The following is a 72,089-nucleotide window of genomic DNA, read 5'->3' as shown; positions in this document are numbered from 1 at the left end:
AGCCCACCTAAGATATAAAAAGGCCCAGCCTGCTGGAGTCTGGGCTCTCTGCCACATGTTTGTTCTGTGTGTACTCTGGGTCTTCAGATGGCACCCCAGATAAGAAGGCACCATTTTACTAACATTCCCCTCTTTTGCTTTTTATAAAGCAAATGTTGTATGGGTTTACATCAGCCCCAAAAGCCCAGCAGGGGTGGAGGGATGATCTGTTTTCTAGAGCTGCTTCCTGCTGACACAGGGTGATGAGTTACTCTCATCTCAGTCATGATCTCCTGGATGGGGAGCTGACTATATCCCTGCAGCAGCATTTAGTTGACTACCTGGTTGGTGAAGGTTTTGGTTCATTCAATTATTACCTCCTGTAAACACTTAAACAGGCAAGGTAGTATGAAAGCCAGGGTGAGAATAGTAGCCAATGGTCTTAGGAGTGGCATCAACCAAGTGATAAGAGGGCTTCATAGGGAGGGAGAAAGGAGGGGTTTGTCTGCAGAAAAAAATTCTGAATAACCACACAACGCTAAGTGGGGGGAAAGGAGCACCTATACACACAGGCCGGGAATACAGCCATTGATATAAGAGTAAGAGGATATGATTACAAAGGAATGAGGCCTGAAGTGGGCTAGACAGGGTCCAAAACAAAGGACAGAGTCATCACTAGAGGACCTAAGAAAGGTGCTGTCCAAACCACGGGCAAGTCTTCCCACTGAAGGGCAAATAGAAACTGACAGAAGGGGCTTGACAATAATCAAGTGGACTCCAAGGCCTTGCCAGTTATGAGGCCCAAAACCATCCGTCTCTTCAAATATGATACATCCTAAGGGAGTTGTGAACCTCCCTAGGGAAAGCACCCTGTTGATTTCCATTACCTAGCTGGCCTGGGAGGAGAGCTGGCCAGGTGGCATCTCCAACAGGAAATTTACGGTTCTGCCTGCAATGTTGCTGGCCCTACTTGGCCATCCCCTTAGCAGTGGTGGTCACCTTGGAAGCTGGGCAGAGTGAAGGGCTTTTTCAGCTTAAAGCCAACAAGGTCTGGGGCTCTGACCTGGGAGTCCTTCGACTCCAGGGCAGTTCCGTTTCCAGTGACCCAACTCTTGGCTGGCAGAGCTGCCAGGACTCTCCATAAGCTGACTTCTGCTGAAGCCCTGACTTTCCACCTCTAAAACCAATGCAGTGGACTGGCCTGTTGGGTCTCCTTGATGGCAGATCACTGTGAAGAGCAGCCATTAATAGGCCTGCCACCTATATTTACATTGCTTCTGCTGCCTAGCTTTCTTTCCCTCATGTTTTTTGTTGAAGCAGACCAGAGGATGCAAGTCAAGGGGCTGCTCTATCCCTAATCTTTGGTGGCCTAAACTAGAAATCCATAGTCACAGGCATGTTCTGATAGTGGTTCTTCTGTGATGTAGACAATGCCCATGAGGAAAGCTATGTCTTCACTTTAAAACTTTCTCCCTTTATTTGATCTGAAAGAGAGGTTTTACCTGTTTAATATGCCCATGACAAAGTAAATCCAGCCATGAAATCATAATTTAAGCTCTCGTATTGGCTATGCTATCATTGTAGAAAAATGCTAACTATCCCTTTTATAAGGTCTAAAGATCAAACTGTACATCCCAGAGAGTCCTTTAGTATAGAGTCAGTTTCCCACCTTGAAGAGAATAGCGAAATGAGGGAACAAGTCAGGCTTCCCAGATGTGACAAGCTATACTAACACAGAACCCAATTCCCCAGAAAGATGGCTCTTTTTAAATACCCACTTCATATTCCAATCAGCTCCAGACATTTGGTACAAACTCCAGAAATTAGATAATGGTCCACAAACACCACCACCCCCCAACAGAGAGATCTTATAGATGCAGCCTGTTATCAGTGTTTCAGTAATGGGCTCTGGGTCAAGAACAGCCCTAACCCGAGGCTTCCTACCAAGCCATGTCCTAAGTGTGGATAATGGGGACACCGGAAGCTAGACTGCCCCAGGGAGGGCAATGCCCCTTGTCTGGGACAGCCCTATTCTCAAACTTTTCCAGCACATCTCTGTTAACCTTAACAGAATGTGTTCTACAGCCCCCATTGCTAATGAGTCCATGGACCCAAGGGTAATAGGGATGGTGTCTGGCAAGCAAGTTTCCTTCTTGGTGGGCACTGGGGCTAGTTTATCTGTTTTAAATGAATATTGCGGCCCACTCCTTCCTTCCTCAGTCTCTGTTGTTGACATGAAAAGTTTCATTGAAATGCCTAATAAGACGCCTCCCCTATATTGTTCCTTTGGAGACATCACTCTCTTGCACTCCTTCCTAACTGCCCCACCCCCTTTTGAGGCAGAGACCTTCTCTACTGCTTGAGGGCGCCTGTCTCCATTCCCACCAGGGATAAAACACAAACCTTTATACTTCACATTATGGACTTTCCTCTTCCCACCTCTCCACCCCAGACTCCTCCCTTCCCTTGGTTAATCCTATAATGTGGGATATATCCCACCCAGTAATTTGATACCCATCCTACCCCTGTTTGCATCTCCCTAAAAGACCCCACAAAACTATTGCTGTTCCCCAATATCTTTTAAGTGTAGAAGGCCACAGAGACCTAAAGCCCATTATAGACCACCTCCTCTGGGCTAACACACTCATTCCCATCCACTCTCCCCATAACACACTTATACTTCCTGTCAAAAAGCCAGATGGCTTATTGTTTCGTAAAAGACCTCTGACATATTAATGCCTGTGTCCATCCCACATACCCAGTTGTGCCTAACCCCTACACTATCCTCTTCCAAATACCTCATACAACTTCTTTCTTTTCCATCCTGTACCTAAAGAATGCCTTCTTCACAATTCCTCTTGACATGTCTTCCCAAACACTCTGCCTTTACCTGGTCTGACCCTGATACTCTTCTTACTCAACAGCTCAACTGGACAGTGTTACCTCAAGGTTTCTGGAACAGCATGCACTTCTTTGGACGGGCCTTCCAAGGAAGATCTGGCCTCTATTAACCTTTCACCTAGCACCATTCTTCAGTATGTTGGTGATCTTCTACTTTGTAGCCCCTCCTGAGAGACCTGTCTCCAACATACCACTAATCTTTTCAATTTTCTAGCTGAGAAAGATTATAGCGTATCTCAGGAAAAGACCCAGCTACTTTCCACTTCTGTCACCTTCCTGGGACTTCTCATGATGCTAGTCACTTGTGCAATTCCCTTAGCCTGAAAACAGGCAATACACTCTCTCTCCTTCCCACGTACTAAGCATGACCTTCTCTCTTTCTTGGGACTTGTGGGATTTTTTCGCATCTGGATTCCAAACTTCTCTCTTATCACTAAACCTCTCTATGAAGCTACAAAAGATAGTCTAGACAAGCCCCTACAAGAGACCTCTTCCCTAGAGACCCAATCTCAATCTCTAAAGAAGGCTCTTTAACAAGCACCTGTCCTGAGCCTTCCTAACCCACACAAACTGGCTCTAAGGGACTGGCACTTGGCCTCCTTTCCCAAAAGTCAGGGGACTCTGTCTGCCCCCTGTGGCCTATTTTTCCAAACAATTAGATGGGGTTTACCAGAGCTGGCCCCACTGCCTGAGTATCTTGGCCACAGCAGCTCTCCTCATACCTGAGGCCCCCAAACTCACTTTTTATCAACTCCTACAAATTTGGTTCTCCCACAGATTGCAAGACCTCCTTAGCCACCAGGCTTTTCAGTTCATATCACCATCTCACACCCAAGTTCTATCATTCTACTCTTCTCTAGCCCACCATTACTTTTTATCGCTTCTCCTCTCTCAACCCAGCTGTTCTCCTCCCCAGCACCCTCTCTGATCCCCTCAAACTCTATTCCTGTCCTGACTGCCTTGACTTTTCCCTGACTACATGTCACTACCTCAAAGATACTCATATTCCCAAAGTCCCTGATTGGTTCATTGATGGCAGTTCCTCTAAACCCCCACTTTTCCTGTTGGATATGCAATAATTGAGGAGCACCATGATGAAACCTGATTTTCTCCCGCCCTGTAGGATCATAGAGACCAGGCCCCCTACCTGCCAACAGGCTGAATTGTTAGCCTTGATTTGAGCCTTTACCTTAGCCAAAGGACAGATAGTTAACATATACATGGATTCCCGATATGCCTATAATATCATCCAATCCAATGCCCAGATGTAGCACAAAAGGGGCTTTCTGACAGCCTGAGGGACCCCTATAATAACGAGCAAGCTGATTAAAGCTCTTCTTGTTGCTACCCAACTGCCAACAAATGTTGCTATTATTCACTGCAAAGGCCACCAGAAAGATAAACAGTACCCATATGAAGCTAACAACCAGGCTGATCTGACAGCTAAAGCAGTGGTTCCCAGGGAAATGGTCCCATCTTTTCTCTGTAACTTAGCTCCTGTATATTCAGACTTAGAAATCTCTCAGTTCCAACAACAAAGGGCGGCTAAGAAGAACTCATGGTGGTTTCTAGACGAAAAATGAACACTTTCTTCTCTCCAAGCAACCTTTCTAAGAAACCTCCACTTTCTCTGTCACTCAAACCCAAACTCTCTTCTTCACTTCCTGAGATCACACATACACTTAACTCCCACCATACAAGAAACTCTGCACAACTTATCTCAGACATGTAGCATCTGTCAAACTGTTAACCCCAATTCTAATATTAAACCACCCCCATTCCCTACTCACCAGGCCCACAGATTGTTCCCAAGTTAGGACTGACAGATTGACTTCACCCATATGCCACCAGTTAGGTGAACACATTACCTTCTGGTTATGGTAGAGTCCTTCTCAGTGTGGCTGGAAGCTTTCCCTACTACTAATAAGAGAGCTTCCATCATTTCCACTATACTATTAAACAATATTATCCAAAGATTTGGATTACTGGTTTCCATTCAATCACGTAATGGACCAGAATTTACCTCTCAAATTATTCACATATAAAATTATTGATCTATAAATAAAATTACATAAATATAAATTTATAAAATTTAAATTAAAATATAAATAAATTTTATAGATATAAACAAATTTTATGAAAATTTTATAAAAATAAAGTAATTAAAAAGAATCAGAAAATGAAGTTTATGCTTGGTATATGATAGAGAAATGAGATTTAATATTATTTTAAATAATATATTTTATTATAAGGTAAATTGAAATATACTTTTTTTTTTTTGACAGGAAGAGTGGACAGTGAGAGAGAGACACAGAGAGAAAGGTCTTCCTTTGCCATTGGTTCACCCTCCAATGGCCGCCACGGCTGGCCCGCTGCAGCCAGCGCACTGCGCTGATCCGATGGCAGGAGCCAGGTACTTCTCCTGGTCTCCCATGGGGTGCAGGGCCCAAGCACTTGGGCCATCCTCCACTGCACTCCTGGGCCACAGCAGAGAGCTGGACTGGAAGAGGAGCAACCGGGACTAGAACCCAGTGCCCAAGTGGGAAGCCGGCACTGCAGGCGGAGGATTAGCCAAGTGAGCCACTGCACCAGCCCTCCTTTGTACTAGGAGATTTTCTGCCTTCACCTTCTTTCATAGTGCTGACCATGTTTCTGTGTTTAGCACATCCTTAAGCATCTTTTGTAAGGCTGGATGAGTGGTGACAAATTCTTTCAATTTCTGTTTGCTATGGACGATCTGTATTCAACCTTCATTCATAAATGAAAGCTTTGCAGGGTATGATATTCTGGGTTGACAGCTTTTTTTTTCTTAAGATTTGGACTATGTCTCACCATTCTCTCCTGTAGGGTTTCTGATTTTTTTATATTTATAAAAATTTGTTAATATTTATTTAGTCATATTTATTTAGTGTATATTTATTTAGCTATTAGTCTAATTGGAGATCCTCTGAAAATAATCTGGCATTTTTCTCATGTACAACACCAGTCCTGAGAAATATGATTACTTTAAAAATAAACACACTTGGTTTTGAGACTAAAGCTACATTAAAAAGGAAACAGAAAATTAACTCTGCTTTGTGTACCAAAAATACAAAAAATTGTTTTATACTTTATGTTTGATATTCATATATTTGGCCTTTTAAGGGTTCAATTAATTTATTGTTTATAACCATGTTTTACTTCCAAATTATAAAATACAAGAATAGGCATTAAGCTTCACAATTAACAGGTTATTGGTATGAGTCATCTTTATTTTAATTTAATAAAAAAGATGGGATATAATTTTCTTTTTAAATGCATTTTTTATGCTTTGTATTTTATAAAATTATTAGAAAGATACTTTTAGACTTTGTATGTGATGTTAATAAAGTAAATAATCTTTGGAGCAGATAAAGATCAACTTCAATTACATGATTATCACCTTTGTTTCTGAAGTATTCTTGTATTTCAATATCAAAAATATTATGTATGCAAATTAAAAGTATAATAACAATAAGCAAAGTAATTTAGAATTATGCAATGGTCAAAATCACCATGAAAGCTAACAGAGTATAGCTGAATGATTTTTAAAAAGTGAATCAGTGATGGGAATGGTTATTGGTCTTCAATATGCATGTACATGTTTACTCAATAATGAACTCACAGGCTCTCAACAACTTAAAGAAGATATAAGTTCAAATAATACATTTAGGTACTTGTTCCTTAAAATAGATAATTTTATCTTCTTTAGAAATCATAATAAATATATATGTACATAAATTATATAAATCAATTGGATATAGACTAGAAATGTGGCATAAATGGGCATGTGTTTGGTGGAGCAGTGAAGTCATGGCAATTGGGATCTCCACATCCCATATCAGAGTTCCTGGGTTTGAGTCCTTGCACCAGTTCCAATTCCAGTTTTCTGCTGATGTACACCCTGAGAAGCAGCAGGTGATGGTTGAAGTAGTTGAATCTCTTGTAACCCATCATTCTGAGTGGCTGGATATTAAAACAAATAATCACTAAAAGATGAACAGGGTTTGGTTCACCCTCCAATGGCCGCCGCGGCCGGCGCGCTGCGGCCGGCGCACCGCGCTGATCCGATGGCAGGAGCCAGGAGCCAGGTGCTTTTCCTGGTCTCCCATGGGGTGCAGGGCCCAAGCACCTGGGCCATCCTCCACTGCACTCCCTGGCCACAGCAGAGGGCTGGCCTGGAAGAGGGGCAACCGGGACAGAATCCGGCGCCCCAACCGGGACTAGAACCCGGTGTGCCGGCGCCGCTAGGCGGAGGATTAGCCTAGTGAGCCGCGGCGCCGGCCTCAAACTGTTCTTAAGCACCACTTGGGACATCTGCATTCCATACTGGAGTGCCTGAGTTTAAACTGCAGCTCTGCTTCTAATCCAGCTTTCTGCTAGTGTGCACGCTGGGAAACAACAGATGATGGCCATCTATACTATTTGGTTCCCTATCACTCACATGGGGGACCTAGATTGTGTTGCAGGCTCCTGGCTTAGGCCTGTCCCAACCTTTGCTATTAAGGGCATTTGGGGAGTGAACCAGTGAATGGAATAATCTCTGTGCCTTTCAAAGAAAATGAACATCAGTAAATCAGCCAATAAATGAAATGGACAGGAAAACGAATGAAATTATAGTGAAAACAGTTGATGGATTCTGAAAAGCAAGGTAAAAATCATATTCACCTCTATTTACAAACCATTGATATAATAGATATTGGGTTCAGTGTTTCCAAATTAAAAATTTTCACTTTTAGCTAATATTATATTAGACTGAGTAGAGAAAATATTTAAATAGCATTTGTAGCAATTTATATAAGAAGTTATTTAAATCACACTGACATCAAGAAAATGAAGCTAATAAAAGAATGAGACCACTATTAATATGTTGCTTTTTCACTCAAGTGAAGAGATCTAAGAAGGCATGTTTGTTAAAATCTCCATTTATAAAGTTTCCCTGCCAGCTGCTTCTGAGAGTTTATACCTTTCTTGAGTTACAATTTCAATTTTTGCAGCTTTTAATTTAAAATTTTTTGTTAAATACTTTTAAACTTCCTTAACTATCTGATAATGAAAGTTCTGGATTTTTAAAACTCAAATCAGAACTGCTATAACATTTATTAAGTAGGTTAAAAATAGCCTCCTCTATACCCTAAAATTCACTTATGGCTTAGTCTGAAACACTCCTTTGACTTATAAAATAACTTTGATTCCCAAATACTATCTGGCAGCATTGGAAAGTGTCCCTTTAATGGAGGACTCCATGTAAGTACAGCAAATGGTGTGCAAAATTGAGGAGAAAGGCCATTACTTTTTTCTCTGTACTCATTGTCACCCCTTTTGTGGAATGGTATGAGAGTGATGAAGCATTCTACAGAGACTTCCATACATCTTTAGCTTGTTTTCATTAAACAATGTAATTTTAGGGTATTTTCTTTTCTTTCTTTCTTTTTTTTTTTTTTTGACAGGCAGAGTGGACATTGAAAGAAAGAGACACAGAGAAAGGTCTTCCTTTACCGTTGGTTCACCCTCCAATGGCCGCTGCGGCTGGCACACTGTGGCCGGCGCACCGTGTTGATCTGAAGCCAGGAGCCAGGTACTTATCCTGGTCTCCCATGGGGTGCAGGGCCCAAGCACTTGGGCCATCCTCCACTGAACTCCCGGGCCATAGCAGAGAGCTGGCCTGGAAGAGGAGCAACTGGGACAGAATCTGGTGCCCCAACCAGGACTAGAACCTGGTGTGCCAGCGCTGCAGGCGGAGGATTAGCCTATTGAGCCGCAGCACCAGCCAAACAATGTAATTTTATGTCAAAGCAATTTAGGCCTAAGTCTGATCTGAATTATGTTCTATGTCTTAGATTTAATACAATTGCGTTTTTAACCACTCAAATTTGAAAGTTGTTCATTCACACTTCCTATTTAACCTGTGTCTGCCATTCCACTTTTTCATGTCAGGACTATTCTTCCATCAAGTTATACACACAGGAGTAAAATTCCTGTTATCAAGATCGTATACAATTTTTTCCATAAAGAAATTTCAATCTTGTTAGTAGACAAATGTTAACGTTTTAACTGGAGAAGTATTCGTTTTGTTTTAAGATTTATTTGTGCACTTGAAAGTCAGAGTTACAGAGATAAGGAGAAAGAGAGAGAGAGAGAGAAAACTTCCATTCACTGGTTCATTCCCCAAGTGACCTCAATGGCCGGGGCTGGGCTAGGCTGAAACCAGGAGCCTGGAACTCCATCTAGGTCTCCCACATGAGTACCAGGGGCTATCTTCTGCTGATTTCCTAGGCACATTAACAGGGAGCTGGATTGGAAGTGGAACAGCCAGGACTCTAACCGGTGCTCATATGGGATGCTAGCAGTGCAGGTGGCAGCTTAACCTACTGTGCCACAATGCTGGCCCCTGGATAAATCTTAATTTGTTAATATAAAGCTACTTCTAATAATCACCCTATTAAATAATGTGTTTATATAGTCGTTTCAAAGGAAATTGGAATGGTAAAAGGAACTGCCTTCTCTAGGATAGGAACATAGGCAAATATATGCATTTTAACATCAGAGTGTTAAAATGTTGCATTACTAATAATACTTAGAATTTAGAAAGCAACTTAATAATTTTTAGTAAGCATTACATTTTTCAATTTTCATGTACAATATATAATGCTGTAACTACTACCTGAATTATTTTCTGTATTGTTACTCCTTTCTACAAGCACTTACAAGATAGTTTTGTTCATATATTATTTATAGGAAATTCAACTAAAGTATTATAAGTGATTTTCCTAGTATTCTATAGTTTGATATGGGCACAGTGAATATCAAGTTTCATAATGGATTGAGTACTTCATTCTGCTTAGAAAATATCATAGTTATTTAGTTTCAGTAGTATTTTGTAATGCTCATTATTAAATCATACACTTTTAAAAAAATTTTTTTAAATGCAGTCTTACCTTTTTAATTCATTTATTTGCAAGGAAGAGTTACAGAGAAGTAGAGGCAGAGAGAGGATGTCTTCCAACCACTGGTTCACTCCCCAAATGGCTGCAACAGCCAGAGCTGAGCCTATCAGAAGCCAGGAGTCTGGAGATTCTTCCAGGTCCTCGATGAAGGTGCAGGGGCCCAAGCACTTGGGCCATCGTCTGCTGCTTTCCCAGGCCATAGCAGAGAGCTGGATGGGAAGTGGAGCAGCCAGGACTCGAACTGGCACCTATATGGGATGCCGGCACTGCAGGTGGTAGCTTTATGCCACAACAGCAGCCCCATAAACCACAATCATTATTAAGATATAGCTATATTTCATTTCACATTTCTAATTACTCTAGCCTCTACCAATCTGTAGAATGACATTCTCCATTTATTGCAAAGTCAGCCATCCCACTAACTCATTCTTCAGCAAATATCAAACTATTTTTAACTTCCCATAATATCATAGCTACTTTTAATATTTGAGTTGCTTTTATAAACCATATACACTTTTGTGATCTTGCTAGAGTGACTGGCTGTAAATACAAGTATTAATAATGAGAGTGGAAATGACAAAATTTCACTAAAATATTTGCCATTCACCTGTAGCCTCAACTTCACCAGACACATTTCCTTTTTAAAAACAACATTTTTGAGGATAATTAACAAATCAAAAGTTGTATATATTTGAATGTGCAACATGGTGTTCTGATGTAAGTATATCTTATGTAATGATTCCAACAACCAAGATCATTAATATCCATCACCTCACGTTGTGTTATTAGTTAGCCTTCTTTGCCTATAACAAATACTTAAGATGAGCTACTTTAAAAAAATGGATTTATTTTACCTCACAGTTGTGAAGGTTCACAGTCCAATATTAAGTGACCCCATTGTCCTGGCATCTAATGAACATGGAAGCTGGCAATGTAGAGTGTGTGCGAAGGCACAATCACATAGTGAATCAGGAAGCAGAGAGAGGTGGGAGACCAACTCTGCCTTTATAACCAAACTTCACCAGAACTACCTCCTGAAGGGCATGCCCCGAATTATCTAGAGACTTTCCAACCTCCCATTGGACCCATCTCCTTGACACCAGATTTAGATCAAGTCTCCACCCTTACTCCATTAACCATTAATATTAATCCATTAATCATTAACATAAATCAGTCTTTGGGGTTTATATGTTTGCAGTGGTTGGGGAGCTAAATTTTATTCAAACATAACACATTGTTACTATTTTTTGTAGTTGGAACACTTAAAATCTACTCAGCAATATAGTATACATTATATATACTATATAATACATCTATCTATATATATATTATGTAATGCATCCATATATATTTTGTAATACATCTTCCATTCACTGTTTCTTTTTTTCTTTTCTTAATTTAAGGTAAACAAATTCCATGTGTTTCATATACATGGATTTAGGAACATAGTGATACTTCCCACCTTACCTTCCCTCCAACCCTTCCTTCTCCTTCCTTTCTAATTCCCTCTTTTAATTTTTACAATGATCTACTTTCAGTTTACTTTATACTCATAAGATTAACCCTACACTAAGTAAAGAGTTCAACATATAGTAAGAAGGGGAAAAAAAAAAAAAAAACAACACTGTTCACTGTTTCACTCCCACAATGGCAGCAAATCCAGGGCTGGACCAGACTGAGGTCAGGATCCAGGAGCTCCATCCTGGTCTACCATTTGAGTGACAGGCTCCCAAGAACTTAGGCCGTCTGCTGCTGCTTCCCATGTGCATTAGCAGGAAGTTGGATCAGAAGTGGAGTAGCCAGAATTCAAACTCTACCTGGGATGCTGTAAGCAGTGGTTTCACATGCTGTGCCACAATGTTGGCCCCAGTCTGACTATTTTAGATCCACATATAAGTGATAACATATAATACTAATCTTTCTGTGTCTGATTATTTCATTTAGCATGAAGTCCTACAGATTTATTCATGTTGTCAGAAAAGATGAGATTTTCTTCATTTCTAAGACAGTATTTATCTATATAATATCTATAATCAATGAATTGTATATAAATATATAAGAATTTTATATATATATATAATTTCCTTATCCATTACTCTATCAATGGACATTTAGATTGTTTACATATCTTGGCTATCGTGAATAAAGCTGAAATGAAAATAAGAATGTAGACACATCTTAGACTGCTGATTTCATTTCCTTCAGCTATAGACTCTTGAGTGACATTGCTAAACATATTTTCTTAAAGAGGTTAGCTCATCATTAAAACTCTCAATTATACCTCTCTTCTCAAAACCAAAGTAGTTGCCAGAAATTTCCCATTTTTTGATGTATGAAACACCTAAGACTACAGTTTCCTTTGGGCAGAAAATAGTCATATAGACATTGTCTATGCTGTATGCATAAAAGTGGCTTTATTAAAGATTTAAATAGTATATTTTTTTTCTTTTTAAGTTTATTCATTTGAGAGAGAGAGAAAGAGAGAGAGAGAGAAAAGGAAGAATCTCCCTACCTGATGGTTCACTCTCCAAATACCCAGAGTAGCCATGTCTGGGCCAGGCCAAATCCAGGAGTCAGGAACTCTCTCTGAGTCTCCCACTGGGGTGGCAGGAAATCAAGTACATGGACCATCTTTTACTGCTTCCCAAGTGCATTGGCAGGAAGCTAAATCAGAAGTGGAGCAGGACTTGATCCCAGGCTCTCCAATATGAGATGCAGGTGTCTCCAGCAGCAATTTCACCTGCTGCAGCACAACACCACTCCTCAGTATTACTTGTTTCTTTTTATAGCAAAAATTCTTTCTCTGTGTGTGTGTGAATTCATCTTTCAGTCTTTAGTTCTTTCTTATTTAAGGTGCACTTTAACTTTCATCATTAGTCAAATGTCCTAACAAAGCCATATGTATGTATGTTCATGATCTTCATATTCTATGACATAAATGTGTTTTGATATTTAAATAGATGTAGTGGTTGAGAACAAAGCTAGTTATTTTTAAGTAGTTTTCAAAAGTTGAGATTATGAAGTTTTACAGGGTTACAATGATATTGACCCATGTATTATTGTTCCAGTTTGGTTAATTTCAATTTTAATTATTTCCTTCTATTCTTATTTTTACTGTCTCAAAGAGCTAAGAGATTGTGATTGAAAACTAAAATATCGGGGCCAGTGCTGTGGCACAATAGGTTAATCCTCTGCCCGTGGCGCTGGCATCCTATATGGGCGCCAGTTCTAGTCCCTGCTGCTCCTCTTCCAATCCAGCTCTCTGCTATGGCCTGGGAAAACAGTAGAAGATGGCCCAAGTCCTTGGGCCCCTGCAGCCATGTGGGAGACCCAGAGGAGGATCTTGGCTCCTGGCTTTGGATCGGCTCAGCTCTGGCCATTGCAGCTATTTGGGGAGTGAACCAGCAGATGGAAGAACTTTCTATCCCTCTCACTGTCTGTAACTCTGCCTCTCAAATAAGTAAATAAAATATTTTAAAAATAACTGAAATATCAACACCTATGAGCATGTTCTAACATTAATTCCAAATAGCCAGAATCCTTATAGATTGAAGCCTGCTGAGAGACAAATAAAAGCAAAAATAAAATTGGAGTATCTCATTATGCTACTGCTCATATCAATTTATAACATTTGAATAATCTGAAGTCTACTTTGCTCTTGATTTGCCAATGCATATCTAATGTTCTAAGCAATTTCTTCATGACACAGGCCATTATGGGCAAAAAAATGTCCCAGACTACAATTTCACACCATGGTTACATTTTTATCTGCAGATTGGTAATGCAATTTTTTGGGATTTATATCAATAATAATCACAAACTGCAATGCTACAGGAAACTTGAAGCTTTAATATTCTTTTAATGGCTGTTTCAAATTTAGACTGATCATCAGCACCACCAGTGTATAGACTGTTACCAAAACTTGTAAGATAGGGTTAATTTTGATTTCAGTTAATATTAGCTGTTAGTTTTGAGTCCTAAATGTCAGTGGAAGAATTTATTAGTAAACCAAGATCATATCAAAAGCTTCATGAGATATTTACAAGCAAAGTACATGCAGGGTGCCTGTGAACCTAGAGATGAGATTTGCTCTTTCTAATGAGCATTATGGTTTATGGACAGTTTACTGAGGCATATGCTTTAACCTAATCAACATGGATTTTGCACACTGTTATATGACCTAAAAATTGGAGGAAAAGGTAAGACTCTACACTGCTTGTATTAGCTTTATACTTCAAAACTTCAATTTAATAGGCTTTAAATTGCCTGGATTTCTGTCCAGGCAAGTAAGAACTTCAGAAGTTCCTACTGTAGCCTAAGAGCAAGTGAAAAGCTGGATAAACTGAAAAATCAACAATGCTTCTTAGAGAGAACTGTGGGTACAGAAAAAAACCACTGCACCAAAAACTGGAAAGACAGGCAGGCAAATAAAAAGCATCCCAATTTGCTAGAGCAGAAACCCACCAGTGGAAACATCCTGGGTAATTAGTGCCCAGATATAAAATCTGAACTGTAATTGATGAATTTCCAGGGACTCAATCTGGATAAGTCTGAGAGTTGAAAATTCCAAGAGGACCCGTTATTGGGAGATTCCCATGATTTTGCTGTTGTTGCTTTTAAAGACTAATATATAATGTTATAAATATAGAGGGAGAGACACAGAGAGATCTTCTGTCTGCTGCTTCACTCCCTAAATGGCCTTAATGGCCTGGGCTGAGCCAGGCCAAAGCCAGGAGCCTGGAATTCTGTCTGGTCTCCCACATGAGTGGCAGGCACTTGAGACAACTGCTGCTACTTCTCCAGGTGTATTTTCAGGAAGCAGGATTGGAAGTGGAGCAGCCAGGACTTAAAACAGTATTTATAAGGGATGCTGGCATCGTAAGTGGCAGCTTAACCCATTGCACCACAGTGCTAGCCCCCATTTTGTTGGTTTTACCTCCAAGAGCTCTACCACATCCTCATGGTGAATATCAAGAAAAAAAATCCTTCATGCTTCCAACAGGGAGAAGGGAAAAGGAATCATTAAAAAAAAAAAAAAAAACCAGAAAATTAGGCCAGCGCTGCAGCTCAATAGGCTAATCCTCCTCCTGCAGCGCCAGCACCCTGGGTTCTAGTCCCATTTGGGGTGCCAAATTCTGTCCCTGTTGCCCCTCTTCCAATCCAGCTCTCTGCTGTGGCCCAGGAGTGCAGTGGAGGATGGCCCAAGTCCTTGGGCCCTGCACCCACATGGGAGACTGGGGGAAGAACCTGGCTCTTGGCTTCGGATCAGCGCGGTGCACTGGCCTCAGCGCGCTGGCCGCAGTGGCCACTGGAGGGTGAACCACCAGAAAAGGAAGACCTTTCTCTCTGTCTCTCTGTCTCTTTCTCTCACTGTCCACTCTGCCTGTCAAAAAAAAAAAAAAAAGAAAAAAAGAAAATTATATCTTTCTTAATAAAACCTTCCATCCAGAGAACTTTTTTTCCAATCTATTTTGGTGGGATAATCAAGGCCTAATCTATTTAGAGGAAGGGAAATATCCAACCACAGCCCACTCTATTCTTCCGCAGGGAGAGGGGTAACCTAACTCCAGCCTCCTTTAGCTGCCCTGAAGGATTGAGAAGCACTGGCAAACTTTGTTGCCCAAGAACAGAGGCTTACCAAAAGGCTGAGACCTAATCACAGCACTCAAGGGATGCTTATCCTTCCCTGCACATCTTGCCGCTGGGTCATCAAAGTCCTTTCTACTGCAGTTCCTCTTACTCAGTACCTCATTTCTAGCGTTCAACAGAAAGTTACACTCATCCCAACAGACAAACAACACTTTGAAGTGTCTTACCAAACATCAGAATGAATCAGATATGGCAAAAACATCAGGATTTTTTAAAACTATGATTAATATGCTAAGTGTTATAATGGAAAAGATGAAGAAAATGCAAGACTAGGTGAATAGTAGAAGCAAAGAATTTCCAATTCTAAGAAAGAAATCAAGAAGTGACAGAGATTTAAAAAAATAACAAAAATAGGTAACACTTTTGAGAGTTTCATTAGACATGGCTGAAGAAAGGATCTCTGAGATGAGGATATGACAATAGAAATTTCCAAAACTGAAAAGCAAGACTACAAATATTGAAAAAAAGAAAATAGAATATCTAATAACTGTAGGCAACCACAAATGTTGTAAGCATATGTGTAAAGAGAATGTAAGAGGGAGAAAAAGAGACAGAAAGGAATAGAAGCACTATTTGAAGAAATAATTATGAATAATTTCTCATGAATTAATTTTAGAAGCCAATTCACTTATTCAAGAAGTTCAAGGGATACCAAGTAGGATAAATTTCAAAAAACTACGCTTAGGCATATACTCAAACTGCACAAGTCAAAAATAAAGAAAAAACATCCTGAAAAAAGCCAGAAGATAAAAATATTTTATCCACAGGGAAAAAAAGATAAGAATGATATCTAAGAGGGTTTGTTCTACTTAATACTTTTGGTTGAATACTGTAATCAATACACAATTCTTCTTAAGTGCTGAAATTTAACTGAAAAGTGATTGCTGTTAAATATAAGAGTGGGAACAAGAGAGGGAAGAGATGTGCAATTCGGGACATGCTCAAGCTGACTTACCTCAAACAGTAGTTAGAAACATACCAGGGGATTCGAATTCAATCCCATCGAGGTGGCATGCACCAATCCCATCTCACTAGTCCCAGTGATCAATTTCTGTTCACAATTGATTGTAATGATAGGACTAAGAACCAAAGGGATCACATAAACAAGAATAGTGTCTGCAAATATTAGCTGATAGAATCAAAAAGGGAGAGAACAATCCAACATGGGAAGTGAGATACACAGCAGACCCATAGAATGGCAGATGTCCTAAACAGCACTCTGGCCTCATAATCAGCCCTTAAGGCATGCGGATCCGGCTGAAATGCCCATGAGAGTATTTCAGGCATGGAAAGCAAAGACACTCTGGGGAAGAAAAAAAAAAAACCTAAATGAAAGATCTCTGTGAGTGAGATCCCACTGGAAAGAATGGGTCATCAAAGAAGGAGGTACCTTTCTCTGAAGGGAGGAGAGAACTTCCACTTTGACTATGGCCTTGTCTAAATATGATCAGAGTCAGTGAACTCAGGGGGCTTCCATAGCCTTGGCAGCACAGGACAAGAGCCTAGGGTGATTACTGATGCCATAAACAAGAGTGTCAATTTGTTAAGTCAACAACAGAAGTCACTGTGCACTTACTCCTCATGTAGGATCTCTTTCCTTAGTGTGCTGTACATTGAGATTTAATGCTATAACTAGTACTCAAACAGTATTTTTCACTTTCTGTTTCTGTGTGGGAGCAAACTGTTGAAATCTTTACTTAATGTATGCTAAACTGATCTTCTGTATATAAAGAGAACCGAAAATGAATCTTGATGTGAATGGAAGGGGAGAGGGAGCGGATAAGGGGAGGGTTGCGGGTTGGAGGGACGTTATTGGGGGGAAGTCATTGTAATAAATATTCTGTACTTTGGAAATTTATATTCATTAAATAAAAGTTAAAAAAGAAGAATCTGAAAAAAAAAAGGAATGATATCTAAATAATCTTTTTTTTTTTTTTTTGACAGGCAGAGTGGACAGTGAGAGAGAGAGAGAGACAGAGTGAAAGGTCTTCCTTTTTCCGTTGGTTCACCCTCCAATGGCCGCTGTGGCTGGTGCGCTGCGGCCAGCGCACCGCGCTGATCCGAAGCCAGGAGCCAGGTGCTTCCTCCTGGTCTCTCATGCAGGTGCAGGGACCAAGGACCTGGGCCATCCTCCACTGCACTCCTGGGCCACAGCAGAGAGCTGGAATGGAAGAGGGGCAACCGGGACAGAATCCAGTGCCCCGACTGGGACTAGAACCCGGGGTGCCAGTGCTGCAGGTGGAGGATTAGCCTATTGAGCTGAGGCAACAGCCCTAAATAATCTTTAGAAATTATGCAAGAAAAAAGTAGACCAAAATATTTAAGTATTGAGAGAAAACTTTCATGAAACTAAAATTCTGTACCCTATGAAATTATCCTGTAAAAGCAGAAGATAAATAAAGAATTTCTTGCTCAAACCAAAACTGAGGCAACTTACCGGCATTTAAAATTGCTTTGCATGAACTGTTAAAAGTTCTTCAGGGAGTGGGCATCTAGTCTAGCAGTTAAGATACCCAGAGTGTATGTGTGTGTTTATCTCTGCCTCTCTGCCTCTCAAATAAACTTTCAAATGAAAGATTCTTCATGAAACCTATACAGATTGGAAACTTAGAAATACCCAAAGAATTGGAGAATGAGTAAGAGAAAATTAAATAATTTATTTTTTCCTCATGTTTAATTGATTTGTCTATTCAAACTAATAATAGTAGCAATGTATTTGATTTTGTATGAATATATGGGCATATGTGTTTGTACATAACTGCAATGAATCAGATCAATAATACAAGGAATGGGAGAAGGGAATTAAGAATACTTGAACATATATGGTACTTAAACTATCTGTGAAATGATACAGTGTTAGTTGACAGTGGACTTGAAATAGTTGTGAATGTTTGTTGCAAACACCAGGGTAACCACTAAAAAGTGTGATTGATATGCTAAAAGAGGAGAGGAAATGGAATTATATAAAATGTTCAACTTAAAATACAAGCAGAAAACTAGAGAAAGACAAAAATAGAAACAACAAATAAAGCTAATGAATAAAAAATAGCAATAAATATGATACATATTATTCCAGCTATACTTTAACACCAGTGTTCTGAATATAAAAATGAAAAGACAAAGGTTGTCAGAGAAGATCCACACACAAGACCCGGAGGCAAGTGTTTGTTGCAGCAGTTAAGATGCTACTTGAAGGCCGGCGCCGTGGCTCAATAGGCTAATCCTCCACCTTGCGGCGCCGGCACACCGGGTTCTAGTCCCGGTCAGGACGCCGGATTCTGTCCCGGTTGCCCCTCTTCCAGGCCAGCTCTCTGCTATGGCCAGGGAGTGCAGTGGAGGATGGCCCAGGTGCTTGGGCCCTGCACCCCATGGGAGACCAGGAAAAGCACCTGGATCCTGGCTCCTGCCATCGGATCAGCGCGGTGCGCCGGCTGCAGCGGCGGCCATTGGAGGGTGAACCAACGGCAAAGGAAGACCTTTCTCTCTCTGTCTCTCTCTCACTGTCCACTCTGCCTGTCAAAAAAAAAAAAAAAAAAAAAAGATGCTGCTTGAAATACCCATATCCCATGTCAGATTAACTGGGTTCCAGTCCTGGCTTTGGTTCTGGATTCCAGCTTTCTGTTAATACATACCCTAGGAGGCAACCAATGATAGCTTATGTAGTCGTGTCCCTGCCACCTATGTGGAAGACCTGGATTGAAATCTGAGATCCTGGCTTGGATCTCATCCAGCCCTGGCTGTTGCAGGCATTTGGGGAGTGAACTAATGGATAGGATCCTCCCTCCTTGATAAAGGAGTCAATAGTCCAAGAAGAAATAACAACTTTTAATTTTTATGTGCCCACAACAAAGCATAAAAGTGCGTGAGTCAAAAGCTGATCACATTTCAAAGAGAAATGAGTAAATACAGTTCTGTGATTGGAGATTCTTAATACCCCTATATCAGAAGGGAACAGATCAAGCAGGCAGAAAATCAGTAAAGACATAGTTGAACCCAACAACATTATCAATTAATTGGATAATGGACATTTGTAGATTACTTTATTAGCATATCACACAGTCTTCTCAAGCTAACTTGGAACATTTATGTCCCAGATACTTATTGGGACATAAAACATACTGAAACAAATTTAAAAGAAGAGAAATTCTATCATGTTTACTCTTAGAACACAGTGAAATTAAATTAGAAATCAGTAACAGAAATGTAACTGGAAAATCCTAGAATTCATGAATATTGAGTAACAAACTTCTAAATAACACATGGATCAAAGAAGAAAGCCTTGGGGAAATAAAATATTATATTGAATTAAATAAAAATGATCTATATTTGTCTATTTTTGTCAGTCTGCCCTTGAGAGTATCTTTGTTTTGTTTGCATCTATATCTTTAGCACAGAAAGTATGCCTGATACATGGTAATCATTCAATAAATATTTGGTGAATGAATAAATGAATGGATGAGGATGATTTATGCTGTGGGTCCTCTTAAATGCATGGGAATAGAATAATATGGATTTTTTTTTCTTATTTGAATCATATTCGAGGTTGAGTCAATGAAAGACATTAGGTAAAAACAGTGACATGGTTATTAAATTGCCTCTGGTTAGAAAGATAACTTGTGTGTCATTTTTAATATAAAAATATTAAAAATCTAACCAAAATGACTCTGAAATAAGTTTTAATATTGTATGTTAAAGGCTAAGATTTAAAGGATTAAAAAGAAAGCATGATTTTGGAGAGGGAAAATAAAGGTTTACTAAATGAAGACATTGATGTAATTCTTAAAAAAGTTGATAAATGAAAATATTCACAAAGGAACAAAAAAACACATCTCAAGCTAATGAACAAGAAGCATATAAATGTATCCTTGATCTAGCAGTACTCCAAAAATCATTTCTTGTTAAACTGCAAAGAAATATTCACTTCAACAATTTATTGTTTTTCCCTTTTGTCTGGAAGGACTTTGAATTCACATGTATGTTTGGTACTATGAAAACTGCAAATATCAAGAGACCAATGTTCTTAAGAGGTTGTCAGTTAAACAAAATTGCTACTGAAGTTATGCTTTTTTCATCATGTCTAAATAATATTTTTCCAGTTTGTCCTCCATCTTCATATATGGAAGTGCATTAAAGCAAAATCAGGAACATTATGTAGGAAGGCAGAAATCTGGTGGGTTTCTAGGAAACAGAGCCTAATGTAGATTCCTCCCTTAGTATCCACAGATGCTCATTATATAAAATTTTGTAATGTACCCTCTTGAATAGTTTAAATCATCTCTAGATTCCTTAATTCAATATAAATACTATGTAAACTGCTGTTATATGGCATTGTTTAGAGAATAATGAGAAAGAAAATCTTATCAACTTAAAGCAATAATAATCCAACTAGAAAAATCAAAAATAAACACATGAAAAGTGTTTAAATAACAATAAAGATGATGCAAGATTCTATTAGTATAGTTGTTGGAAGTGTGATTATTCAAACATCTTTCAGGTCAGGCATTGTTGGCAGGCAACTTGCTCATCAAATACACAGAGTCATTACAGCTTTTATTCTGCCATTGCTTAGAATGTTATTGCCACATTCTAGAAGAAGAGAAAATATGCAGAAGTGACACTTCTGCTTCTTAAATGCCTTGATTTGGGGGTCGACATTGTGGTGTAAGGGGTTAAACCGCTGCCAGTAATGCCAGCATCCCATATGGGCACTGGTTTGAGTCTAAGCTACTCCACTTCCAATCCAGCTCCCAGCTAATGTGTTTAAATTTTAACTGAAAAGTGTTCCCTGTTAGGAATTTGGAAAACATTATGCTGAGTGAAATAAGCCAATCCCAAAGGGACAAATACCACTTGTTCTCCCTGATCGGTGACAACTAACTGAGCACCAAAAAGGAAACCTGTTGAAGTGAAATGAACACTCTGAGAAACGGTGACTTGATCAGCCCTCACCCTGACTGTTGATGAACAACTTAATATGTTATCCCTCTTAGTATTTTTTTTGTTTGTTCTACTTAATACTTTTGGTTGAATACTGTAATCAATACACAATTCTTCTTAAGTGCTGAAACTTAACTGAAAAGTGATCACTGTTAAATATAAGAGTGGGAATAAGAGAGGGAAGAGATGTGCAATTCGGGACATGCTCAAGCTGACTTACCTCAAACGGTAGAGTTAGAAACATACCAGGGGATTCCAATTGAATCCCATCAAGGTGCCATGTACCAATGCCATCCCACTAGTCCCAGTGATCAATTTCTGTTCACAATTGATCATAATGATAGCACTAAGAACCAAAGGGATCGCATAAACAAGAATAGTGTCTGCAAATACTAGCTGATAGAATCAAAAAGGGAGAGAATGATCCAACATGGGAAGTGAGATACACAGCAGACCCATAGAATGGCAGATGTCCTAAACAGCACTCTGGCCTCAGAATCAGCCCTTAAGGCATGCGGATCTGGCTGAAAAGCCCATGAGAGTATTTCAGGCATGGAAAGCCAAGACACTCTGGGGAAGAAAAAAAAAAACCTAAATGAAAGATCTCCACGAGTGAAATCCCAGTGGAAAGAACGGGTCATCAAAGAAGGAGGTACCTTTCTCTGAAGGGAGGAGAGAACTTCCACTTTGACCATGGCCTTGTCTAAATATGATCAGAGTCGGTGAACTCAGGGGGCTTCCATAGCCTTGGCAGCTCATGACAAGAGCCTAGGGTGATTACTGATGCCATAAACAAGAGTGTCAATTTGTTAAGTCAACAACAGGAGTCACTGTGCACTTACTCCTCATGTAGGATCTTTGTCCTTAGTGTGCTGTACATTGAGATTTAATGCTATAACTAGTACTCACACAGTAGTTTTCACTTTATGTTTCTGTGTGGGAGCAAACTGTTGAAATCTTTACTTAATGTATGCTAAACTGATCTTCTGTATATAAAGAGAATCGAAAATGAATCTTGATGTGAATGGAAGGGGAGAAGGATTGGGAAAGGGGAGGGTTGTGGGTGGGAGGGACGTTATTGGGGGGAAGCCATTGTAATCCATAAGCCGGACTTTGGAAATTTATATTCATTAAATAAAAGTTAAAACAAACAAACAAACAAAAAAAAGTATTGAGATTCCTCAGAAAACTAATAGATCTGCCATATGACCCAGCTGTCCTGCTCCTGGGCCTACATCTAAAGGAAATGAAAGGAGCACATGAAAGAGTTCCCAGCATTCCCATGTTTATTGCAGTTCAATTAACCATAGCTAAAATATGGAACCAACCTAGATATCCATCAACTGATGACTAGATTAAAAAAATACGGCACATACACACAATGAAATATTATTCAGTCATAAAAATGAATGAAATCATGACATTTGCAACAAAATGAATGCAACTGAAGATCATTATGGTAAGCGATACAAGGCAGTTCCAAAAAGAAATATATAACATATGTTTTCTTATTTGTGGTAGTGACTATATATAAATATGGTGCTATAGTTTTAGTAATATGTGATTATTTAAATTTATTGTATATGAAGGAAATAGACATCTTCCCATTTGATTTTTGTTTACAACCCTTGCCCACATGTCTGCTAAACTTGATCTTTTTACTTGTTACTTGTTGTACTCTTTATTTTGTGGAGTATTAAACTTTTGACTATAATATAAATTAAAACTGTTATCTCAAAAATTAAAAAAGAGAAGAAAGAGAAGGAGGGAGGGAAGAGAAGAAGGAGAAGGGAAATGTAATATTCTTAGAGTTGTATCTGTGAACTACACTGAGTCTGTTCTCTTTGTGCTAATATCACATTAACATGACAATTGATGAAAAAAAGAACAATGTAAGCAGTAGGAGCAATATTCATTAATTAAAGAAATATGTACTGAGCAGGCACATTAACTTCCAGACAATGAGACAGATACTAAGTAAACAGTAGTGAAAAAAAAAACAACAACAACAAAATCCTTGTCTTCTTCAGTGGAGTTAATAAATATTAAACAATCCCTAAAGTAAATATCTAATGGTTGACAAACAGTGTTAAATACTAAGAAAGAGAAGACAAAAGAGCTGTGAGAAGGAATATTGGAAGGCTAATTTACATTAAAAATGACAGGAAATGCCTCTCTTCTGAAGAAGTGTCATATAAATTGGTTCCTAAGAATGAATATGACTTAACTAAGTGAAGGGTAAAGGAAAGAATATTGCAGTCAGAAGGAACAGTATGTGCAAAAGTTTCAAAAGTAGAAAAGAGCTTAGCATGATTGAGGATTGAAAGTCAATGTGAGTGGTCCTTGGTGGTCTAGAGAAATGATGGTATCAGATAAAATTAGATAGGAAACCTGGCATCTAATTATGTCTGGGCCTATGAGTAGGTAGATGTACATGAACTTATTCAGTAACTCTTGATTTGTGCCCATTGTACCACCAGAGTTACTAATAACACATGCCCAAGGGATCCTGATTTATGGAATAATTTATATGATCACCCAATTTATAATCAATTTAACAATGTTATTAATGCAAAGGGTAATAGGATGTAGAGGGAATGTTTGAACTGATAATCACTTGCACCCACATTATGGTCTATATAACTCCCAAAAAGAAATCTGGGTTCCTTTGAGTAAAGGCTGGTTCCAAGTGTTGGGCAGGAAATTAAAGTATAAAAGAGCCTGGAATATCTTGTCATATCAGAAAGAAGAATATTATTCAAGACTTAATGATGAGTTAAAAGAAATCAAGAACCAACACAAAGCAAATTCCACTTGTAGAAGATGAAACAGCTTGAGCACTAATAAGACTAAAAACTGTAGTAGAGTAGAAATCATCATTTTAATTTAAATCCATTTGTTCATAATGATAGCAAAAACAAAATGCATCATGGCTAACATACAGAGTATACTAAAGAATAAACTCATTTTTAAAAACACAAGTTATAAAATTGAACAGAAAGAAGGAATTCAAGCATTTAATGTCTTACTTAAATGAACTGTACTTCAGGTAAATAAATTGTAAACGAAGAGCAGTGTCTCTTTATAGAAGTATTCAAACTAATAGATGAAGAATGAGCGAATTAGCTGGTAAACATTGTACACTTAATGAGTTAATGGATTAAGCAATGAAAAACAGTAGTTAGTAATACACACACACACACACATACACACACACTATAATATATAGTGTGTCAGATGTATGTCTCCTGGATACTATGAAGTATTCTTACCCAAAAGACAAAACTAAAAGCAATCAAACCTCTAGACCTAATTACTAAAATCTCAAGAATGATGTCAGCTGAAACCACAGAAATGAACTCAGAAAATCCAGAGTGTTAAACATGCCACAATAAAAAACTTTCTAGTTACTTCAGAAACTACATTGCAAGAATAAATAGAAACCCATAGACACAGGAGAAAATCTATGTATTAAAATAATTCTATAAGATATATAATTAAGCACAGTGCATGGGACTTATTTGGATAAAGATGTGTACAAGCTACAAAAAGTACTAAATAATCAAAGAATTTTATATATTAACCAAATAGAGATTTCATGAAATTACTGTTTGAAAACAGATTGGATATGTAAATATGTGAAGACATTAAAGTTTATTATGTGTGATCATGATATTTTGGTTATGGTTACAAATAAAATAATGTCATCATTCTGGTGTATGTGCAGAAAACATCATATAGTGGAAGAAACTAGCAGTAGGACTCTTGTTAGATTGGGACAAGAGATCATAGTAGCCTAGACAACAGTGATAACAGATATTGTGGCAAGTAAATATCTTCAAGATAATATTTTGAAGATAGAATCACTACAACTTGGTGATAAAATGAGGGTAGAAAATGAGAATAGTGTCAAAGATGACATCGATTATGGTTTGGGCAACTGTATAGATATAGGTCCCATTTCCTGAGACAGCAAAAAAGAAGGAAAAACAGATTTGGGGAATCAGAGCACTTGTTGCTGAAACAGCTCCATTGTGTAAAACATGTGAGTGGAAATGTCAAGGAGACATATGCTCTGAATGTCAAGAAAGAGTTTTTAGCTGGAGCTACAAATATAGGAGTAATGTTTATATAAATTGTATCTAAAGTGTTGAGTCTAGGGGATATCACCTTGGATGTGAGTGTCAACAAAAAATTGATGTAGAACCAAAAGAGCCCAGATGAATTCAAATACAAACATTTGGAGGTCAGAACAAGGATGATAAATTCAACTGAGAAGAAGTAGCCAGAGGGGAGGAGAAAATTATGAATGTGAATCATAAAAATCAATACAGCATTTCAAGAGAGCAAGGTTGATTAATTATGTTTAAAACAAAATTTGTGCTATATTGATGTATTGTTGTATAGAAAATTATCCAAAATTATTATTTCACACAGTTGCTGAAGGTCAAGTATCTGGGAGCAGCTTAGCTGGATCTTTCTGGCTCAGATCACAGTCAACTGTCCATTAGGCTATAATCATCTGAAGGCTTCACATGCTGGAGGATCTACTTCCCAGACTGCTTACTCACTCACATCGCTTGTCATCAGGAAGCCTCCGTTCTTTGGGCATTGTTGGCAGGAGGCCTCAGCTCCTCTCAAAGTGAATTTCCTCTTCAAACATGGAAGCTAAATAATTTGAGTGTGAAAGAAACTGTAATGCCTGTTGTCTGAAGACACATGCCATCACTTTTTTTTTTAAGAATTTACTTTATTTTTATTTTTTTAATTTTATATTTCTATTTAAGGAATACAGACTTCATGCCTTTGATATATACAAATTTAGGAACAGTGAGTCTTCCCACCCTACCTCTCTCCTTATTCTTTAGAAGGGAGTTACCAAGTCTAGAGCATATGTAAGGGAGGGGAATAGGAGTGTACCTCCTGAAGAAAGGCATATTAACATATTTTTGACATATTTTAGAACTACTAGAGTCTACCTCCTTCTTAAAAAACTATTGTTTCCTACATATGAAATATACTCACCACCTCTAAAGGCACTTACAAATTTCATAAGGGAGTAAGCTTCTAGTCCAGAATACTACTATCCAAATGATGTTTTATTGGAGATGAGGATTTTTAGGTATAGTTCTTTAAGTACTAAACCTCAAGTATATTTCCTCTCCATTTGAAGACATAGGAAAGAAAAAGATGTTATTTATCCACCATATTATGATGGGGCAGATATAATATAGGTGTTCTTAAAGACATTCCTGTTCTTAAAGACAAAAATTGGAGGCCCAATATTCATGGCAATTCTGAAATCCAGCCAGACAAATGATTAAAGCTGATTGATTAGGACTTGGTCCTACTCCTGCTCAGTAATAATTATCTGTGCTTCTTTGGGCTCCTGGCTCTACTTTTTAAAAAAGATTTATTTTATTTATTTGAAGGGCAAAGTTACACAGAGGGAGGGAGACACAGAGAAACAGACAAAGAGCGAGCCTCCATCCACTGGTTTGCTCCCCAAATGACTGCAATGGCTAGGGCTAGGCCAGACCAAAACCAGGAGTTTCTTCCAGGTCTTCAATGTGAGTGCAGGGGCTCAAGCAGCCAGTCATCTTTTACTGCTTTCCCAGGCACATTAGCAGGGAGGTGGTTTGGAAATGGAGCAGCAGGGACTCGAACCTGTGCCAATATGGGATGTAGGCATACAGGAAGCAGCTTTACCTGTTATGCCACAACATTGGCCCTTTGGGTCTACTATCTAAATCACCCTTCTTTCTCCATGAACGATATTATATGTTTGCAGCTCAGTAGCTTTCTCAGTGTACTTACCAGTAGAATTTAAGTTTTTTTTCCACTTTCTACCCATTTAAGTTAAAATTGGCAGTGTTTTTGCGACTATACTGCTTTTACAAATTTTGTGAGTCACTGTAAATCTTATTGGGGTTCACTCCTTTAGATTAAAGCCATACCAATACATTTTTTCAAGAAAAACCTTTATGTACTTTGGGCTTCTATGACTGAAGGACATACCATTGAGCCTATCCTAAACCCTATTACAGAGAATCTAAAGAGTGCCCTGTAAAACTCTTTTTATAAAAAAAAAAAAGATTTTATTTATTCATTCAATGGCAGAATTACAGACACAGAGAGGGAGAGACGGAAATGTCTTCCATCCACTGGTTCACTTCCCAAATGACCACAACAGCCAGAGCTGAGCAGATCCGAAGCCAGGAGCCAGGTCTCCCACGTGGGTGCAGGGGCCCAAGGACTTGGGCCATCTTCTTCCTACTGCTTTCCCAGGCCATAGCAGAGAGCTGGATTAGAAACAGAGCAGCCGGGACACAAACTGGTGCCTATATGGGATATTGGCACCGCAGGCAGAGGACTAGCATATGGTGCCATGGCGCAGGCCCCTGTTAAACTTTTTAGAGGGCGTTTTCTTCTAACTAAAATACATTCTGTAGTCTTACCTAACATTTTCTTTTAGGTCTTAACAACGAATTTTTCAGGCTTCCCCTTTGCTTCATCTTTTGATCATGTTTTCCTGATATTTTCTGGAATATATCCATTAGATTTGGCAACACAAAGGTAATTACTGATCTTAGGAAAATAAGTGCTGATGCAGCATTCAGAGAAGAGAAATTAAATTAAAATGCATATATGGGAGGTGAACTAGTATAGTAAATGTGTGTGTGTATTTAAAAAGAAAAAAAATCTTAGCTGTGATGAGGAACAGAGAAAAAGGGAAGTGATTGGAAGAGAATTTGGGATCCAGAAAGCCAAGCAAACGTGTAAAGACACAAATAAGTAAATCATTTCAAGGGACATTAAGATTTTCCTGGTTACAGTGACCAGAAAAATAGCGAGTGACTAGAGTCAGGAAGATGCCTGCCAAATGTGAAAGCTGTCACTGTAGCTCAGAGCTCCAGACCCACAGTGACAGTGCCACAATCAGGAAGCAGCCCTGATCAGGACACCACTGCAACGGGAAGTCTGCACAGGCATGAAGCCACTGCAAATTTTGTAAGCTCTTAAAATAGTACATGCATGCCGTAATACACAACTAGATAATGAAAGCCACAGACCCTGCTTGTCTCTGATAACCCAGAAGCAGGTAACTTGATACTTGAATCTATGCTAATGTTGCTGCTGAGACACAAAATAGTTTTGTCTTCACAAGTAAGTGCATCTGATGAACCAAATACCATCACTTCCTAAGCTCAAACAGCAAGCTAGTCTGAAAATTGCAATTTCATATTTATTACAGCAGTAAAATCAGCATCCCTTTATGAATAAGAAGCTACAGCTTATTCGAAAAAGAAGATGGTGTTGACTGAAATTGAATTCAGTAGAAGTAAAACAAGTAAACTTAAACATAGCATCTTGTTGAAAGTTATTTTTCCAAAACGGAAATCAGTTACGTTTTTTATCTTTTGGATTTAGAATTCTTAGTTTATCTTAATCTTCAAGATAAAATACATACAAAACCTTTTGAAGACACATTTCTCCAAGAAATCCTATTTAACAAACACTGCAATGCCTGGAAAAAACTGTTCTCAGAGTTTCCTACGTTCAGTAGATGGCAGCATTAGATAAACAATAGGTAACTAAAAAGTTTCAGATCACGTTGAGCAAAGTGAAGTAGCATTATTAATGGAAATTCCTTCCAGGTACATTTCAAAGCTGTTTTCTGTAACACATATATGAGATCCTTTGATTTTTCTCTTTATAAAATTATTTATTTGTTTGATTCATTTGCAAGAGGGAAAAAAAGAGAGGGAGGAAGGGGGGGAGAGAATGAATGAATATTCCAAGGTGCAGAAGGGAACTCAATTGAGCCATCACCTTCTGTCTCCTAGGGTGCACATTAGCAAAAAGTTGGAATTGGGATCAGAGCCATGACTTGAACCAATGCACTCTGAATGTGAACTTCTCAAGCAGCAACCTAACCATTTTGCCAAAGGCCTACTCCTGATTTTTCTTATTTCATCTAATTGGTCTCATTCTTTTCACTGAAATAGTTATTTTAATTTTTTTAAATGTATGTATTGTGAAGCAGTGGGTTAAGCTGCTGCTTATGATGCTGACATCCCATATGAGTGCCAGTTTGAATCCTGGGTGTTGCACATACGTTCCAGCTCTCTGCTAATACACCTGGGAAAGCAGCCAAAGATGTCCCAAGTGCTTGGACCCCTGCCATCTACGTAGGAGACTCAGATGGAATGCCCAGACTCGTGGCTTCTGCCCTGTCAGCCCTGGCCATTGTGGCTATCTGGGGAATGAATCACCAGATAGAAGATATCCTTGGCTGGCACTGTGGCATAGTAGGTTAAGCCTCCACTTGTAGCATCAGCATCCCATATGGGTGCCAGTTTGTGTCCTGGTTACTCCTTTTTTGATCCAGCTCCCTGCATAAGGTCTGGGAAAGCAGTGGAAGATGGCCCACGGGCTTGGGCCCCTGCATCCATGTGGGAGATCCAGAGGAAAATCCTGGCTCCTGACCTCAGATCGGCTCAGCTCCAGTTGTCGTGGTCATTTGGGGAGTAAACCAGTGGATAGAAGACCTCTCCCTCTGCCTCTCCCTTTCTGTCCATAACTGCCTCTCAAATAAATGCATAAATCTTAAAAAAGATCTCTCTCTCTCTCTCTCTCTCTCTCTCTGTTTTTCTCTCTGTCACTCTGCCTTTCAAGTAAATACCAAAAATTAAATGTATTTAATTTTATTTTATTTATTTTAAAAGTAGGGAGACAGAAAATGAAAGCTATCTCATCCACTGGTTCACTCCCCAAATGCCTAAAACAGCTGGGACTGGGCCAAACCAAAGCAAGGAGCCAGGACTCAATGCATGTCTTCTTCTTGGGCGTCAGAGAACCAATTACTTGAGCCATCCCCTGCTGCCTACCAGAATGTACATTAGCAGTAAGCTGGTTTGGAATTGGAGGAGCTGGAATTCAAACTCAATCACTTCAGTATGGGATGCAAGTGTACCACATGGCATCTTGACCACTATGCCAAATGCCAGTCCCTATTTTTAACTTTTTCAAGAGGGAATAAGTTTCAATATTTTATTTAAGAATATTTATTGAAATTTATCTCTCATAGTGCTTAGAATAGAACTTTTTATTCTACTGAAGGCTTAATGAAGAGTGAATCCATATCTTTTATTTAAATGTCAGAGAACAAACTCTTGGGAGGGCAAATGGCAGTGAGCTCAATATGTACTCAACATAGTACAACTAGTGAATATGGTCTGGATATATGTATCAGATTTTACTACTAGTTAGTTAATTTCTTTGAATCTTTGACATGACTTCCACTGGAGTACACATGAATATGAGTTGTTAAATAGTGCCAGTTTGTCCAAAATCGAAGTTGTTAATGTGATAAAAATATAAATATCTTGATGTTCCTAAGCCATGAGGGACTAAGTTGAACATACTCAAGTTAATATGCAAATTAAATTTTAAAATCTATTACAATATTATTAATAATCTGATATCAATTTGGTGTTGCAAGTCTAGAAGATAACTCTTGTAACAGTGATGTTAACTCCTGTTTTCACCTGAAAGTTATAAATGAAAAGACATATCCATAGCAGGTTGAAATTCTAACCCCTAGTACCTACCAAAGCGCCCTTATTTGGAAATAGGATTGTTGCAGATGTAATTAGTTATGATGAAACCACAAAGACTTAGGGTAAAAAGGAATAATAATAATTTTTTAAAAAAAGGAGTGGGCAACTTGACTCTCACTGGGATTAAACATGACAATAGGTCTGATCTGATTTCATCATCATTTTAATTTTATTTATTTATTTATTTATTTATTTTTATTTTTTGACAGGCAGAGTGGACAGTGAGAGAGAGACAGAGAGAGAAAGGTCTTCCTTTGCCGTTGGTTCACCCTCCAATGGCTGCCGCGGCTGGCGCGCTGCGGCCGGCGCACCGCGCTGATCCGATGGCAGGAGCCAGGAGCCAGGTGCTTTTTCCTGGTCTCCCATGGGGTGCAGGGCCCAAGCACCTGGGCCATCCTCCACTGCACTCCCTGGCCACAGCAGAGGGCTGGCCTGGAAGAGGGGCAACCGGGACAGAATCCGGCACCCCAACCGGGACTAGAACCCGGTGTGCCGGCGCCGCTAGGCGGAGGATTAGCCTAGTGAGCCGCGGCGCCGGCCTTCATCATCATTTTAAAAAAATCATCTATTATTTTTCACTTTATGTTTCTGTGTGGGAGCAAACTGTTGAAATCCTTACTTAATGTATACTAAGCTGATCTTCTGTATATTAAGATAATCGAAAATGAATCTAGATGTGAATGGAAGGGGAGAGGGAGTGGGAAAGGGGAGGGTCGCGGGTGGGAGGGACGGTATGGGGGGAAAGCCATTGTAATCCATAAATCGTACTTTGGAAATTTATATTCATTAAATAAAAGTTTAAAAAAAAAAAGGAGTGGGCTCCTATACAATATGACTGGTGTCCTAAATTGGACAAGTTGTAGGGGTAAGATAATGTGAAGAAACAAAGGGGTTGATGGCCGTCTATAAGCCAGAGAGAGAGAGATGTAACAGATTCTTCCTTCACAACTCTCAGAGGGAACCAATCATACCTATACTTTTTTTTTTTTTTTGGACTTCAAAACTCCAGTATTCTACAATAATAAATTTCTGTTGGATAAGCCACTCAATTTATGATATTTTGTTATAGAATCCCTATCAAACTAAAACAGAGTAATCAATAGCAATAATGTAGATCATATATATATATATGGCATAATTTGGTATTTTGACATCAAATTAAAATGAGAAATTGAAAAAAATTTAGATAACTAAATACTACAAATATTGAAAATGTAAAAAAGTTTATAGTTCAGTAGAAATATGCCAAATTATTCAATAGCAAGCTTAGGAATAATTTAATCAGAGTCCTCCACATGACATGAACCACCACCACATTTAGATTCACAAGATTCACTAGCTAAAGAGCTGAAACAAATGATGTCAAAGGAAGAATTACTATCTATCAGAATAACACAGAGACATCCAATTTGCAGGTATTTCATGAAGGATGAGTCCTAAAATGCAATCCGAAGGTAGGGTTGCATAAAGAAGCATGCTATGAACGAGAATATGCTTTACTCAAAATGCTTTTTGAGAGTTCATTTACCAGCAAACAGCACCAGGTGGAGTAACTAAGAAGTCCTCACAGCTCAAAGTGAATGAGCGCTTCACTTTTGCTTCCGGGGGAACAAAGGAACGTAGTGTAAAATCTCTAGACATATAGGCAGAATGAAGAGCTCTAAAAGTGAGAATGACTGAGTTGGATAGACTAGAGGCAAGTGGCAGCATGTAAGATAACTTTCATCCAAGTATATCTCTACCATAATCTATAATCAATGGATCAATTCCTAAGCCTGGACCTACATTCTGAATTATTTAATGCTCCACAGGTTTTCAAAACACTTAAGATTACATAATGTTCCTTCTTTGATTTTTACAGAAATCCTGAAAGGCAAGCAGATGTCATCATTTTATTTTACAGGTGAAATTTTAAAGAGATTAATAAATTACCCAAAGTCACTAAGATTTTGGTTTGGTCAGCAAACCAAATCTCAAAATTTTTAGATTTCAGTCCTTTTTAGTCACTACATTAACATTAAGTTACCTGAGTAGAAGACTGCACTAAGAATGTGAAAAAATTAAAGGATTTGTTAGTCTAAAATTTTTTAGAAGATTTATTTATTTATTTGAAAGTCAGAGTTAGAGAAAGAGAGAGGGAGAGACACAGAGAAAGACAGAGAGATCTTCCAACCTCTGGTTCACTCCCCAGGTGATTGCAGCAATTGGAGGGCCAGGCTGAAGCCAGGACCTTCTTTCATGTGGGTGCAGGGACCCAAGAACTTGGGTCATCTTCCACTGCTTTCCCAAGCATATTAGCAGGGAACTGGATTGGAAGTGGAGCAGCTAGGACATGAACCAGTGCCCATATGGGATACCTGCATTGCATGCATGCAGCAGCTATACCTGCTATGCCACAGCACCAGCCCCAAGCCTAAATTTTTACAAACACGTCCTGTGATCATTATAATCCTCCCTTCCACACATTTGAAGTGAACAAAGAGCAGTGGACACCTTAAGAAGTAGAGATACTGATTTTTTTTCCCTCTCTTCAACAGCAGGAGCAGAAAATCAAAATTCTTTAACCATCTATATTACCAGTAATTTTCACAGTGAGGTTTACTAGAGTGTAGTTTGCCTGATGGCAAGGTGCCAGTCATAATGCTTAGATATACCAACAGGCAGATACATAAATTCTGATTTGTAAAATGCCAGACAACATGGGTTTTACTCCAAAGTAAAAGAAGACACTGTATTATCTTAAAGAAGGAAATTACAAGGAAGAAATTCCTAATGGCTGGCCCTGTATAGAAATGAATGAAATAAGTAAAGATAGAATTTTCTTAAGAAGTATTTTAGTGCTTATTTTCACAGTAGTGAAAAGAAGATCAACTAAAAAAACGTGATTAATAAAGTTAATGAAGTGAAAAGTCAATCTTTTTATTTTTAATTTTTAATTGACATATAATATTTGTACATATTTATGATAGTATGATAATTTATTTTTTTATTTTCAATTATCTTTATATACAGAAGATCGATTTAGTATATATTACGTAAAGATTTCATCAGTTTGCACCCACACTGAAACACAAAGTGTAAAATACTGTTTCAGTACTAGGTATAGCATTACTTCACATTGGACAACACACTAAGGACAGATCCCACATGAGAAGTAAGTACACAGTGACTCCTGTTGTTGACTTAACAATTTGACACTCTTGTTTATGGCGTCAGTAATCTCCCTAGGCTCTAGTCATGAGTTGCCAAGGCTATGGAAGCCTTTTGAGTTCGCCAACTTCGATCTTATTCCGTCAGGGTCATAGTCAAAGTGGATAGTATGATAATTTAATACATGTATAACAGTAGCTCAGATTTTTTTACTGATTTGACTGGTTGCTTTTATTCTTGACCCATAAGATTATCCAACTGACTTGCACATATGGACTGCCTTAGTCCATTTTGTGATGCTGTACTAGATTATGTGAGACTAGGTAATTATTACAAATAAAATTTTGTTGGGGCTGGCTCTGTGGCGTAGCGGGTGAGGCCACTGCCTGCAGTGCCAGCATCCCATATGGGTACTGGTTTGAGTTCCAGCTGCTCCACTTCCGATCCAGCTCTCTGTTATGGTATGGGAGGGCAGTGGAAGATGGCCCAAGTCCTTGGGCCCCTGCACCCGTGTGGGAGACCCAGAGGAGGCTCCTGGCTCCTGGCATTGGATCAGCACAGCTCCAGCCGTTGTGGACAATTGGGGAGTGAATCAGCAGATGGAAGATCTCTTTCTTTCTCTCTGACTCTCCTTCTATCTCTGTGTAATTATGACTTTCAAACGAATGTATAAATCTTTTTTTTTTTTTGAGGTTTTTTTTTCTTTTTTTTTTTTTAACTTTTATTTAATGAATATACGTTTCCAAAGTACGAATAATGGATTACTATGGCTTCCCCCCCATACCGTCCCTCCCACCCACAACCCTCCCCTTTCCCACTCCCTCTCCCCTTCCATTCACATCAAGATTCATTTTCGATTATCTTAATATACAGAAGATCAGCTTAGTATACATTAAGTAAGGATTTCAACAGTTTGCTCCCACACAGAAACATAAAGTGAAAAATAATAGATGATTTTTTTTAATGATGATGAAATCAGATCAGACCTATTGTCATGTTTAATCCCAGTGAGAGTCAAGTTGGGAGTTGATAGTTTCTTTTCTTTTCTTTTCTTTTTTTTTTTTTTTTTTTTTTTTTTTACAGAGGATCAGTTTAGTATGCATTAAGTAAAGATTTCAACAGTTTGCACCCCCATAGAAACACAAAGTGAAATATATTATTTGAGTACTCGTTATAGCATTAAATCTCAATGCACAGCACATTAAGGACAGAGATCCTACATGAGGAGTAAGTGCACAGTGACTCCTGTTGTTGACTTTACCAATTGACACTCCTGTCTATGGCATCAGTAATCTCCCTATGCTCCAGTCATGAGTTTCCAAGGCTATGGAAGCCCCTTGAGTTCTCCGACTCTTATCTTGTTTAGACAAGGTCATAGTCAAAGTGGAGGTTCTCTCCTCCCTTCAGAGAAAGGTACCTCCTTCTTTGAAGACCTGTTCTTTCCACTGAGATCTCACTCACAGAGATCTTTTGCCAGAGTGTCTTGGCTTTCCATGCCTGAAATACTCTCATGGGCTTTTCAGCCAGATCTGAATGCCTTTAGGGCTGATTCTGAGGCCAGAGTGCTATTTAGGGCATCTGCCATTCTATGAGTCTGCTGAGTATCTCACTTCCCATGTTGGATCACTCTCCCCTTTATTTATTCTATCGGTTAGTGTTAGCAGGTACTAGACTTGCTTATGTGCTCCCTTTGACTCTTAGTCCTTTCATTATGATCAATTGCGAACTGAAATTGATCACTTGGACTAGTGAGATGGCATTGGTACATGCCACCTTGATGGGATTAAATTGGAGTCCCCTGGTATGTTTCTAACTCTACCATTTGGGGCAAGTCAGCTTGAGCATGTCCCAAATTATATATCTCTTCCCTCTCCTATTCCTACTCCTATGTTTAACAGGGATCACATTTCAGTTAAATTTCAACACTTAAGAATAACTGTGTATTAATTAATGTATAAATCTTTAAAATAAAATTTGTTGGTTCACAGCTCTGGAGATTGGGAAGCCCAATATCAAGGTGTCAGAATAAGGCAAGGGACTTCTTGCTGTGTCATTACATGGCAGAAGGTGAGAAGGTAAGAAAACAAAAGAGCAAGAGGGTGGCAAACTCTCCCTTTTATCTCTTTTATCTTTTTTTAAATGAATTTATTTTATTTATTTGAAATGCACAGTTACAGAGAGAGAGAGAGAGAGAGAGAGAGAGAGAATCTTCTGCTTGCTGGTTCACTCCCTATATGGCTGCAACCACCAGAACTTGGCCAGGCCAAAGCCAGCAGCCAGGAATGTCATCCATATCTCCCACCTGGGTGCAGGGATTAAAGAATATGGGGCATCCTCCATTGATTTCCCAAGTTCATTAGCAGGGAGCTGGATCAGAAATGGAGCATCTGGAACTTGAACCAGTGCCCATATTGGATGCCAGCATTGCAGGTGGCAGCTTAACCCATTACACAACCAGCTTAATCCATTGCATCACAACACTGGCCCCTAAATTCTCCACCCCCCCTTTTTAAAATTTAAAACATTTATCTTAAGCACCAACAATAAGAAAAACATAAAAACACATCTGTAGAAAACTTACATCTTTCAGGAGCTTGGTCAATGTGTTCTGGACAAAGAAGGAAGAAAAGATTGAAATCCTGAGAGGTGCCAGCTCCTGTAGCACGTGGATAATGGTACATCTGGGTGCATTCCTCTTCACAGCATTTGATAGTGGCTCCAAGATGCTTGCAAATGCACGTCGTTCTGTGCTCCCTGAGACAACAGCTTTGTCCACATTCACTAATGCTTTCTCCATCTGGCATACTCCCAGTGACCACTCCACACAAGAACCATGAGCCCAACAAGTGCCTGTAGGATCCAATGAGACTTGGATATCAATGGTGTCTGGAAGGCCAACCAGACTGAGTTCAGCTCATAAGTTACCAGCCTGGTCTTCTGAAGCTGTTTGGGTGCTTACACTTACACACGATTCTGTATTCTGTGGAAGAGATCGTTCTTTTCGCTGTCCTCTTTGATTTCGTGGTGCTGAGTTTGGTATTTTCTCACAGGCTCCATTGCTGTTGTCATCAATGTCCTTCTTGTTAGAAGGTTGGTTTTTCCACGGCAAGATAAATCCAGGTGTTACTTTGGTATTTTGCTTTTGAAAGATATTTTTTATTTATTCTATTTGAGAGTTGAGTTACAGACAATGAGAGGGAGAGAGAGAGAAAGGTCTTCCTTCTGTTGGTTCACTCCGCAAATGGCCGCAACAGCTGGAGCTGCGCCGATCTGAAGCCAGGAGCCAGGTGCTTCTTCCAGGTCTCCCACGTGGGTTCAGGGGCCCAGGGACTTGGGGACTTGGGCCATCTTCTACTGCTTTCCCAGGCCATAGCAGAGAGCTGGACTGGAAGAGGGGCAGCTGGGACTAGAACTGGCGCCCATATGGAATCTATATGGAATGCTGGCTCCGCAGACAGAGGAATAACCTACTGCACCACGGCACCAGCCCCCAGGTGTTACTTTGAATTGTTGTAAGTCTCCTTGTCCTAAGGAACTTTTTCTCCCACAAATAATAAAAAGAGCAGAGCTGTTCACTGATTTTGGCTTCTACACCAGCAGAGACCATGGAGTTTGCAGAAGCCTCGGACACAGTTTGCTGGAGAGCTGAGACTAGTTGTTCGCTGTTATCCATTCTGCTTCAGCATCCTCTTCTGTGGACTGTTCTTTGATTTCTGCTGTTTCCACAATATTTTATGTTTCTGTTGTCTCCAGCCCATCTGCACTGTCCTCATCTTCCACTGCAGTTTTTCCTCTTCTTCGAGGCTTCTTTCTGGCTTTCTGGAAAGGGGAAATGTCATCTTTTTGAGGCGGGCCCCGAGGTCTTTTGTCTGCGGGGCTCTGGGTTCCTCCTGGGGGTTGGGAGGGGTGGTGGGGTGGTAGTGGAGGCTGCAGTTGCTCCATGCTCTTGTCCTCCTCTGATGACTTTGGCGTTCACACTCCATATTCTTTCGTTTTAGTAAATTCTCCCTTTTATGAAGGCATTAACCCCACCCATGAAGGTAGTATCTTGGTGGCCTAATCACCGCTTAAATATCCCACTGCATAGTATCGTTACAATGGCAATTAAATTTCAAACTACCTTTTAGTGAAAACAAACATTCAAACCACAGTATAATACCAAAGGCACCCCAAATCTCATGTCCTTCTCACATATAAAATGCTAAAAATTCTGTCCTAATAGCCTCGAAAGCTTTACCTCACTCCAGGAGCAAGTAAGGGTGTGAAGTGAGTCTCCCCTAAATCAGACTGGGTAAGCCTCAAAGCATAATTCCCCTCCAGCTTCAAAACAAGTTATGTGCTTGTGAAATAAAATGGTAGGACAAGCACAGGAGAGACCTTCTCATTGCAAAATGGAGAGATGAGCAAGGTGACTGATCCCAAGTAAGCACAAAATCCAGCACACTGGACAACATTAGAATTTCAGAATCAAGAATACTCATCGCTGACTCTGTATCACATCTAGGCACAATCTGGTGGGGGAGTTAGGTCCCTAAGGCCTCAGAAAGCCCCACCTCTATGGCTTTGCTAGGCACAGTCCCCACTGCAGCTCTCACAGTCTGTTCTGGCACCTGCATTTTTCAACAAGCTGAAATTGAATTCTGGTGGCTTAATACTTCTAATGACTCAGGAGTGCCACTGCTTTGCTTGCCCCCTTCAGTGGTTCTGCCCTTGCAGCAAATCCCTATCTTGGCCTCTAGGCTATCTGTGATATCCTTTGAAATCTAGGCTGTAGACAAATGACTCCATAGATTTTGAGTTCTGTGGACTCTTGAATTAGCACCACACAGAGGCTGCAGAGACATATCTCTTGTGCATTCCAGAGTGGCAGATCTAGCTGCACAGCTAGGATAGCCAAAGAGCATGGCACTGGAATACAGACAGCGGAAACTTAGGGTGACATTCATTCAGTCAAACCATAGCACACACACAATGCTAGTGTAAAGAGGCACAGATGGTTGGGGCTGACATGGTGACATCGCAAGTGAAACCATTGCTTGTGCCACCAGCATCCTATATCTGAGTGCCAATTCGAGTTCTCGCTACTCCAGTTCTGACCCAGGTTCTGCTGATGTGTGTGGGAAGGTAGTCAATGATGGCCCAACTGCTTGGGTCCCTGTCACCCTTGTGGGAGATCCTGGTGGAGTTCATGGCTCCTGGCTTCAGCTTGCCCAGCCCTGGTTATTGCCCCCATTTGGGGAATGAACCAGTTGATGGAAGTTCTCTCTCTCTCTCTCTCTGCCTATTTACTGTAAGATTTTTGAGAACCTTAATATTATCAGAATTTTTAACATGCTCTTTGCATTGAAATTTCCCTTTTTTAAAAGATTTATTTAATAGGCCGGCCCATGGCTCACTAGGCTAATCCTCCGCCTGCAGCGCCGGCATCCCGGGTTCTAGTCCCGGTTGGGGCGCCTGATTCTGTCCCGGTTGCTCCTCTTCCAGTCCAGCTCTGTGCTGTGACCCGGGAAGGCAGTGGAGGATGGCCTGGGAAGGCAGTGGAGGATGGCCCAAGTGCTTGGGCCCTGCACCCGCGTGGGAGACCAATAGGAAACATCTGGCTCCTGGCTTCGGATCAGCGCAGCACGCTGGCCATAGTGGCCATTTGCGGAGTGAACCAATGGAAGGAAGACCTTTCTCTCTCTCTCTCTCTCTCTCACTGTCTAACTCTACCTGTCAAGAAAAAAAAGACACTAGCATGAAAAGATTTATTTATTTATTCAGAAGGCAGAGTTTTACACACACACACACACACACACAGAGAGAGAGAGAGAGAGAGAGAGAGATCTTCCATCTGCTCGTTCACTCCCCAAATGGTGGTAATAACCGGGACTGGGTCAGGCCAAAGCTAGAAGCCTGGAACTCAATCTAGGTTACCCACATGGATAGCAGGGGCTTAAGTACTTGGGCCATATTTTGCTTCCTTCAAAAACACATTAACAGGGTGGTGGATCAGAAGTGGAATAGTGGGGACTCAAATGTGTTGAAGCAGACCCTGGAGGGCAATAGTGATAACTCAAAGTATGGGTTCCTGAACTGAGTTTTTTTTTTTTTTAAAGATGCATTTATTTGAAAGTCAAGTTACACACAGAGAGAAGGAGAGGCAGAGAGAGAGAGAGAGAGAGAGAGAGAGAGATATCTTCCATCCTGCTGGTTCACTCTCCAACTGGTCACAACGGCTGGAGCTATGCCGATCCGAAGCCAGGAGCCAGGAGCTTCTTCTGGGTCTCCCACACGGGTGCAGGGACTCAAGGACTTGGGCGATCTTGTACTGCTTTCCCAGGCCATAGCAGAGAGCTGGATCGGAAGTGGAGCAGCCAGGACTCGAACCGGCGCCCATGTGAGATGTCAGCACCGCAGACATCAGCTTTACCTGCTATGTCACAGCGCTGGCCCCCTGAGTTTCTTTCTTTAAAAAGATTTATTTATTTATTTGAAAGGCAGAGTGACACACAGAGAAAGAACCTTTCATCCGCTGTTTTACTCCCCAAATGGACACAACAGTTAGAGCTGGGTCAGGCCGAAGCCTGGAACCAGGAGCTTCATTTGGTTCACATGGATGCAGGAGCCCAAGTATTTGCACATCCTTCGTTGTCTTTCCCAGATGCATTAGCAGGGAGCTGGTTTGGAAAATGAAGCAGCAGGACTGTAACCGGCACCCATATGGGATGCCAGCATTGCAGGTAGCAGTTTAACCTGCTATGCCACAATGCCAACTCCTGAACTTCATTGTCTCGATTGCCTATTATGTGTTATGAATGCGAAATCACAGGATCTAGGAAATAGTCAGAATTCAGGGAGAATATTACAAAATAAACTTAATGGAATTTAGTTTAATTCCAAATTCTCTCTCTGAATTCAACTCTATTTTCAGTAATTTATCACACTTCAGATTAACTGTAAAGTGTGCTCATTTCACTACTTGTTAGCAAATGCAATAAAGTATGAAAAGGAAAAAAAGAGAAACATACTAGACTTTTTTTCTATAATAAGTACATGCAAATTGGGATGGGGACTTAAATTTAGAATGCTTTAGGTTAGTTAAGATTTCATTTTTAATTTTTCTCTATTGTTGAAACTTATGAAATTATTTATTGGCCTAAATAACTGTAAGGAATAATTTGTTACTTAAGGACTAAACAAATAATTAGTAAGTAACTACTTTGTGTTGAAGTATTTCATGTCATTTAGTGAGGGATTTGATAAGGTGACAGAGATGTTGAAAATAAGAGGAAAATCATGTGTTATTCGACAAAGTTTATGTCTGTCATCAAAAGTATTGTGGTTGAAGTTAACAATGATAAAAAGGGAAAATATTTAAAAATCAAACCAAAGCCATCTTTAATTTTAAAGCTCAGACAACATGATTATGATTAACAGTGAGTTCTAAAAATGTAGGTGATGTTTATTTCTTATAATAATATGAGCTATTTTGTTTTTAAATTTGAGATACAAAGACACAGATAAAGAGCTCCAATCCTCTGGCTCACTACTCAAATGCCAGCAATGGACAGGGCTGAGCCAGAAGCTGGAAACTCAATCCAGGTCTTCCAAGTGGGTGGCAGAAACCCAATTACTTGAGCCTTCACTGCCTCTCAAGCTCTGCAAGTGGCAAGAAGTTCGAAAAGGGAGCCAGATCCACAAATTGAAACGAAGTGCCCATACTATTTTTTAAAATTTTTAAATAAATAAGATAATTAAGACCATTCTAAGTAAGACTAACAGTCTTATACACAAATACTACAGTTTACCACTTTATCTTGTGTAAATAATTGAAAACAAATCTTTGCTATTAAACGTTGCTACTTTCTGAGTTTCAGGTGCAATTACCACAATTACTATCTTGAATATATTCCCCACTACATTGCTACATTGCTCTTCTCACTTAGAAGAACCACAACCCTGATTTAATATAACACATAGTGCACACAATGCCTGTATGCAAGCAGCTGAATGAGGATGGAGAAAACAATAATACTAGTGGTCTCACTTTAAATTGATGACTATGGACTTCAAGTAGGCAGTAAATACTCATCAGCAATCACCTTGTACTCATATTTCCAAAGTCCTTCCACTCTCCCACTCTACTAGATAACTATTTCACACTTTTCCTGATCTCTGCAAACCTCCAACACCTCCTCTGCATCCTCATTGTCTTCCATTAAACTTGTTCTCTATTTCACAGAGAAAATTGAAACAATTAGAAAGAGAACTCCATAGGTTCTAAACCATCTACCAAACTACTACATCTGTGCCCATAGGACCCTCCAAGAACTTATCCTAGATGCCTCTTAATGTGACTACTCATGAATTGTGTCATATCTCTCTGTGTGTGTGTGTGTGTGTGTGTATGTATACATACATAGCTGTGATTTTATGCATAGCACTTGTCTCTTTTTTTGTGAGTTGTTCTGGCAAATTATCAAACCTGCAGATGGTGTGGGACCCCCAATTTCTAGCCAGTTGGGTCAGAGGACCCCTGAACTATGCAGTTATCTGAAGTGAGGACAGTTTTTTTAGGGATTGTGCCCTTAATTTGTGTGTCTCATGATTACTCCAGGTGGTTAGTGCTGGAACTGAATTGCAATATTTCCCCATCAATATACTGACAAGTCCCAAATTTATAATTCCATCTTAGACCTCACCTTTAAGACCACTTCATATGCTGAATAATGCACTAGAAATCTCACTATCTTATATGCAACTCAATTTTAAAATATTTATTTTATTAATTTGAAAGGCAGGCAGGGAGAGAGATTGAGAGAGAGAAGAGAGAGAGAGATCTTCTATCTGCTAGTTCCTCCAAATAACTGCAATGGTCAGGGCTGGACCAGGCTGAAGCCAGGAGCCAGGAGCTTCTTCTGGGTTCCCCATGTGGGTGGAGGGACCCAAGCACTTGGGCTACCTTCCACTGCTTTCCCAGGAATATTAGCAGGGAACTGGATCAGAAGTGGAGCAGTGGGGATTCGAACTGGCACTCATATGGGAGGCCGGTATCTTAGGTGGCAGCTTAACCTGTTATGCTACAATGCCAGTCCCTCAACTCAAATTTATTGAGTTTAAAACTGCATCACTTATCTATCTCCCAAAATTTGATCCACTGAAATTCTTCCCTATTTAATTTATTGGTGATTCCATTTATTTAGCTGTTCAGAATCAATACAAAACAAAACTTTGTAGTCATCTCTGAATTCCTTTTCATATTCCACATTTAATCCACCAACAATTTTTGACATTCTCATTGAAAGATATTCATAATCTGACTACATTTCACCACCTCCATTACTACAACTTCAATGTGTTCTACTATCATCTTTCACTTTAGATTGTTTCAATAGCTTTCTCGGTAGGATCTCTGCTTCTGCCTTTGCTCACCTATTTTCAATGCAAGGGACAGAGTAACTCTTTTAAAATCTCCTCAATATCATTTTAAAAGAACAACTCTCTCTGCTATGTTGAAAACAGACTCAAGAGAGACAAAGACAAATAGAAAGGCCATGTCATTAACTAATAAGATAGTGAGAACAAGTTAATGATAATGAGAACAAGTTAATTATTTTGCTCAAAGCCATGTAAAACTTTGTTGATTTGTACAAGTCTTAATTCTTGGAATCACCTTTTATGGGCCTCATTGATTGGTTCACATGCTGCCTCTGACCTCACATCCTGCTAATCTCACATTTTTGCTCAGATCATTCCAGAACTTGGACTTTCTTTCTATATCTTGAAAACCATGGTCATCATAGTATTTATGGGATATCTTTTCTCTCTAATCTTATTTCATATCCACATGATTTGTTCCTTTAATATCCTTCAAGACTTTACTTAAATATCATCAGTAGAGTTTCCTTGACTAGGAACTTGAAAACTTCACAACCAAAACTCTTGGTTACTCTTCCTTGCTTTATTTTTTCATGTCAAGTATCACATTCTAATTAATATTCTACATGTTTATTTTATTTTATTATTTCATATCTCTCTCTATTTGAATATAAGCTCCATCTTGATAGATATTTTTGTCTGTTTTGTCTGGAAAAGTAGTCAGAGCAGTATAGATATTTAATAAATATTAAACATATTTAAAAAGTATGTTTTGGATGAATGATTGAATCCTTAGAGTTTCTTGTTCCAAATAGATGAGGTAGTATTTGACAAACATGGTGGAGAATTTACTTAGTATAAAAAAGTAGCTTAAGTTGAATCTTAAAAATTTAAGTAGGATCTACAGGCTTGAAAAGTCAATCATGGTGATGCACTGTTTTTAATTATACTTAGATTAAGAGATATGTGGCAATGGCCTATTTTCTACTTAAAAAGTAATGTTCCTTTAACATCAAATATGAGGAATGGAGTAATTATGTCTGTATCTCTATATGACCAGATTCAAGTAAATTTTTTTATAATATAATAACAAATTATCATAGAATCATCCATAATGCTAAATGGCTAATGCTAATTGGTGATTAGAAATTCTAAATAACTTCATACTTAATAGCTAAGTACACTGATACACTTTGTCTTTTAGCAATAATCAGATGTTTTAGTGACACAGTACTAATAAAATTCTCTTAACATATTTCTATCCTTTTGTCACACTGTCAACTGGTATCCATTTTTGTGATAATGTGCTTTATAAATTATACTTAGAAACAATTAATATGTCTACTTATTATATATGGAAGCATGTATGTGTATGCATAATAAAGTTATTATAGTCTAATAATACAGTCTAAAAAGTCTTAAGAGTTTAAATTTATGAGAAATTATTTTCTAGCTTAATAACTATTTTGGTCACTCTAAATTCTATGATGGCCTCCTAAATTTAGAAGGAATACAAACAGTAACATGGAACTAAATTTAAGTTTCTTTCTCTTTCAATTGTGTATTTCTTCAATGTGGCATTTTCACATCTCAGTCAACAGGATTGTGACTGACATTAGTGGCAAGATTTGGGAAGAATTATAAAGCCAAATTAATGGAAGAGATGCATTTCACAATGTCCCTGTGCCAAATATCAATGAGTAAAGTGAATCTTTACTTGGCCAGCTACGCTTGGCTTATTATAATGTATATTTTGTGACTAAACTACAGAAATCCCAAAATGAAAATTTCTTAGAATTTTCAAGAAATTTGAACCAGGTAAGCTTCCTGCAGGATTTGACAAGTAGGGCTAAAACAAATGCTGAATACATCTTTTAGATTTCCAGTCTATCAGCCGTGAGCTGAAAATGAGTGTTCTACTTCTTCTTCAGGTAATTTGAAGTTACCAATTTGAATATGATTTGCACCCCTGAATGGACCTTTTATCTTATCCTAAGATAGCCATTGTCCTTTGTTTCTAGACTCTGCTTTTCATCATTTTATTGACAGGTCTTCTTTTTCCTTGATATATACATACAACACTCATTAGTCTTCCAATTATGGACATGCCTCTTTTTCTCATAATATGTTACAAGGACTACCAATGATGATCACTTGAATTATAGCCTTGTGGTACATTCCACTTTTCATTCATGAGCAACTAATATGATTCCTGTACTTTTAAATAGTTTTTAGTTACTTATTACCTTATATTCTATTTTGCTCTAATTAACTAACTGGTTCATTCAACTTAACTAATTGGAAACTTCTGATTTTTCAGGTACTATGAAAAATTGGATTTATGTATTGATAAATTCAAACACCTGTATCAGCAATATTTTCAATCCCTGCCAATCCTGAATGAAGTTGAATTTTCAGAAATGACTTATCACAGACTTTGAATTTTTTTTTACAGGCAGAGTGGACAGTGAGAGAGAGAGAGACAGAGAGAAAGGTCTTCCTTTTGCCATTGGTTCACCCTCCAATGGCCGCCGCAGCCAGTGCGCTGCGGCCAGCGCACCGCGCTGATCCGATGGCAGGAGCCAGGTGCTTCTCCTGGTCTCCCATGGGGTGCAGGGCCCAAGCACTTGGGCCATCCTCCACTGCACTCCCGGGCCATAGCAGAGAGCTGACCTGGAAGAGGGGCAACCGGGAAAGAATCCGGCGCCCCGACCGGGACTAGAACCTGGTGTGCTGGCGCTGCAGGCGGAGGATTAGCCTAGTGAGCTGCGGTGCCGGCCCAGACTTTGAATTTTTATCAGTAAAACTGGAATTATAAAATACTTCAAAAATTATCCTGAGGATTAATGTCATTTATTACATCAAAATGACTGGAACATTTATAAATGCTATCCACATGAAAGATTTTATTACTGAACTGCAAATAAAGGAGAATGACTTTTAATCACAAATGAATTTTTGTAGTCAAGTAAAGAAATAGCTGATTTTCCTAAAATAATATGTCATATCTGCTATTTGAGAGAAAGATGGATATTTCTGGTTTGTTCATTCACCAGTGTTTATATAGCAAGGCCCAAAGATGAATAGTTTCTGCAGAAATCCACATTATTCTTTAATAATGTCAATTCAAGTGTAATGGTCTTGTTATTCATTAATTAGACAAACATTTATAGAATATCATGTGTATAACACTTTTCTAGGAATTATAGAAGACTAAAAAATGATTGGTTGATTGAGTGACCATATTGACACAATTCTTACACAGGTTACGTATTATCATCTACTTGTCAAATCCAATTCACTATTTCAGTCTCTGTTTTCCTTGACCTCTCTCTTTGATATTTTTCACTATTGAGGTCCTACAGCTTCCTGAAATTTTCCCTTCCTTTGGCTTCTGAAAATAAATTTTCTCTTGATTATTATTCTCAGTGACTTTTGCCTCCTCTTATGAATATAAATGTTTCCTAGACTACGACATTGACCTCCAGTTCTATGTACCAGGTCTATGATCTTATTTATTCCCATGCCTTTGTTAATTCTATATTGATAACACTCCATTTTATAGCTATAGTTAGAATCTTCTAAATTTGAGTCTTTCATTTCTAATTGCTTAGTAGACATATCTTCCTCATTTTTTCATATAAACCTCAAATTCACCATAAACTTTCTCTATCCCTAAAATCTGCTTCTAATTCTCTATTCCTTATGCCAGTTTATGGCATCACTCTCAGTCCAGTCATGCTTGTCAGAAATGTCCTGCTTTCTTAATACTGTATACTGAGTACCAAGCACAGTGCCTGAGGTAGGATGAGCTTGACAAATATCTAATGAAAGAAAGAAAGAATGAATGAATGAATATTTGGATGAGTGAAATAAAGAAAGGATCATTAACTCTTCACTTTCTCTTTCAATATGTTCAAATGTTTACCAAGTCATATTTATCACATATTTGTAACAACTCTCGGGACCATCCTTACTTCTATATTTCCCCTGTAACTACTTCAGTTTATATGACCCAATAGTTTTAATTCAAATCCAAACTCAAATATATAGTAACTAGATATTGGACTATTTGTTCCTTATCTTTTTTTTTATTTTTATTTATTTATTTATTTTTTTTTTTTGACAGGCAGAGTGGACAGTGAGAGAGAGAGAGAGACAGAGAGAAAGGTTTTCCTTTAGCCGTTGGTTCACCCTCCAATGGCCGGCGCACCGCGCTGATCCGATGGCAGGAGCCAGGTGCTTCTCCTGGTCTCCTATGGGGTGCAGGGCCCAAGCACTTGGGCCATCCTCAACTGCACTCCCGGGCCACAGCAGAGAGCTGGCCTGGAAGAGGGGCAACCGGGACAGAATCCGGCACCCCGACCGGGACTAGAAGCCCGTGTGCCGGCGCTGCAAGGTGGAGGATTAGCCTAGTGAGCCGCGGCGCCGGCCTGTTCCTTATCTTTTGAACTAAGTTAACCCATCTATAAAATGTAAAGGTTGTCAACCTATTACAATAGTTTTAATGGAAAAATAGAAAGTACATAGTGGACATATACTAAATGTTATGACCTGGGACGGGCACTGTGGCATGAGTAAATCTGCCGCCTGCAGTGCCGGCATCCCATATGGGCGCTGGTTCTAGTCCTGGCTGCTTTACTTCCGATCCAGCTCTCTGCTATGGCCTGTGAAAGCAGCAGACGATGGCCCAAGTCCTTGGACCCCTGTGCCTGCGTGGGAGACCCAGAAGAAGCTTCTGGCTCCTGGCTCCTGGTTTCGGATCAGTGCAGCTCTGGCTATTGTCGCCATCTGGGGAATGAACCAGAGGATGGAAGACTTATCTCTGCCTCTGCCTCTCTGTGACTCTGCCTTAAAAATAAATAAATCCTTAAAAAAATAAGTAGATGTTATGACCTATTAACAAATATATCTTATCACCTTATCTCCTTTAATACATTCATCAGATTCTCTCACAGAAGAGAGAATCTTCTATTCAATCTCTCCCATTCAATCTGCACTCTCACAAACAATATGTTTGATCTAATTCCTTTCTTATGTAAAACTTCTCAATTGTTCTTTTTAACTATAGGATATAACTTTTTCTTTTCTTTCTTTTTTTTTTTTTTTTTTTGACAGGCAGAGTGGACAGTGAGAGAGAGAGAGAGACAGACAGAGAGAAAGGTCTTCCTTTTGCCGTTGGTTCACCCTCCAATGGCCACTGCGGCCGGCCTGCTACGGCCGGCGCACCGCGCTGATCCGAAGCCAGGAGCCAGGTGCTTCTCCTGGTCTCCCATGCAGGTGCAGGGCCCAAGCACTTGGGCCATCCTCCACTGCACTCGCTGGCCACAGCAGAGAGCTGGCCTGGAAGAGGGGCAACCGGGACAGAATCCGGTGCCCCGACTGGAGCTAGAACCCGGTGTGCCGGCGCCACAAGGCGGAGGATTAGCCTAGTGAGCCGCGGTGTCGGCCAGGATATAACTTTTTTTAAAAGGTACTTATTTATTTATTTATTTGAAAGGCAGAGTGACAGCGAGCCAGCAGAGAAAGAGAGAGCCAGACAGAGAAAGAGAGAGAGAGAGAGAGCCTTCTATCTGCTGGTTCATTTCCCAAATGGTGCCAATAGTCAGATCTGGGCCAGGTTGAAGCCAGGAGCAAGAAACTCCATCTTGGTCTCCCATATGGGTGGCAGGGACCCAAGCACTTGGGCCATCCTCTTCTGCCTTCCCAGGTACATTAGCAGGAAGCTGAATCAGAAGCAGAGAAGCTGGAACTCCAATTGGCTCTCCCACATGGGGATGCTGTCTTGCAAGCAGAAGCTTGACCCTCTGTGCTGCAACACAGACCCCTTATAGGATACATATAAATTTGACATATAAGGCTTTTCATAGTCTGACACTAATATATTTTTCCTAACTCTTCTTAAGTCATTCATTCCCATTCAATATGCACCCTAGCATCATTGTAATATTCAATATGCTTCATCTTCTGTTTAGGAAAATCCTCATTAGTCCTTCATGAACTGGTACAAATGCAAATGTTTGGGTACCTGGCACTCATCTGGGGACTTGGATTGACTTCCTGGCCCCCAGCTTTGTTCTGGGCTACCCTCCTCCCCATTCCTATTGTGAGCATTTGGGGAGTGAATGGATAGATGGGAACTCTGTCTATCTCTGTCTTTCAAATAAATGAGTAAATAAAATTCAAAATAGTTCTTATGTAGTGATATTAAGTAAGGCAAAATGCAATGTAAAGTGAAGCCTAACAGAAACTGAATATTAGAAATGGAACAAACCATTGAAATAAAATGTATATAACTGGAATATAGCCTCAAGATTTGTAAATAAAAATCTAAAGTAAAAGGAAGAACTGACTCACTCTAAATGAAAGTTGACTGAGCATAACTTAAGAAACATACTACATTGTTTCCATATCTTGGTTATTGCAATAATGCTGCAATGAACATTGATGTGTGATTTTTTAGAAGATGGTGATTTCATCTCTTTTGGGTACATAATTTGTTATGAATTTTGAGTATTAATATCTTAAATGTGGTTTGCAATCATTTTTTATAATTTTTTATATTTTATATAAGTTGTCTTTTCATTTTATTGTTTCCTTTTCTGTGCAGAAGTTTTTGGTGTGACATAGTCCCATTTTTTTATTTTTGCTTTTGTAATCTGAGCTTTTGGTGTGATATCCAAAAACCTGTTGCAAAAGCCAATGTCAAGGAGCATTTTCCCTAAGTGCTCTTCTAGAAGTTTTATGATTTTAAGTCTTTCTTTATTCCTTTTGAATTGATTCATGTATGATATAAGTAAGATTCTGATCTGACTACATGTTTAGTCATAGTCAATGTATGCGAAAATTCCCAACAGTTACTATAATTTTTCTGTTACTCTGACAATAAGAAAATCAAAAGAGAAATTCACTAAAAATAAAGCATGTCACAATTCCACATTATTTGGAAATTATAGGAACTCAACTCATGAGTTAAAAAAATGACAATGCACAAAATGAAATATCTAAAGCACAATGACAATATTTAAAATGGAGAAATGACACTGATACATTAAAACATGTGAAGTATTCTTAAAGTGATATTTACAAGACACTTATAGCCTTAATTACATTTATATATACAAGGAGTCTTCAAAAAAGTTCATGGAAATGTGTATTATAAAAATACTACATCTAGATTTCAAAATTGTTTGACATCAAAATAAACATCTTTAATTCCATTTTTTAAAAATCTTTTAAAGTACCATTGTATAAGGAGATCTTTTTTGTAAGGAATGACTTGGGTAATTATTTATGACTGTTGATAAGTCCAAAATATACAGATTCAATGATTTATTTTGAATCCACAAGTTGGTGTTCTACTGTAGAACAAGGAAGAGTCAATATCTTGTTCAGAGGCTATCAGGCAGGAGAATACTCTCTTAGTAGGTAGCAGTCAGCCTTTTGTTATATTCAGGTCTTCAAGTTATTGAAAGAGGCTAACCAACATAAATGGAAGTGATCTGATTTACTCACTCTACCGATGTTAATGTTAATCTTTTTCAAAAATGCTTTTGCAGAAATATCCAAAATAATGCTCAAATATCTTAACATCTCATAGCCCACTCATAAAATAAAATCAATCATCACAGTCCCTGAAGAGAAAGGACAATGAAATGAAAATGTAGTAAATTGAAGAGAAAGCCAAAAATAAAGCAAGTGATCAAGAAATCCAAGTAGTTTTTTTGAAAAAAATAATAAACATCAAAATTCTGGCAAATGAGAAATGGCAAATAAAACAAAATATTTATAATAAAACCATGATATTTGTGATGGAAAATTTTGTCTGTAAACTTGACTAAACTATAGTACTCAGATTTTTGGAAAAATACTCTTCTAGATGTTTAAGTATTTTGCACTATCAATCCATTTTTCTTTGATTGACATAGAATTAGAATTGATCTTCTGTTAAATCAATAAGGTTTCTGAAATACATAGATGTTAGTAAATATTTTTCTTAAATCTCTAATTTTGAAATGTTTAAAAACCACAGCATGTTTTAATATTTTTGTTTAATTGGTGACTTTCCAGTTTTCTAGCCAGCTCCAGTAAGCTCTCTTTTCTTCCCTACCTCTGACTCTGTTAAAATTGTTCTAATTTATTGGATAATTCCAACACTGATGCTACATTTAAGGTTTTATTTATGATTTTTGGATGACCAAAGAGACAGATTTTGTCTTCTATTGAAGTAATCTATTGTGTTCTCTACTGTCTCTGTTAAGTTCTGTTTAAGAACAGCTGAGTTTTAAGAGTTACGGTTTGTTTAAATATGTACTCATCCTAAAATATTTGAGTGATCATTTTATAACAATTATAAAATCTGGTCTATATTATGTCATGATGTTAGGGAATTCTATCGCAACCAGATATTTTAATCTTCTTGACAACTTCAATAGGCACTCAAAAAATCAAAGTGTTAAATTCTTCAGACTTTGATATTTCCAATTGGGCCCCTGGAAATGTCAAAGGATGTATCTCTCATCTTGTAAAGACACCAACTATTTAGGTGATTTGGATTATATCAAAGGTACTGCCAAGATGTGAAGTGGTGCTAAATTTTAAGTTACAATAATGTAAACACATTTCCAAAAGTTACAAAAGTCTAATGATCTTGTTGTGTTGTTTTCAGTCATGATGGTTATCTTAATGAAAAAGACCCAGAAGCCTAAAAGGGATAAATGTTTTGTAAGATCTTGCAGGTGGTTTAAAAATTACTGTGTGTAGGGGCCGGCACTGTGGCACAGTAGGTTAACGCCCTGGCCTGAAGCGCCAGCATCCCATATGGGCGCCCATTCGAGACCCAGCTGCTCTATTTCCAATCCAGCTCTCTGCTATGGCTTGGGAAAGCAGTAGAAGATGGCCCAAGTCCTTGGGCCCCTGAACCCACGTGAACCCAGAAGCAGCTCCTAGCTCCTGGCTTCAGATTAGCGCAGCTCCGGCTGTTGCAGCCAATTGAGGAGTGAACCCGCGGATGGAAGACCTCTCTCTCTGTGTCTGCCTCTCCTCTCTCTCTGTAACTCTGACTTTCAAATAAATAAATAAATCTTAAAAAAATACTGTGTATAGTAAGTAAGTGCCTCTTCTCACTGGTTAATGAGTTTTATAATTTTAACCATGGCTATTTAAAGTCTTTTGTCAGCCACAGTTTTGTATTCTCCTCCAAACAACTTACTGCTCATGGAAATTAAAAACATTGTTGGTTCTTCTGTGTTTAAATGTGTCCTCTTATATGTTCTGAAGGACTTTTCTCCTGACTTCTATTGTATTCAGTACTTTGGGACAGTTCTATAAACAGATAAAGCCAAAGTTTAACAATGGACTCAGTTTCCATCTGAGAAAAGTATGGTTAATTCAGGTAACTAAGAGCAAGAAGTAATTCTAGTCAACTTATGGTAGTTTTTAAAATAGCAGTTAAAGATTTTAAGAAGCTATTACTGAAGCTGCTTTCAGTCCTGTAATGGCTGTTATATGTTACACATGTGTACATATTATATGTCTACATAGGAAAATTTATTAAGAGCTCTGTTTTAATTGGCTTATAGATAAAAGATTGCTCATAAATTTAAACTGCTGAATTAACCCAAAATGCTTTTTTGGTTTATGTGACCTAAATAAAAGTCTGATAGATAGGTTGTTTTAAATTTGCTGGTAGAAAGAAATTAAATATTTTTTAAGTCACTGACATGTTTGTGCTTGGGTTTGCTGGTCAAGCAAGTTACACTTCTGTTAGATATTCAAGAAATATTTCCAACTACATGTACTTTTGTCTTAAAATTTACATAAGGTTTTGGGCCTTTTGGTAACCATTTTTTTATAAGTTGTTGATATTTGACAGTTAAAATTACTTTCTAATTTCTCATTTGATAAAAAGTTACCAAGAGTAAGCAATCTGGGAGGTCTGACTTGTTCCCTCATTTCTCCTCTATTCTCTTCAAGATGGAAAAACTGACTATTCTGAAGGATTCTCCATTTGGATGTGTAGTTTGAATCCCCAGACCTTATAAAAGTGATGACTAATCTTTTTAAGACCAAAGAATATAGCAAAAAATGAGAGCTTGCATTATGGTATGATTTTACAGCTAGATTTAATTTATCATGAGCACAGTAAACAGGCAAAATCTCCCTCTTCAAATCAAACTAACATAGAGATACAAAGTTTTACTAATGATTCCAAAACTTATAGACAGGTTGGATAAGGTGGTCATCATGTTTGATCTTAGAAGGGCATAGCTTTCCTCATGGGCATTGGTAGCTTTGGGATCCGCAAGGAGGGAAGGCCTACACTTCTGGGAATGGAGAGGCCTACTTCCGGGGAAGAAAGTCCTTGGCAAGGTCCCTGTGGGTGCCTAAAGGTCAACCAATGAGGATCAGACCCGCCTCAACCTTTAACCCCCATGCCCTGAATTTATAAAAGGAGCTCTCCCAATCTCTGGCGTGCGACTTCCCCGGCCCCCGCTCTGTTGCTCTGTTGGGACCGGAGAACCTCGCCCGGGAGCGGAACCCCAATAAAAACCTGTGAATTAATTGATTTGTCTGCCTGGGAAGATCTGTTATGCGCCGGACACCTTGCAGGCATCATCTTATATCACAGGAAAAACACTGTCAGAACACACCTGTGACTACAGATTTCTAGTTCAGGTCATCAAAGATTTGGGATGGAATTGAACACGCCCTTAGCTGACATCCTAAAGCCTTCCTCTGTTCTACTTTAGCAGACCAGGAGGAAGAAGAGTGAGCTAGGCAGCAGGAGCAAAGTAAGAATAGGTGGCAGGCCAATTAATAAAGCTTTACAGTGATCTGCCATCAAGGAGACCCAACACGGCCAGTTCACCCCAAATGGCATTGTTTTTCAATGTGGAAAGCCAGGGCTTTGGAAGGACACAGCAATCATGACAGAAGTTGGTTTCCAAAGACCCCTGTCAACTCTGTCAGCCAAGAGTCAAGGTCACTGGAAATGGAACTGCCCTGGAGTGTAAGGGATCCTAGGTCAGAGCTGCAGACCTTGTTGGCTCTAAGCTGAAAAAGCCCTTCACTCTGCCTGGCTTCCAAAGTAACCACCGCTATTAAGGGCATGGTCTAGCGTCAGTAATATTGCAGTCAGAACTGTACACTTCCTTGTAGAGATGCCACCTATTCAATAATAACCACCTATTCAGGCCAGCTTTTGTCCCAGGCCAGCTAGGTAATGGGTGTCAACAGGGTGTCTTTCCAAAAGGAAGCTCACATTTCCCTTGTGAGGCCTCTTGCATGTGAAGAGACAGTTAGGTCTGGGCCTCATACACCTGGCCAGGCCTTAATGCCCACCCGATTATTATCAAGCCCTTCCTGTCAGTTTCTATTTATCTCTCAATGGGAAAACTTCCTCCTTGTTTGGACAGCACCTTTCTTAGGTCCTCTAATGACTCTCTCCTTCGTTTTATACCCTGTATATTTAATCTGCTTGGTAGATTCATCTTCTCTAGACCTGAAGCAATGAAATTCTAGATGGCTATGCATATGAACTTTGAATGGAAGCAGTTTCTGCGAGGTGGCAAAGTGTCCTCCTCAAAAGACCACCTCCTGTTGGAACCCTGTCTTAACTGCCGCTCCCCATTCTGCCCCTACTCATCTTGAAGAAGCCAGAGCAGTCATAATCCCATACCCCTAACAGAAGTTAGGGTCCATTCTCCTGGGAGAGGGAATGTGAGGAGTCAGATGGGTTAATGGGCAGTTAGGCTGGTCCCAGTGGTAAGATTTGCTTGTTTCTTCCCCAAAGCTTCCTTTAGCAAGACAAAAGTACCTATTCCACTCTTTGGGAGCTTCCAGTTTTATCATGAGAAGAGCAAGGGAGTGGAGATTCCACCCTTCTGAGTTTCCAGTTTATTGTGGAAACAGGAGTTGCCAATCCCACCTGGTGACGGTTTTTTGGTCTTATCGTGAGCAAACTAGATAGGACAAAATTAGAAATCTGGGCCTTTTGATGGGTTTTGTCCCTGCCTTCTAACTGATAGCAGCTCTTTCATTTTTTTTTCTTCCAAAATTGTGCTTAACACGCAGACCCTCATAGTTCAGAGGGCCTGCCTCTCTTGGAGTTTCCATCCTGGCCACTGGGGCAGGAGGTTTCTGACTTAAATAAATCTTGCTTTTCTCTCTGTCTTGTCTGGATGGAAATTCTTTCACATGAGACAAAGAACCAAGGTAATCTTTCTCTGCCACGTTTCACACGTAACAAAATAAGAGCTTAAATTATGATACAATTTACAGCTAGATTTATTTTGCCATAAGTACAATAAACAGACAAAACCTCTTTACAAAGCCACAAAGGGGAGAGGAAAGAGCCTTTTCTAAGTTCAGGAAGGGAAGAGGCTTTTAGACAGACTGTCAAAACATGCCTGTGACTGCAGATTTCTAAATCAGGCCACTAAAGATTAGGGATGAGACTAAACACCACCTTGGCTAACATCCTAAGGGATGCCACTGTGGTCTACTTTAGCCAAGACAAGGAGGAAAAGGAGCGAGCAGGTAATAGGAGCAATGTAAAGATGGGTGGCAAGCCAACTAATAACTGCTTTACGTCGTGTTCTACCATCAAGGGGACCCAATGAGGCCAGTCTGCCTCAAATAGCACCTGTTTTTGATGTAAAAAGCCAGGAGACTGGGCAAACAGCCATTGTGACTTAGTGATAGAAGCCAGCCTCTACAAAATATTGTCAGTTTTGGCAAGAGCTGAATAAACAGAACTGCCCCGGGGCTGAGGGACTCCAGATCAAAACCACAGACCCTGTCAGCTCCAAGCTGAAAAGAACCTTTGCTCTGCTCAGCTTCCAAAGTAATCATGCTATTAAGGGTTTGGCCTAGGGTTCATAAATTACAGGCAATACTGTAAGTTTGCTTCTAGAGATGCCTATTATACACTAATCTCCTATTCAGGCCAGCTCTCCTCCCAGGCAAGCCTGGTAATAAAAGTCAATAGGGATGGCCGGCGCAGCGGCTCACATGGCTAGTCCTCTGCATGCGGCGCGCCCTGGGTTCTAGTCCCAGTTGGGTGCTGGATTCTGTCCTGGTTGCTCCTCTTCCAGGCCAGCTCTCTACTGTGGCCTGGGAGGGCAGTGGAGGATGGCCCAAGTGCTTGGGCCCTGCACCCGCATGGGAGATCAGGAAGAAGCTCCTGGCTCCTGGCCTCGGATCTGCACAGCAGTGCAGCTGCAGTGCGCTGGCCATAGCTGGCCATAGCGGCCATTTGGGGAGTGAACCAACGGAAGAAGACCTTTCTCTCTGTCTCTCTCTCTCACTATCTAACTCTGCCTGTCAAAAAAATAAATAAATAAAAAGTCAATAGAGTGTCTTTCCTAAAGAGATTCACACTCTATCCTTAATTACAGTACGTTTGTACTATGTTGCTATAACCTGTGCCAATGACCTCAACATAAATTCTGATTATTAAGTATTTTGTTTAAAATGTAAAAAAGGGGGGGGCACTAGATCGTAAACTTTCACAGCAGTCACATCTGTTTCTAGGCTTTGGTTGTTATTTCTAAATTTCCAGGTGCCTTGCTACCTGACAGCCCCCTGGAACTTTTGGAATTGTATCAAAGTTAGAGTTCCTCATCTCTAGAGTTACAAAAGAGCTGCATTTATTAATAGCCTGAGACTAGGGGTGCATCTTGGACCTGACAACACCAAGCAAGCTGACCATTTGGAACAGATGAGCCATGTCCTAAGGGGCCTCCAAGTTTGATTATTTCAAGGGAGTTCCCAAGAATGACAGCCCTGTTTCACTCTGAAAATTGATCCACACATGATAAAATGTTTACCAGATCCAGCAAGTAACAATGGATAATCAGAACTATATGGAAAAACATCATGCGGCAAGGAGGAGAGAGCAGTTGTGGGCTGTGGGGCTGGGCCAATCAGATGGCTAGTCCAGGGTGTGCATGGAGCCATGCATTGTAGACAGAGGTACAGCACCCGGCTACCTGTGATGTGTGCTGCCCTGGCCACTCATCAGGAAACCTGAGCTGCCTGCTGACCCTGCAGGGGGAGATCAGTAGCCTTAAAAGCTGCAGGTAATAGACATCTGGATCAAGGCTGTGTGAGGAGTCAGATGGGTTAATAAGCAGTTAGGTTGGTCCCAGTGGAAAATGAGGAAAGGAAAAGAGGTGCGAAGTGCTTGTTTCTCCCCAAAAGTTATCTTTAGCAAGACCAAAATGCTGAATCCCATTGCGTGTTTCTTCCCTGAAGCTGCCTTTAGCAAGACAAAAGTGTCATCCCACCCTTCTGAGCTTCTAGTTTTATGAAAATAGAAAGAAGTTACCTATCACACCCTTCAGATGGCTCTTTTGTCTAGAGCAAGCTAGACAGGGCAAATAAGATTACAAATCCAGCCTTTTGATGGGTTTTGTGTCCAGCTTCTAACTCACTGTGCTAGTTTTACCCCCAAATCGTGCTCACAAAAACCCAGCTTCCAGCTTCTTGGGGGTATCCCTCTCTTGCAGCCCCCCTGGCCCTCCAGGCCACTTCAGCAGGAGGTTTTTGACTTTAATAAGTCTTGCTTTTCTCTCTCTGCTTTGTCCACGAGGAAATTCTTCTTCCACATGAGACAAAGAACTAAGGTAGTCTTCTCCACCGCCATTTCGTCCCTAACAGCTGCAGCCCCACTCCAGAGTTCTGTCAAGTGGACAGTGACTGGATATTCTGCAAAACCCCTCAGAGTCACCCTCTGAGCCCACCACCTTGCTTTGGCCACATAGGAGGCTGGTCAAGCTATGCACTACTTTTGAGGAATCTACAGCCCTGCTCCAGTCACAAACTTGGGAGCTGACTGCTCAATGCACAGTGGAAGCTGGGATAAGTCAACAAGGAACACCTGGGGACTAGGGTTTCAATGTTACCCTATCCCATTGGAGCTAATGATAATATTAACATTGCTGTTGTTCATAGGTTTGGCTGAAGCAGCTCTAAAGAACTGGGGTAGCCACAAACAATTGCTCTAGTCATGTTCTATGTAGGGATAATGAGTCCATTGGGAGGAATATTTTGTTTCGTATAGTAGCCTATTATTTACCCAAAAAGCTCCTGAATACAATATCAAAGTGGGATAAGACAGATTAAAAAAAATTAGAAGATAGCCAGTGTGAACAGATGAGTACCCAGGTAAACTGGCTCCCTGCTATCCCAGCCAAGTGCCACCCCTGCTTGGCTTTGTTCTTCATATGTGCAACAAATGTCTGTGTATGTTTACCACATGGATGGAAAGGCATTTGCATCTTGGCTTTCCTCACTCCCCAAATATACCTTGTCACCAATAATCAAACTCTTCCTATAATGGTAGCTGAGCAGGTCTGAGTAAAGAGCTATCCAGCTCATACCCTAATTAGGCAGCCTTGGAGTGGAAGCTGGAGTGGGCACTGGGGTAGAAGGAATTGCTTCACCAACCACCTTTTACAACAAACTATCCAGAGACCTGCCAAATGATGTAGAACGAGTTGCAGTCATTAATGGCTCTCCAAGATCAATTAGGCTCCTTAGCAACAGCAGTCATGCAAAATAGGAGGGGACTCGATCTACTAATGGCAGAAAAAGAGGAAGTTCGCCTTTTCTTAAACAAACAGTGCCGTTTTTAGGTCAATGGATCAGGGGTAGTCAGAGACAAGGCCCAACAACTTAATGAGAGGGTCACAAAAAGGAGAAAAGAAATAGCTAAGTCTTGGGGCTTTTCGAGTAGTATCTGGAGCTAGGCATCCCGGCTCCTCTCACTGTCTGGACTTCTCAGGATTTTTCTAGCGCTCTTGTTTGGTCCCTGCCTCATTAATATGCTTACCCGACTTGTCTCTGCTCGCCAAGAAGCCATAAAGTTCCAAATGCTCCTCCAAAGCTACTAGCCAGTCAATTTACAATAAATAACAGAAAATGATGTCCCTTAGAATGATTAAGAGGGTCCCAAAGGAGGGAACTAAGAGGAAATAAGGCCATGACCAGAGACAAGGGAGAAAAATAAAACCCCTGAGGAGGGCAGATGTCCTAATCTCTGTTTACTGTAACCCCTGTTCCAGTTCCCTATAGGTGTTAACATATCTGGGCAGTTGTCCCAATCTCTGTTCCTCATAGGTGTTGATATGTCTGGGCAGATGTCCTAATCTCAGTTTTCTGCCACCCCCAATTCAAGTTCCCCAGTGTGGTCTCAAATTCCTCCTGGGTGGTCCTGAGTCACACAGGTTGTGACCAAGCCCACCAATGCTGCAGCTGTTAAGGCATGATGCTTGGAGTCAGCGCTGTGGCTCAGTAGGTTAATCCTCCACCTGTGGTGCCGGCATCCCATGTGGGCACAGGTTCTAGTCCCTGCTGCTCCTCTTCTGATCCAGCTCTCTCTTATGGCCTGGGAAAGCAGTGGAAGATGGCTCAAGTCCTTAGGCCCCTGCACCTGTGTAGGAGACCCAGAAGAAGCTCCTGGCTTTGAATTGGCAGAGCTGTGGCCATTGCATCCATCTGGGGAGTGAACCAGCAGATGGAAGACTTCTTTTTTTTTTTCTTAAAGATTTTACTTATTTATTCGACAGGTAGAGTTACAGACAATGAGAGAGAGAGACAGAGAAAGGTCTTCCTTCCGTTGGTTCACTCCCCCAATGGCCAGGAGCCAGGAGCCAGGAGCTTCCTCCAGGTCTCTCATGTGGGTGCAGGGGCCCAAGCACTTGAGCCATCCTCCATCGCTATCCCAGGCCACAGCAGAGAGCTGCTCCAGTATGGGAAGAGGAGCGGCCAGGACTAGAACCGGCACCCATGTGGGATGCCGGTGCTGCAGGCAGAGGATTAACCTAGTGTGCCACGGCCCCGGCCCGGGAAGACCTTTCTGTCTCTCACTCTCACTGTCTGTAACTCTCTCTCTCTCAAATAAATAAATAAAATCTTTAAAATAAATAAATAAAAGGCATGATGCTGATTAATCTATAAATATTGTAAGAAACCTGGATTGGGTGCTCAGTCTGGAGAAGTGATACACTGGACCTGTCGATGTTAATTTTAAAGTGATTCTGCCGATTCTTCACTCAGCTTCTGGTACCTGTTTGAACTAAGGGAACTTCCCCAATCCAGCTTTCTGTTAACAGTAACGTTGAAGGAAACATAATTTTCAATAAATGTCTATAAGTAACCATGTGCAACAGTTTATAAATGGCTGTTTACATGTACTGATCCCTTACTGCATACACAGCGGACAAAAGGTAGTAAGCCTTAAAAACACATCTTCCACCCTAAATGAAACACATAATACCTCTTAATGTTTTAAGTATTTTATTTGCTCTGTCACTGGAATTCACTTTTCCCCATTTTCCTTTAATAAATCGATAATTTGATATGGCTTTAAAACAAAAAGAATTTTAAGTTTACATCCACTTCAAATTTGCTATGTAAAAGACGTCCTGGTTCTATGAAGCTGCTTCTGCCACTAGTAGGGAAAATGAAGCTTCTGTAATGGGGGCAGGCCTTTAATGTGGGAATCGGACGTCCACCATGGCTGCTCCAGTACGGGGAATAGTGATGTTTACAGTGTGTCGTCGTAAGTGCTTAATCCACTCCTCCTGAATAGACATTGGTCCGCGAAAAGCTAGGTCACAAAACCTGCAGCGGAAAATGTAAATGTCTTCAGTTTCTTCAGTTAATGGTAGTGTTTTGTTCTTTCTTCCAAATCTTGGCTTTGATTTCTTTCCCTTACATTTTAAAGCTGAGCGGGCCTTCGTTTTCACTTTTTTTGGGCGATACTTTAATGTACTATCTTCACTTAGCGGAGGAACACATCTATGAACAAGACTCTTTCTTCCTGTTGTCTTTGGAACAGAAATAGCAGACTTTATTTCTTTTCGTATTCTTTTATTTTTAGGACATTTTATCGGTTCAAGAGATTGATTCCTTTTTCCACGGGGCAGTTCTGGTTTTGCTTCATCATATTCATTTAAGAAAATAGGTCCTTTTTCTTCCGGTGCAGACACTGATAGATATTTTAGACTATTAGAGTATGCTCCATGAGGTATAACATTTTGATATAGAAAGTCATCATTTGAGGGAAGTTTTTGTGCCACAAATGGTCTAGGAATAGGATGACTGGTGTTTGATGACTCTAAGGTTATTTCTTCTGTTTCTTCCTTTTGGATCATCTCATTCAGATCACAGATTGGAGATTTGTGAGCATCCCATTTGGTTTTTCCAAGTCTTCTCAAGTGTCCTCTAACATGATTTGACAGTCCAATTTTAGAATGAAACCAATCTCCACAGTGTAGACAGGTATGTGTGGAAGTGGATTCAGAGCTCAGTATAGCTTTTCTAACTCGTGTAACAGGTGGCCCTATTCTTTTAAAATGTGGCATCTTGTCACTATTGGATATTTGTTCTGGTGATGCAACAGGACGGTCTTTATAGCTTAACCCTACTTGATGAAGATGATCTTGGACATGACTTGACAACCCTATATCTTTTTCAAATGTCGCTGGACAATAAGGGCCGAATTCCTTCTTAAGAGACAAATCAGTCCAATGAGAAACAGAATTATGCTTTGATAATGAAGTTTCTGTATTTTTTAAATGCTGAAGGTCATAAATATTCTGAAAAAAGTTATTAGTTGCAGCAACTTCATAATGTTCACAATTAAAGTCATCATTTTGATCATAACTAAAGGCAGCATTTTCTTCAGGCTTTTGTTTTTCTACCTGAGGGAATAGTTTCACATCATCTTTATTAATCATATTATAGGTTTCATTTTTTATGGCCTTTCTAGTGTAGTTACCTAGCTCAACTTTGTCGTAGGAACTTTCATCTTCTGTTATAAAACTATCTTTCTTTTCAGAATTAAGGTTTTGCAAAGTAGCAACAGTCATCTTGTGCAAAAAACCTGAATGGTTATCCAAGTCTTTCCCTCCGATACAAGTCTCTTCCATACATACTTTAAGTACTCTTTTTACAGCTGCACTCCTATGGTCTTTGAAGCTTTCTGGCTTTTTGGTGTCAAGGTTAACAGGGTCTGTAATAAAACCACTGGTATGTGAATAATTGAATGATGAAAATAGATGTAGAGAATTAAAAGAACTAGTTTCTTTGTCGAAATGTAGAGGATATGATTCATCTGATATTTTTATCATTCCATAGTTTTCATATTTGTGTCTATACAAATAGTTGCTATCTGCCTTGGCATTTGATATGTCTTTTGCTGCCTGATGAAAATACTTAGGCTTTTGGTTAATGCTGGTTTTACTCATAGCAGTCTTGTGAGGAGAGTTGTTTTGATTGTACATATTGACAACTGACTGGGCAACACTTTTCTGAGATTTTTGTGTTCCCTGTGGATGCTTATGGAGTTTTGAAAAATCACTTGATTGTGAGCTTGATCCAAATGTTTGCTTCACATCTTGTTCTAGAGGAGAGTTCTTTGGAAATGTGGTTGACTGTTGTTGAACTAATGGTTTAGTACCATCAACATCTTTAGGTTCTTCAAGGATGTCATTTTTTTCTTTATCAAGTCCAAGAGAACTACCAAATGAATCAACACATGATGATGAATGTACGTATTCCATGTGCCTTTTTAAAACACTTGTGGCTGAAGTAGAGAAAGGCCACATCCTACCCATGTAGGAAGCTGACTTTTTGGATGATTCTATGATTGAGTCCTTTATAAAAGTCTTTTGTGGTGATTTTTTCTGCTCTTTATCAGAATTGACAGCAAGGCATTTTACCGCCACTCCATGGGCAATGCCTCGATGACATTCCAATTCGTCTTCTGTTACTGCCATGAAGTTACGTTGTTCACAGCAATAATGCCTTTTATCTTTTTCATGGATGTTAGCATTTTGAACACATGTATTAGGGCAATTGGTATCAAACACACACTGATGACACTGTAATTGTTCACTTCTTCCTTCATCCTGAAGTTCTTTGAATTTACGAACTTCCTCCATTTGTTTTTTTCTATTTCATATCATGCTGGAATTTGTAGGCAGAGTTATAAGAAAAGGAAACAAAAGGAGCATGAAGTTTTAAAGGATATGTTTTAGTGAAAGGAAAAGTTTACTTTTTTGTAGTATATATGTCTAAACAGAAAACTCAAGAGAACCTATATCTAATTTGAACTCTTAAGACAGATCACAGGTTTAGACACATTATCAATATGCAGAATTAGTACTTTTTCAATCAAAATTAATCAAGTAGATAGTACAACAGGAAAAAAATTTATACAATATCAACCTATAAATATACTAGAAAAATTGTGCCAGATCCCTAAATTAAAGACTATTATTGAATTGAAAGATAAAAGCTGATTAAATGTTTATGTATGGGGAATGAATATCATAAAACTAAATTAATTTAAATTTCAATGAAATTCTAAACATAAGCTAAAGAGATACTTGAGAATTGTATTCTAAAACTAATATGAGATCTATTTATTTTCTAAATTTCACTTCTTCGGGAAGGCTTTTGGCGTAGCAATTAAGACACTCCTTAGGACACCTGCATCCCATACTAGAGTGCCTGAGTTCAAGTTCATCTCCACTTCCAATTTTGGCTTCTCATTAATGAACACCTTGGAAGGCAGTAGATGATGGCTCAAGTACTTGGGCCCCTGCCTCCCACATGGGCCGTGCAGATGGAGCTCTTGGATCCTGGCTTCAGCCTGTCCTAGCCCCAGTGGTTGCTTGCACTTGGGAAGCAAACCAGAGAATGGAAGATCTTTCTCTTCCTGTCTCTGTCTTTGTTTGCCTCTCCGTTTTTAAAATAAAAATAAACAGGGAAAATTAGCAAAATTTCACTCCTTGAGAGTAATGAAGAGAAATGGAAGCATATACTCACAGAAAATTTATAAAAAATTTATTCAGAATAATCCAAATATGGAACAGCCTTAGTGTCTATTGAAAGAAGAAATGTGTAATGAGACCATTATATTAATACAATAAAATACAATTATTACAATTAATGCAATAGAATACAATTATTAATACAATAGAATATTTCTCAATAAAAAGAAATGACCTGGTAACACAACATGAATGAATCTCAAAAACAATACATTCCATGTTAGAAAACTTAAACAGAAGAGTAACGCTATATGATCTCATTTATATAAATTTCTAGAAAAGGCAAAACTAACACACTTTTTAAAATACATATTGCTCCTGGGAGGGATGGGAGTGGGCACTGACTGAGAAAAGGTATGAAGTAACATTTTTAATGCAATGGTAATGTTCTCTACTTTGATGGGATTAAAATTGCACAGGTGTATGTGTTAGCTAAAAGTTGGGATATGTGCACTTAAGATTTACAAATTTTATGGTTTGTAAATTTTATATCGAAAAATCAAGCTATAAGCAAATCTTAATTCTAATTAATGATATCTATGCTGAAGTATTTTGGAGAGGCACTAATGTCTTCAATTTACTTTAAAATGGTATACTTCTTCCCCCAATCAAGATGCATTCTTTTTAAAGATTTATTTATTTATTAGAAAGTCAGAGTTACACAGAGGAGAGGCACTCCCCAATTGGCCACAATGGTTGGAGCCAATCCGAAGCCAGGAGCCAGGAGCTTCTTTTGGGTCTCTTACATGGGTGCAGGGGTCCAAGGACTTGAGCCATCTTCTACTGCTTTCTCAGGCCGTAGCAGAGAGCTGGATTAGAAGTGGAGCATCCAGGTCTCGAACTGGCGCCCATATGGGATGCCGGCACTTCATGCCAGGGTGTTAACCCGCTGCGCCACAGAGCCGGCCCCCAAACAAGATATATTAATGACTAGTTAGAAGCACTGATATGAAGCAGATGCTTAGCCTACTGGTTAAGAGAACCACATCCCACATCAAATTACCTAGGTTTGAGTCCCAGCTTCATTTTCCTATTCTAACTTCCTGCCAATATACACCATAGGAGGAAGCAATCATGGCTTGAGAAATTAGATTCCTGCAACCCATATGAGAAACCTGGGTACATTCCCAGCTGCTGGCTTTGGCCTCAGCTTCTGTGGGCATTTGGGAGGTGAACCAGCGGAAGGGAGTTCTATCTGTCTTTTTTTCTCTCAAATAAATAACTTTTTAAAGGGAATGATTTTTAGATTCACAAATATGAGATAAAATATTATAGTGAAATGCAATTTATGTGACTACATGAAGGGTATATAATGATTCACTGTAAAATTTTTCCAAATGTTCTGCATCTTTGTAAAGGATTGATAAAATTTTGGAAATATTAATATGGATAACTAAATCGCTAAGAATATTGACAATTTACATAAAAGTAAAGCACTATGAATGGAGAATATTTAATAAACTAATTACCAATGCTTATTGAAGTATGGTATTTGAGCAAGTATAGACAGATTAATGAAAATCAGCAGAAAACACACATGAAAATTTAAAGATATATGGAAATTTGAAAGTGACAATTCTGATCAGTAGGAAATGACAGACAATCCAGTAAATGATGTTTTGGGCTAGCATTGTGGTACACTGGATTAAGCTGCCATTTTCAGCACCGGCATCTCATATCAGAGTGCTGGGTCAAGTCCTAGCTGCTCCACTTCTGCTCCAGCCTCCTACTAATGCACCTGAAAAAGCAGCAGAAGATTGTCCAAGTTTCTGTGCCCCTATTACCCATGTGGGAGATCAGGATGGAGTTCCTGGCTCCTGGATTCCACCTGGCCCAGACCTTGCTATTTAGAGAGTGAACCAGAACTCAACACACTCTCTCTCTCCCTCTCCCTCTCTCAAATAAATAAATAAATAAATCTTTAGAAGAAGAAATGATGTTTGAAAAATTGACTTTACTCATGGAGGAAAACAGAAGTATATTACTAATTCAGATCAGACACACAACATAAATTCTAGAGGGATCAGAAAACAAAAGGAATTAAAGAGGATTATGAAGGAAAAGCTCAAAACTATTGGGATAAAAGCATCACATATTGTCATTAGGATCTCTAGGTAGAACAAAAAATTTCTTTGTCAGACTACAAAAATTTCCATGTCCCAAGTCAGAGTGCCTGGGTTTGATACCCACCTTTGGCTTCTGACTCCATGTTGCTGTTTATGCAAAGCCCGAGAGGCAGCAAGTGATGGCTCAAAAGTAACTGGGTCCTTGCCACCCATATGGGGTACTTGGACTGAGTTCTCCACTCCTGGGTTTTGTCTCAGCCCTACCTTGGCTAATGCAGGCATTTGAGAAGTAAAACAGCAGAAGGGAGCTCTCTCTCTCTCTCTTCTTTCACTTTCTTTCTTTTATAGATTCATTAGAAAAACTACTTTGGGCCAGCGTGTTGGTGCAAACGGATTAAGCAGTCACTTACAACACAGGCATCCCATGTCAGAGCATTGGTTAGAATCTCGGCTGCCCTGCTCCCGATCCAGCTCCCTGCTAACGTGCTTGTGAAAGAAACAGAAGAAGGTCCAAGTACTTGGATCTCTGTACTCAAGTGGGAGACCTAGATAGAGTTCCTGGCTCCTGGCTTTGGCCTGACTCAGTCCCAACTGCTGTGAACCAATAAAAGGAAGATCTCTTCCTCTCTCACTCTACTTCCCTTTGTCACTCTGCCTTTCAAATAAATCAATAGTTCAAAACAAATACTTTGATTATACCAAATCATAAATTCTTCATAAAAAGAGACACTGAATAGTTTGTTCAAGGATTCAAAATATATTTTAAAGATATAATTACTGCATATATAAAAGAAAAATTAGACATATCTGTAATTTTAAAGGATTATGTAAAGACAAACAATATATTAGAAAAATAGACAAAAGACTAAATAAACAGAAAACTCCCAGAGAGAGAACCTGAATAGCCAGCAGTGGTAGGAAAATATATTAATCCTTCAAGAAATTAGATACATTGAAAACAATACAATAGTAAAATACTTTTTTTATTTATCTAATTGACAAAAATAAAATTAATTCTGAAAAAAATTGAGAAGAATGTGGGAAAAAATTGAGAAGGATGTGGGAAAAATTGAGGAGGATGTGGGAAAACATGAACTCATACTCAATTAATAGGAGAGCAAATTGGTATAACTGCTTATGGAGAGAAATTTGAAGATATCTATTATTAGAAATATTGTACTACATAAAATTGTTGGATTTTACCTATTATTTAAAAAAAAGAGATTTCTAAAGGCAACCCAGAGGAATCCTTAATCCAGTTCTTCATTAGAAGAGATGTGCAATTCGGGACATGCTCAAGCTGACTTACCTCAAACGGTAGAGTTAGAAACATACCAGGGGATTCGAATTCAATCCCATCAAGGTGGCATGTACCAAAGCCATCTCACTAGTCCCAGTGATCAATTTCTGTGCACAGTTGATCATAATGATAGGACTAAGAACCAAAGGGATCACATAAACAAGTCTAGTGCCTGCTAATACTAGCTGATAGAATCAAAAAGGGAGAGAATGATCCAACATGGGAAGTGAGATACACAGCAGACCCATAGAATGGCAGATGTCCTAAACAGCACTCTGGCCTCAGAATCAGCCCTTAAGGCATGCGGATCCGGCTGAAAAGCCCATGAGAGTATTTCAGGCATGGAAAGCCAAGACACTCTGGGGAAAAAAAAAAATGAAAGATCTCCACGAGTGAGATCCCAGTGGAAAGAACGGGTCATCAAAGAAGGAGGTACCTTTCTCTGAAGGGAGGAGAGAACTTCCACTTTGACCATGGCCTTGTCGAAATATTATCAGAGTCAGTGAACTCAGGGGGCTTCCATAGCCTTGGAAACTCATGACAAGAACCTAGGGTGATTACTGATGCCATAAACAAGAGTGTCAATTTGTTAAGTCAACAACAGGAGTCACTGTGCACTTACTCCTCATGTAGGATCTTTGTCCTTAGTGGGCTGTACATTGAGATTTAATGCTATAACTAGTACTCAAATAGTATTTTTCACTTTATGTTTCTGTGTGGGAGCAAACTGTTGAAATCTTTACTTAATGTATGCTAAACTGATCTTCTGTATATAAAGAGAATCGAAAATGAATCTTGATGTGAATGGAAGGGGAAAGGGAGTGGGAAAGGGGAGGGTTGCGGGTGGGAGGGACGTTATGGGGGGCAAGCCATTGTAATCCATAAGCTGTACTTTGGAAATTTATATTCATTAAATAAAAGTTTAAAAAAAAAAAAAAGAAATGAAAAGTGGCATTCCTTAAGCCCATAAATGTTTCTTGTAGTTATAAGGTCTAGGCAAACTGTTGCATTTGTGCACTAAGAAGTACGTAGATAGCACCATTGTTCTTAGTAACAAAGAACAACATTAACCTATGTATTCTTCAGCAGGGGAAAAGTAAATGAACTGTGAATATTTGTTCAATGACTAGTACATAGAAATTGGAAAGAAGAAATGCGAACAAGAGGCCTTCACCCCTCTTTGTCATGCACTAAAGGCTTATATAAAAATATCTGAGGCACAAAGAAAATGTGAACATGTATCAATTCTAGGACCATACTGCATGGATGCTTGTTACACTATTCTGCTATTTCCTGTTTTGTTTTTTTAAAATTGACCCCAAATAAGGAAATCAAAGAGGAAAATGGAACATTGTAAAGTCTTTTATGAAATGTTTTATCTCTTCCTCCTAGGCTATTTTTCCATCTGCTCTATTACTTACACTGCTCAATTCACTTCTCACTCAAACATTCTTAAATCATTTGTCAGATTATCTCAATGCCAAGTATTGTAGGGAGCTTTCTAAAGAAATTGAGCAAGACAAGAAAGAATATTAGGCACTGTGTTTGACATCTTTCCATTCTGCTAAGAACATTTATTCTTCAAATATTCAAGATTTAATAAAATGTAAAGAGAACTTTTAAAATGCAAGCTTTGTTAATAATGTAAACCTGGAAGGAAAAAAATAATGTATAAACAACATTTTTGTATATATTCTGGAAATATATATTTAGAAAAACATTTAAATCAGATTGACCTAAATACATAAATTATTATTTTAATTATGCAATACAGTGTTCTTATGCAAAACAATATAGTTAAGATTAAAGAAATTACTGTAATAAAGTACTTGGATCTATTTGGGGGGATGTTTTTAATTTTTTCTGAAATGTAGTTCCTCTAGATATATTTCTTTGTACTATTCTGAACACGTGTTACTAATAACAATTTAAAGATGATTCAAGGTTTCTCAGATGCAGTCATGCTTTCAAATATATTCTGAGTTATATTTGTCCTACTCTAGAAAGTATAAGAGAGTATAAGTAATGCTAGAACCTATACTTGAGTTTCACTAATCTCTTTAGGAGTATCTATGCCTTAGCAATAGCAAGAAAACTAAATTCGACTCCAAAAGACTGAAACAAAGCAGAAAATATTTCCCCACAGAAATACACCACGACATGTCAGCCCTAACAATGCTGTAGAGCTGGAAAACAAAATTTGTCCTCACATTTGAAGGATGATATATATCCTATCTATGACAACCTGGCTAATTTTTAAACGAGAAGACCAGCCAGGAAGCCTCCTTCTCTTGATATACAAAATTTCTCCAAATGTTGGTATAATAATAAATTAAATGGAAGACATATTCTCTCACCTCTTTAAATGAACTTGCATAATTTATATGAAAGAAGCATGTTAGCAATGTAACAATGTAGGAAGATGTAATATCATTGTGCTTCTTCCAAACAAACAAGCCTCACTCTAGGATATACCAGGGACACCAGCCAGACACCACAAGGCCAAAAATATATTTTGCTTATTGGGCATATGTGTGTGCTTAATAAGAAGTATGATGTATGCCTTTGACAGGCTTTACAATTCTCCCTACAGTAAATGTTCTTACTCTAAAATAAAGAATGAATAGGAGCTGATTAAGAGAATGGAAACTGAATACAAGGGAAGCTAGCCTCTCTTCCTGCTTTCACGCTTGAAAAGAAGTCCTGACAGAGACTTGAAGAATACTGACCTAGAGATTTCTCTAAGCACCATTAGCTCTTGACTTCCATCTGTGCTCTAGATTCCATTCTTTTCCATTACTCTCTCAGGCACCCTCAATGTCATATTTATTTTTCTCAGAATACATATGAGGGTATTTTAAAATGCTCATGGAAAAATGGAATTAAAAGATCAATTTACTTCAGTGCAAAACTTTTTTGATACACCTGTACAGTTTTTTCACAACATACATTTCCCATGAATGTGTTGAGACTCCTTGGATACATGAAAGTCAGTTCATTCATACAAAAATAAACTTTTTAATCCCATTTTCCACAAACTTTCTGAAGTACCCTTGTGTTTGCTTAAAGTCTTTTAGTAGAACACATTAAAAACAAGAACGAATTATTCCTTTAATCCTGTGTCGGCTACTAGATTGTCTTGTGTGCTCATTCTTTTTCCTTTCTTGGACAGCTGAGTTTTTTAAAAGCTTTTAAAATTTATTCATTTGAAAGGCAAAGAGACAAAGAGAGCTTCCATCTATTGGTTCACTTTCTAAGTGCCTACAATGACTAGGGCTAGGTAGAGGTTAAAGCAAGGAGCCAGGAGAAACCCAACTATATGGGCCATTACTGCTGCCTCCAAGGGTCTATATTATCAGAAAACTGGAGTCAGGATCCAGAGTTGGGAATCAATCTCAGTTGTTCCAAATTGGGATTTATGTGTCTTAATTGATAGGCTAAACACTCACTCTCAAGCTCTTTTTTTAAAAAAATTCACTTTATTTATTTCAATGGCAGAGATACAGCAAGTGAAAGAGATCTCTTTCACCCACTAATTCACTCCAGAAGTGTCCACAACAAACAGGGCTTGGCCAGCACAAACCAGGAGACAGAAATTATTCAGATTTCCCACATGGGTGGCAAGGGCCATCACTTGCTGCCTCCCAAGGTGGACATTTCGAAGGAAACTAGAATCAGGAGCAGAGCTGGGACTTACACCCAGGCATTCCGTATGAGACGTGGAAGTCCCTAGCAGGTCTTAATCAGTAAGCAAAATGCCTGCCCCCAAGTTGTTTTTTAATTGCATATATTGGCTATTTCAAATTCATGTCTTCTGCCTCCATACCTGTATTTAAAAAGGTCTGACATAGGCCGGTGCCGCGGCTCACTAGGCTAATCCTCTGCCTAGCGGCGCCGGCACACCGGGTTTTAGTCCTGGTCGGGGCGCCGGATTCTGTCCCGGTTGCCCCTCTTCCAGGCCAGCTCTCTGCTGTGGCCCGGGAGTGCAGTGGAGGATGGCCCAAGTGCTTGGGCCCTGCACCCCATGGGAGACCAGGAGAAGCACCTGGCTCCTGCCATGGGCTCAGCGCGGTGCGCCGGCCGCGGCGGCCATTGGAGGGTGAACCAAAGGCAAAAGGAAGACCTTTCTCTCTGTCTCTCTCTCTCACTGTCCACTATGCCTGTCAAAAAAAAAAAAAAAAGATTGAAGGGAAAGGAAAATCACCATTAGGATATCACAATAATTGCTATGGGCAAAAACCAAGGATGACTGCTATATTAGTGAGTCAGACAAGAAACTGAATATTTGCAGTGTCTCAAAGTATTTTCCC

General features: G+C 39.3%; 1 pseudogene; it reads right to left on the bottom strand.

Annotated features, from left to right (window-relative positions):
• Window positions 1–51,386: 51,386 nt before the first annotated feature.
• LOC103351955 (zinc finger protein 644 pseudogene) lies at window positions 51,387–69,386 on the bottom strand (annotated as a pseudogene).
• Window positions 69,387–72,089: the final 2,703 nt, after the last annotated feature.

Source organism: Oryctolagus cuniculus, chromosome X (genome assembly GCF_964237555.1).
Source record: "Oryctolagus cuniculus chromosome X, mOryCun1.1, whole genome shotgun sequence".
Lineage (NCBI taxonomy): Eukaryota > Metazoa > Chordata > Mammalia > Lagomorpha > Leporidae > Oryctolagus > Oryctolagus cuniculus.
The sequence above is the reverse complement of the archived record's forward strand: the minus strand, read 5'-3'. Positions and strand labels throughout refer to the sequence as shown.